At 52.1% G+C, this 59,160-nt stretch overlaps 2 protein-coding genes across 8 annotated transcripts; both read right to left on the bottom strand.

The window, feature by feature from the left end:
- Nucleotides 1–2,719: 2,719 nt before the first annotated feature.
- MIIP (migration and invasion inhibitory protein) lies at nt 2,720–17,751 on the bottom strand. Of its 2 annotated transcripts, none has more exons than XM_008975580.4 (10): nt 15,194–17,751; nt 12,900–13,095; nt 12,298–12,645; nt 11,823–11,907; nt 5,612–5,720; nt 5,472–5,530; nt 4,864–4,993; nt 4,634–4,730; nt 3,359–3,496; nt 2,720–3,221 (listed from the first exon to the last, which is right to left on the bottom strand). In XM_008975580.4, the coding sequence occupies exons 2-10, from the start codon at nt 13,011–13,013 to the stop codon at nt 3,201–3,203; spliced, it is 1,101 nt and encodes a 366-aa protein (XP_008973828.1). In that variant the 5' UTR covers nt 13,014–13,095; nt 15,194–17,751; the 3' UTR covers nt 2,720–3,200. The 2 variants fall into 2 exon arrangements, with proteins under 2 accessions (XP_008973828.1, XP_003822113.1); XM_003822065.5 differs by having other exon boundaries at nt 2,720–3,037; nt 15,194–17,741.
- A 3,509-nt stretch (nt 17,752–21,260) lies between these two features.
- MFN2 (mitofusin 2) lies at nt 21,261–56,213 on the bottom strand. 6 transcript variants are annotated; one of them, XM_008975583.5, is made up of 20 exons: nt 55,908–56,156; nt 54,252–54,396; nt 53,772–53,839; nt 47,020–47,198; nt 44,000–44,135; nt 38,547–38,709; nt 37,445–37,569; nt 35,989–36,097; nt 35,772–35,879; nt 33,312–33,465; nt 33,030–33,097; nt 32,763–32,884; nt 30,732–30,858; nt 30,237–30,341; nt 29,923–30,025; nt 28,919–29,139; nt 28,157–28,312; nt 27,601–27,797; nt 25,044–25,178; nt 21,261–23,273 (listed from the first exon to the last, which is right to left on the bottom strand). In XM_008975583.5, the coding sequence occupies exons 4-20, from the start codon at nt 47,192–47,194 to the stop codon at nt 23,204–23,206; spliced, it is 2,274 nt and encodes a 757-aa protein (XP_008973831.1). In that variant the 5' UTR covers nt 47,195–47,198; nt 53,772–53,839; nt 54,252–54,396; nt 55,908–56,156; the 3' UTR covers nt 21,261–23,203. The 6 variants fall into 6 exon arrangements, with proteins under 6 accessions (XP_008973831.1, XP_054954299.1, XP_054954294.1 ...); XM_055098324.2 differs by having other exon boundaries at nt 54,252–54,392; nt 55,908–56,148; XM_055098319.2 differs by lacking the exon at nt 53,772–53,839 and adding an exon at nt 47,828–47,918 and having other exon boundaries at nt 55,908–56,148.
- Between the last annotated feature and the right edge of the window lie 2,947 nt (nt 56,214–59,160).

Here is a 59,160-nt window from a genome sequence, read left to right on the forward strand (position 1 = left end):
TCTGGTTCAGGCTGTGGTCTTCCTACCCCCGCCGATTGCTCCAGATGGCCCCAAGGAGGCTGCCTTCTGAAGAGATAGCCAGGAACAGGCAGAGCAGAGGTCAGTACGTGGGAAGACAGGAGTTATTTGCCGCCACACAAAGAGGGTCTTTCAGGCTATGGCGCCACAGGTTTCATTCAGCGCAGTGTCTACAGACTTTGGGCTGTGGTTCTTGTGCATGGAACTTACTGGAAGCAAGCAAGCTGGAAGTTTTCCAAAGTTTCAAAAGAACGGTTTTTCCAGGGAAACCACGCACCCTGATGCATTATGGGCCCTGTGGCAGCATTCCAGCCTGTACGGTGATGGGAAAGAAGCATTTCTCTCTGGGTTAGGCTGTTGCTGTTTTGGACTTCTGTTATACACGGCTAAATCTGTAAGCTGATCTCAGCTTTGTAAATGTTGTAATTTTTTTTTTTTTTTTTGAGACAGTCTTGCTCTGTCCCCCAAGCTGGAGTGCAATGGCACTATCTCGGCTCACTGCAACTTCCGCCTCCTGGGTTCAAGTGATTCTCATGCCTCTGCCTCCCAAGTAGCTGGGATTACAGGCATGTGCCACCATGTCTGGCTAGTTTTTAAATTTTTTACTAGAGATGGGGTTTTGCCATATTGGCCAGGCTGGTCTCAAACTCCTGACCTCAAGTGATCAGCCTGCCTTGGCCTCCCAAAGTACTGGGATTATATGGGTGAGCCACGGCACCTGGCCTAAATTTTGTAACTTTTTTTTCTTTTTTGAGACAGAGTATCACTGTCGCCCCGGCTGGAGTGCAGTGGCATGATCCGGCTCACTGCAACCTCCGCCTCCCAGGTTCAAGCCATTCTTCCGCCTCAGACTCCTGAGTAGCTGGGACTACAGGTGTGCATCACCATCCCCAGCTAATTTTTGTATTTTTAGCAGAGACGGGGTTTCGCCATGTTGGCCAGGCTGGTCACGAACTCCTGACCTCAAGTGATCCTCCTGCCTCGGCCTCCCAAAGTGCTGGGATTACAGGAGTGAGCCACCAAGCCCAGCCTGATTTTGTAACTTCTGTTTGACAGAAAGGCTTTGAATTATCTTCTCCCTGTGGCCAAAGAATTTCTAAAGAAACCACTGACTCCTACAGGTTCTCTGACTCAAAATTATACGTGGAACAACAAACCAAGCCCCACTGAAATATGGGACAAAGGACTTGACTTCTCCAAAGAAGATACACAAACAGGCCGGGTGCAGTGGCTTGTGCCTATAATCCCAGCATTTTGGGAGGCCCAGGTAGGAACAGCCTGAGGCCTGGACAACATAGCAAGACCCTGTCTCTATTAAAAATAAACTAATAAACATGTACTCCTGAACTTAAGTTAAAAAAAAAAAACTGTTAATAAATATTTTAAAAATACACAAATGGCCAATAAGCATATTAAAACATGCTCAACTTCACTAATCCTTAGGGAAATGCTAATAAAAACCACAATGAGATACACTTCACAGCCATTAGGATGGCTACTACCGAAAAACCAGAAAATAGCAAGTGCTGTTGACGATGAGGAAAAATTGGAACTCTTGTGCATCACTGGTCGGAAAGTAAAACAGTATAGCAGTTCCTTGAAAAATTAAAAATAGAATTACTGGCCGGAGGTGGTAGCTCACGCCTGTAATCCCAGCACTTTGGGAGGCTAAGGTGGCAGATCCCTTGATCTCAGGAGTTCAAGACCAGCCTCAGTAACATAGTGAAACCCCTTCTCCACAAAAAGTACAAAAAAATTAGCCAGGAGTGGTAGCACGCACCTATAGTCCCAGCTACCTAGGGGGCTAAGGCAAGAGAATCAATCACTTGAGCTTAAGAGGTCGAGGCTGCAGTGGGCGGAGATGGCCCCACTGCACTCCAGCCTGAGTGACAAAGTGAGATCCTGTGTCAAAAATAAAAAAACATAGAATCACCTTCTGATCCTGCAATTCCACTTCTGTATACCCAAAATAATTGAAAGCAGGGACTCAGACTTTGTTTCTCCAGAGAGAGGGAAAGGTTTTTATAGCTTCATAAACTCCAGGAAAAAGCCCTAGGACAGCATAGCCCAGTTCCATCTCTAAGCCGAGAAACCTTAGAGAAAGTTCATGCCTCGTTTCCGCATTTATTCCACTTACAAAAACAAGAATTTCATATTATGCAACCAACACATACAAGAGGTGAGTGAAAGACAGGGTGCTGCCTACTCTCCCAGACTGGACATCTGGGCTCTCTGCTAACCTTGCCTCCAACTCACCGCCCAGCCCTGTTTCCTCATCTGTCCCTCCTGGGGCTCTGAGTGACCCGCGGCTCCCATGGCTGGGTGGAGGAGCCATGTGACCCCAGAGACTCCCAGAGAGCCCTTCTATCAATGGATCCCGGTTCTGGTACCAGGAAGGAGAGAGCTCAGTCACTCAACACGACTCACGGCTTCAGCGGAGGCCCTCGCTAAAATGACTTTTTAATAACCTTGGCCCAGCCTGCCTAGGGGACCCCCCCTCCCCCATCTGGTGGAGGCCACTACCCAGAGCTGGGGATCTGCGGAAGGAGCCACCCTCATGGTGATGGACACACATTGCCTAGTCCCAGTGGTTACAGTATCTTCCTTCCGCAGGTGCCAGGAGGGCAGGCTGAGAGGCCAGAGTGCCTTCTGGGCCTCAAGTGCATTAGCAGGATGGAACCAGCACACGTGGGACTCGAGCTGCAGAGCACTGAGCTTTATTTACAAACTTCCACAGAATCCCTCACCCTCCACCCCAGGGTCCTCCCTCTCTGGAACTCAGGCAGCAGACAAGCCTGGGTCCACCCACCTGCCCAACCTAGGACAGCTGGGCCTGAGCTGGGCGGGCAGGGGATTCCATCTCCTGGGTGCGCCTGCCAGAGGGGAGAGGCTGCAGGCGGTGGGAATGCTGTTCTCCCCCAGGAGTCAGTCCTCAGGGCTTCTGCCGTGGGACGTGGGGCTGAGGGACCTGGGGCACTGACCAGGTCGGGATTGGGGGCAGCACCTGCATTGGTGAGGCCTGGATGGGGAATAGGGAAGTCTCAGGGGGGCCACTTGAAAGGGACAGGTCATCCCCAGTTCCAGCCACATTCCCTCCTGCTGGATCTTGCAGTCAGGGTGGCCTTCCTGGGTGGAGCAGGGCAGGCGGCAGGGAGCAGAGGAGTTCCGAGGGATGGCTAGGGTCAGGGCTGGAGGGCTGGACCCTGCAGAGAGACACTCCCAGGCTCCATCCTCCCCACCTCAATCCTACCCCCCAGGAGGCTCTGCAGTCCCCAGGCCTGCTGCAAGGTCTCTGTCCCTCTAGGGGGCACCCCAGGCTAGGATGCGATCTGGACCGTACCAGGTGAAAAGGGCTGCTGGTGCCTGACAGCTTCTGGTGCTGGGCCTCAGCGGAGACAGAGGACCAGAGGTCCAGGTTCCTGGGGGCTGAGCTTTTCTCAGACTTCGGAGGAAAAATGTCCCAGCCCAGCAGGCAGTGCTGTGGAAGGCAAGGGGTTAAAAGTGCCTGACCTGGGACAGGCTCCCCGCTGACTGGGCACACCCCCATCAGGGAGGGACTGTGCCCCCCATTAGGAAGGAGGCCCCCACCAGGGCAGGGCCTGTGTCTACCCACAAGATTACCCCAGCTCTCCCCTTTCTTATCCTGGCAGATCCAGCCATCCCTGGGGCCCTGAGAGCTGAAATGGGAGGAGGATAGGACAGTGACAGTGACATTCACAGGGTACTTCCTGCTGTAGGCTCTCCAAGCACCCGCATGGATTGCTTCACTCAACAGCCCCACCTCACCACCAACATCCCTGAGGATGGCGCTGTTATGTCCATTTTACGGACCAGCAAACTGACTTTCCTCTGCATCCTTCTCCTCCTCTGACCCCAGCTGCCCTACTCTCAATTTAGGAGTCAGGGGGAGTTGCCACTGGCACCCCATCCCGACCTGGAGACACAGGAAAGGACATTTTTTTTTTTTTTTTGAGATGGAGTCTCACTCTGTCACCCAGGCTGCAGTGCAGTGGCAAGATCTCAGCTCACTGCAGCCTCTGCTTCCCAGGTTCAAGTGATCCTCCCACCTCAGCCTCCCAAGTAGCTGGGACTACAGTGGAGGCTGCAGTGAGCTGAGACCGTGCCAGTGCACTCCAGCCTGGGCAGTAAGAACAAAACTCGGTCTCAAAAAAAAAAAAAAAAAGAAGCAGCAGCAGCACAGAGACCTAGGTTCGAATCCCAGCTCCTCCACCAAGGCGCCTCCCCCTCTGCTTCGGTCTCCCCACCTGCAGGGTGGGGGTACAGCAGTGCCTACACTCCTGGCTGCTGTGGGGGCTCCATGAGATAAGCCCCCTAAGGACTGTGCCTGCAGTATACAAGAGCGCAATAAACAGGACCCATTCATGTCACGCCAGCCTGCAGGCAGATCACCCTGGAAGCCCCGGGGTGCGTGGAGCGGGGGTCCTACCTCCCTTAGGTACAGGTGTGGGTGATGCAAGAGGCCCAGGCTGTGCTCCAGAGACTTGGGCGCTCACCCTTGTCGAGCCCAGTCTCGCTCTGTGACCCTCCCTGGGGACCTGGGCCAGTCTGAGCCAGCCCCGCCCTCATCGCCATCCAGCCCCACGTGGGTGCTCACCCGGGGCAGGGCCAGTGTGTCAGAGGCGTCAAAGCTCTTTCGCCGGTGGATGTGGTACCGGTGCGGGGGCTCCAGGATCGACAGCGGGATGCTCACCCTGCGGAGGGGGGCAGTGGGGGACCCCTGAGGAGCCTCCCAGTGGTTGGGGGCCCACACCCAGGCCCATCTTTTCTTAAAACCAGTGGTTCAGGCTCTGTCCCCCAAGGTGTCCCAATACTCTGGTCACTCACCTGACCTGCGCTGGCTGCGCCAGGGTCCCAGGGCCCTGCTGGTCTCGCGGTGTCCTGCACAGGCGGCAGGGGGTACCGGGATCCACAGGCACCGGGAACAGGCGCCGGTTGACACGGTAACAGTACACGCCTGCGAGGCCCATGAGAAGCCACAGCTCTCCTTGAGCCAGGAACCCAGGTCCCCAGGCTCCGTGCTGCCCTCAGCGGCCCCCAACCACACAAGCTGCCAATCCCTCTGGGAAGCCCTTTGGCCCATTTCCTCCTAACCCCTTTCCTCCCAGAACCTGGGGCCCACGCCCTAAGGGGTGGGGAGGGACATCCTCCTGGGGCTCTCAGGAGCTGGGATGGAGTCCCACCAGCACAGGGGCACTGCTGGGGAGGGTGGGATGGTGCCACACAGGGCAGCCCCTAATTCGGTGGCCAGGCCTTAGCTCACTCCACCCCTACCAGGGCTTGGCCACCCTGTCCAGACTGCAGGCCTCCCTCCATAAGTCTCAACATCTCAGGGGCCTCCCCAGGCCCCAAACCTCAAATGGGACTGCTCCGGGGCAGGGAAGGCCAGGGCAGTGCGAGGCTGGACTACTCAGCAGCCGAGGGCCCGCACTCACATTCATGGTCTTCCTCCACGCCGCTGCCACTGCTCTCACGCAGGCCTAGCAACTGGGGTCTGAGAGGGCGAGGGGGATGAGCAGGCTGGGGGATGGAGCCGCTCAGCCACCCTCGCCCACCCTCGCCCGCCCCTGCTCACTCAGGATGGCTGCAGATACACTCCTCCTTGTTGGTTTCCCGAAACTCCTGCAGCTTCGAGAAGAAGGCCTCAGGCTGGCTGGTGATGGAAGAGCTGGTGTCCAGAGACCCTGGTGTGGGCAAAGCACCAGGCAGCTGACGGGAGAGGGGCTGGGGGCTGCTGTGTGGCCACCGGCCAAGGCTTGGAGAGACGATCAGCCCTGGCACCCCAGGCCACCTGCTTCATCCCTACTGTGCCTCAAACAGGCCAGGAGAGCCCCTCCAGTCACTGGGACTGTTGGTTGGTTTCAGTGTCTGTCTACCCTGATGCATAGCCAACCATCCATGGAAAAAATATCGACAGAGCCCTTATGACAGGGCTAGATGCTGTTTCATGTGCCAGGAACTAGACAGACAAAGCCCCTGGCCTTAATGAGGCTTACACTGTAAGGTGGCAAGAGATGAACTAGCCACCAAAAAAAAAACCCGTGATACAAGACTGAATGCTGACACCTGCCAGAAAGCAAGAGCAGCGTCAGAGCCTAGTACGGCCGGGCAGCCATACCAGGGAAGGCCTCTCCGAGTGAGATGACCCTGAGCAGAGACATGGAGAAGCCACAGAGACCTCCCAGGAAGGACATCGCAGGGAGATGAAAGAGCAAGCGCAAAGGCCTCGGGGTGGGCATGTGCATGGTTCAGCTGAGGAACAGCCAGGAGGGGAAAGTGGCAGGAAGGCAGCGAGGGTGGAGGAGATGAGGTTAAGAAGCCCAAGGAGGGTCTGGGGAATGGGAGGGACACAATCACATCAGCCACATATTTTTACAGAACTCCTCCTCTGGCTGCTTCAAGTTGAGGGGAAGCAGAGGCATCGGTTAGGATTCAGCTGGGGAGAGGTAGGGGCAGCCCCCAACTTACCATGATTCGACTTAGGATGTTTCTTTTTTTATTTTTTGAGACAGAATCTCACCGTGTTGCCCAGGCTGGAGTGCAGTGGAGCGACCTCGGCTCACTGCAACCTCTGCCTCCCAGGTTCAAGCGATTCTCATGTCTCAGCCACCTACAGAGCTGGAATTACAGGCGTGCGCCACCACACCCAGCTAATTTTTGTATTTTTAGTAGAGACGGGGTTTCACCATCTTGGCCAGGCTGTTCTCAAACTCCTGGCCTGATCCACCTGCCTCGGCCTCCCAAAGTGCTGGGATTACAGGCGTGAGCCACCGCACCCGGCCTAAACAGTATTTTCAACTTATGTTGGGTGTATCAGGATGTAGCTGGATGGTAAATCCAGCAAGTTTATGGCCTGACCTATTTAGTATGTGGAGTTGCCATTTATGGAGACAGGAAAGACTGCAGGAGGAGCACAGCAGTGGAAATCAGGACCTTGATTTCGGACAGAAGGTTAATAACTTCATGGTGATGTGGAGAAGACAGTGGGATATACAAGTCTGGAATTCAGAGGAGAGGTGTGGGCTAGAGATACAAATGGAGAAGTAGAGAAAGTGTCCAAACACCTCAGCGTTTGGGAGATCATAGAGGGAAGATAGAGAGGAGGAGTCAGAAGACCGAGTCCCAGGCCTAGGGGTGTAGCAGTCAGAACAAGGACCTTTCCTTCCCCAGAAGCCTGGGAAGGAGCACCAACAGAGATGGGGGAGAACCGGGAAGCAAGTGGCTGGAAGTTCAGGGGAGAAAGTGCTTCAGGGAGGGAGTGACCACTGTGTCCCCTGCTGCTCAAAGGAAGATGTGGATGAGGGCTAAACTGGGGAGTTGGCACCACGGAGGCCACTGATGACCCAACTGAGGGCCATGTTGATGAAATGCTGGGAGCTGAAGCCCGATTTAAGAAACAGTAGTGGAGCCTGGACACAGTGGCTCATGCCTATAATCCCAGCACTTTGGGAGGCCAAGGCGGGCAGATCACTTGACATCGGGAGTTCCAGACCAGACTGGCCAAGATGGCAAAACCCTGTCTCTGGCTAAAAATACAAAAATAAGCTGAGTGTAGTGGTGCATGCCTGTAATCCCAGCTACTTAGGTGGCTGAGACATGAGAATCACTTGAACCTGAGAGGCGGAGGTTGCAGTGAGCTGAGATCACTGCTCCACTGCACTCCAGCCTGGGTGAAAGAACGAGACTCCATCTCAAAAAAAAAAAAAGAAAGAAAAAGAAAAGAAATAGTAGTGGAGAGAAATTGAAGTCAACGAGGCTAGACAGCCCTTTTGAAGAGGAAGTTTTGTTATCGAGAAATTAGGCAGTCACTGGAAGCAAATGTGGGCTAAAGGTAGAAATGTGGCATCGGGATGAGAAATAACAGACAGCGGCTTTACCCCGACTGGATGTGAGCTGCTGGTAAGATTCTGTCTCACCGGGCCTCAGCCTTCCCATCTGTGAATGGGCACCATGGTGGTGCCTACCTAATAAGCTTATTATAAAGGGCAAAGGAGTCAGCGGGAGGAACAGGAAGCACAGCTCAGAGCGGTGCCTGCTGCAGGGAGCATGAGATACAACCAGCTCCCAGAATGCTTCCTGCACGTTCATGCTCATGCTAAGGGGCAGGATGAGGATGCAGGACAGAGAGGGAGAGGATCACAGGAAGGAAACCCTGGAGGAGCCAGAAGCAGAGGGGCGGAGCACGCTGGAGCAGGGCCAGGGTCCAGGTGGCAGCATGGACAGTCACCTCGGCAAAGGCAGGGGAGCAGAGCGCATGGACCAAGAGCAGGTATTGGGACAGGCGCCTCCATTTTCCCAGAACCAGGAAGGAGGGCAGTGAGCTGAGAGTTCAAGAAGTACTCAAGGGCAGGGACTGTGTCCCCGCCACCACTTGCTCTCAGCAACTCCACAGTACACCTGTCTTTGTTTTTTGAGACAGAATCTTGCTTTGTCGCCCGGGTTAGAATGCAGTGGCTTGATCTCTGCTCACTGCAGCCTCCACTTCCTGGATTCAAATGATTCTCCTGCCTCAGCGTACTGAGTAGCTGGGTTTATAGGTGCCCGCCACCACACCTGGCTAATTTTTGTATTTTTAGTAGAGACAGAGTTTCACCACGATGCTCAGGCTGGTCTCGAACTCCTGACCTCAAGTGATTTGCCCACCTCGGCCTCCCAAATTGCTGGGATTACAGGCGTGAGCCACCATGCCTGGTCGTGGCCTCCTTTCTGGTCCTGCCATGCCTGTGGCCACTCCATTATGTGTGTAATCCCAGCACTTTGGGAGGCCAAGGCGGGCAGATCACCTGAGGTCAGGAGTTCAAGACCAGCCTGGCCAACATGGTGAAACCCCGTCTCTACTAAAAATACAAAAATAAGCCAAGCATGGTAGTGGACGTCTGTAATCCCAGCTACCTGGGAGGCTGAGGAAGAATTGCTTGAACCAAGGAAGCGGAGGTTGCGATGAGCAGAAATAACACCACTGGACTTGACTCTGGGCAACAGAGAAAAAAAATAAAAATAAAAAAGGAGGAGGCCGCGAGGCTGGAAGAAAGACGGGAGGTCACATCATGGGGCCAGTAGAGGCCAGATCATGCCTCGTAAGTCTAGGTAGGGATTTTGGATTTTACAGTAAGTGCTGGAAAAAGCCCATGGGGAGGTTTGAGTAGGGGAGTGACGTGATCTGATTCCCATGTTTAAAAATTCCCTCTGGCTGCTATGTCAAAAATGACAGTGCACAACCATGTCACCAGCAGCATTATTCCCAACAGCCAAGAGATGGAAAGCACCCAAGTGTCCATCCCTGAATGAACAGATAAACAATATGTGGCATCTACACACAACGGAATGTCACTCAGCCTTAAAAAGGAAGGGAATTCCAGCCAGGCACAGCAGCTCACACCTGTAATCCCAGCACTTTGGGAGGCCGAGGCAGGAGAATCACTTGAGTGCAGGAGTTCGAGACCAGCCTGGCCAACACAGTGAAACCCCATCTCTACTAAAAATGCAAAAATTAGCTGGGTGTGGTGGCGCACACCTGTAATCCCTGCTACTCGGGAGGCTGAGGCACAAGAACCACTCGAACCCGGGAGGTGAAGGTTGCAGTGAGCCGAGATCACACCACTGCACTCCAGCTCGGGAGACACAGTGCGACTCTCTCTCAAAACAAAAAAAAAAAACGACAAAAAAAAAAAAAGGAAGGGAATTCTGACACACAGTACAACATGAATAAATCTTGAGGCCGTTATGTTAAATAAAATAAGCCAGTACAAGAGAACAAAGGCTATATGATTTCACTTATATGAGGTCCCTAGAGGAGTCAAATTCATAGGGACAGAAAGTAGAATGGTGACTGTCCAGGGCTGGAGGGAGGGGGAATGGGAGTAATTATTTAATGGGGAGAGAAGTTTTTGGGAAGATGAAAAAGTTCTGGAGGTGGATGGTAGTAATGAGATAGCTCAACAGTGTAGACATACTTGACGCCACTTAACAGTCCACTTAAAAAACGCTACATATGGCTGGGAGCAGTGGCTCACGCCTGTAATCCCAGCACTTTGGGAGGCTGAGGCGGGCGGATCGCCTGAGGTCAGTTCCAGACCAGCCTGGCCAACATGGTGAAACCCCTTCTCTACTAAAAATACAAAAATTAGCCGGGTGTGGTGGCAGGCACCTGTAATCCCAGCTACTCGGGACGCTGAGGCAGGTGAATCGCTTGAACCCAGGAGGCGGAGGTTGCAGTGAGCGGAGATCACGCCATTGCACTCTAGCCTGGATGACAAGAGTGAGACTTCATCTCAAAAAAAATGCTAAAGTGGTAAATTTTATGTTATGTATTTACACAAACACACATACACATGCAAAGGACAGCAATGGGACATAGGCCAGGGGGAAACCAGCCAGAAGGCAGCTGAGGTTAGGTTGCTGTCGGGGAGAGCAGGACAATAACGTGAAAAGAGCTGGCATTGGTATGAAGTTGTGCAGGGGCCTGGCACATAACAAATGTTCAAACATACGGCAGCTGGGACTCATTCATTCATTCAACAGATGCACCGTCTCAGTGCCTGAGGTTGAGAGAGCAGATACGGCTCAGAAGGTGCTCAGAGGCTGGCGTGAAGGTAGTGAGTTATCACAATTGTATACTCACAGTCAGTGACAGACCAAACTCTTTGTTCTACTCTTTCCCCCTTCTTCTCACTGCTGCTCATCTCGTTTTTTTTGTTTGCTTGTGTTTTGGAGACGGAGTCTCACTCTGTCACCCAGGCTGGAGTGCAGTGGTGCAATATCGGCTCACTGCAACCTCCGCCTCCCGGGTTCAAGCAATTCTCTTGCCTCAGCCTCCCAAGTAGCTGGGATTATAGGCCCGTGCCACCACACCCGGCTAATTATTGTATTTTTAGTAGATACGGGGTTTCACCATGTTGGTCAAGCTGGTCTCAAACTCCTGACCTCGTGATCCACCCACCTCATCCTCCCAAAGTGCTGGGATTACAGGCGTGAGTCACCGTGCCCGGCCTGTCTTCTCTTAAAAAGCAAAGAAAAAAAAAAAGCCGGGCATGGTGGCTCATGCCTGTAATCCCAGCACTTTGGAAGAGCTAACTGAGGCGAGCTAACACGGTGAAATCCCGTCTCTACTAAAAAAAAAAAAAAATACAAACAAATTAGCCAGGCGTGGTGGCAGGCGCCTGTAGTCCCAGCTACTCGGGAGGCTGAGGCAGGAGAATGGTATGAACCTGGGAGGCAGGGCTTGCAGTGAGCCGAGATTGCGCCACTTCACTCCAGCCTGGGCGACAGAGCGAGACTCTATCTCAAAAATAAATAAATAAATAAATAAATAAATAAATAAGAAAACAAAGAAGGTGGCTCTGGGGGGCGGTGGCTCACTCCCGTAATCCTAGCACTTTGGGAGACCAAGGTAGGTGGATATCTTGAGCTCAGTAGCTTGAGACCAGCCTGGCCAATACGGGGAAACCCCATCTCTACTTAAAATACAAAAATTAGCCGGGCGTGGTGGTGCTCGCCTGTAATCCCAGCTACTCGGGAGGCCAAGGGATGAGAATCACTTGAACCTGGGAGGTGGAGGTTGCTGTGAGCCAACATCGCACTACTGCACTCCAGCCTGGGGGACAGAGTGAGACTCCGTCTCAAAAAAAAAAAAAAAAAAAAATAAGAGGGTGCTCCCCACAGAGGATGGCACGGTCAGAGAAACAAGCAACAGCACTGGGTGGAGGCTCAGACAGGAGCATGGAGGATCCCAGGCCTCCACCTCGCACTCCCAGGCAAAGTGTGTGCAGGGCAGCAGCACGCCTTACCTGCAATCCAGTCATAGCCCAGGTATGGCCTGAGGCGCCAGCTCCTCTCTGGAACTGCAGACTCCTCAGAGAAGGTCACCCTGGGCTGAGGAAGGAAGCACAGAGGGACAAGGACTAAGCCAAGAGGCCTGGCCCAGAGGAAGCTGCAATTCGAGGGACAGAGAGACTGTGTCTTAACTTACACCTTGACTTGCAGCCCAGGGCTCAGCCAAGGGCACAAGAGCAAGAAGGGAAACGTTTGGTCCCACTTTATGTGTGGCTGTGAACAAATCCTGGCCTCTTCTCAAAGCACTGTCTGAGAAACTCACAGCTACCACCTAGCGAGCATTTAGGCTGAGCCAGACCCAACTCACAGTATCTCCCAGGAGCCTCTTATTCTGCAAGGGAGGCTGCCCACAAGCACATGTGTCAGATAGGGAAACTGAGGCCCAAGGCAGCTCCTCCCATCAGCAGATGTCCCGCTCTCCCACGTTACCTTGGACAGCTTGCTCTGTTGAGCCAGGATGGACCTCAGGGCCTGTGCCTCCTGGGGTCCCAGATCACCCAGCCTCCCTGAGGGCTCTGGGTCCCTCAGGCTTGAGGTGCCCAGCGAGGGTGCTGAGTGGGGTCTCGGTCGGCCCAGGGACTCCTGGTGCTGGCATTTGGCAGGTGGGAGAGAGGCCACCCCTGATCTGGCCACATCACGGAGGTCCCCTTGGCAGGCATCTGGTGGGCCCCACACGGAGGACCGGCCCTGTGGGCAGGAGGTGCTCAAGGAAGTTGAGGACGTCTCTGGGGTCGATGGAGTCTCTGAGTTGTAGCTGCTGCTGGATTCCAGGCTTGACTGGAGAGAGGGGCCGGGTCACCCAGGGAGTGGCTGCCAGAACCTACCCAGCGGGCCTACGCCAGGCACCAAGGCAAGCATCCTCATCCTGCTCCGGCCTCAGCAGTGACCAAGGCCAGTCTCTTCCCTCCCCAGCCCTCAATGTCCCATCATCAGTAAAATGGGTGTATTGAACAAGATGAGCCCAGAAGCCTGGATGCTGGCCTGAAGGTCAGGTAGCCCCTTCCTCTGGGGTTCCCAAGGCGGGCACACACCTCCGAGGCTGCCCTGGCCACTGACCGCCGCACAGCATCCTGCCCCACCCACAGCTGCCTCAGGAGCTCCAGATTGAGCAGCCGCAGCTGTGCCAGTTCCTCAGCCTCCACCATTCTGGGCCTCTCTCAGCAGGTGTCACTTGCCCCTGGGCCGCAGGATGTCCTCAGGGCTGGGTTCCAGGCCCAGCTCTTCTACCTGAAGTCAAGACAGCAGGACACGGGGCTCAGTAGGGTGCCCTGTGGTGCCAGAGACCCCCATTTGACACTCTTTAACTGTACTGCCTCAGGCAAGTTATTTAACTTCTCTGTGCCTCAGTTTCCTCATCTGCTGGACGACAACAGTATCTACCTCATACGATTGTTGTTAGAATTAAAGAAAGCATGTTAAGCCTGGACAACATTTGTAGAAACATTTTTTTTTTGTTTTGTTTTGTTTTGTTTTGAGACGGAGTCTTGCTCTGTCGCCCAGGCTGGAGTGCAGTGGCGCAATCTCGGCTCACTGCAAGCTCCGCCTCCCGGGTTCACGCCATTTTCCTGCCTCAGCCTCCCGAGTAGCTGGGACTACAGGCGCCCGCCACCACGCCCAGCTAATTTTTTGTATTTTTAGTAGAGATGGGGTTTCACCGTGTTAGCCAGGATGGTCTCGATCTCCTGACCTTGTGATCCACTGCCTCGGTCTCCCAAAGTGCTGGGATTACAGGCATGAGCTACAGTGCCCGGCCAAAAAAAAAATTTGATTAGCTGGCCATGGTGGCACTTGTCTGTGGCCCCAGCTACTCAGGAGGATAGCTTTAGCCCAGGAGACCCAGGCTGCAGTGAGCCATGGTTGCATCACTGTAAAAAAAACAAAAAACAAAAAAACAAAAAACAGGCCAAGTGGCTCACGTCTGTAATCCCAGCACTTTGGGAGGCTGAGGCAGGAGGATCACCTGAGGTCAGGAGTTTGAGATGAGCCTAGCCAACATGGCGAGAGACCTCGTCACTACTAAAAATGCAAAAATTAGCCGGGCGTGGTGGCACGCGCCTGTAATCCCAGCTACTCAGGAGGCTGAGGCAGGAGAATCACCTGAACCCGGGAGGCAGAGGTTGCGGTGAGCCGAGATAACACCATTGCACTCCAGCCTGGGCGACAGGGTGAGACTCCGTCTCAAAAACAGCAGCAACAACAACAAACAATTAGCCGGGTGTGGTGGTGGGCGCCTGTAATCCCAGCTACTCAGGAGGCTGCTGAGGCAGGAGAATCGCTTGAAGCTGGGAGGTGGAGGTTGTAGTGAGTGGAGATCACACTACTGCACTCCAGCCTGGGTGACAGAGCAAGACTGTCACACACACACACAAAATACAAAAAACAAAGCACTCAGTACAGTGCTTACTTAATACAGTGCTTACAGTGGTATATAGTAAGCATTCAATAAACGTCTATTATTACCAAAATGGCTGGGGCAAGGGCATGCTTCTTTTCTTGGCTCACTGCAACCTCCGCCTCCTGGGCAGTAGTTTGGACAAGCTTGCTTTATAACTGGTGAGTCCAATACAAATCAGGCTTCAAAAGGGATTCTTCCTCCTTTCCTGTCCTCCCTTCCTCCTTCACTTTCTTTTTACATATGAAGAAACCAAAGCTCAGGGAAGTTAAGCAACTTGCCCCAAGTCACACAGCTAGCAAGAGGCTAGATCTGAACCACAATTTGACTCCAGGGTCCATGAGTTCAGGGTTCTTGGAAAGCCTTTCCCTGGAAGTGTAGGGGAGCCTGGGAAAACTCCGCCTCCTCCTCCCAGCCCTTGCCCCCCACCTCCAAGGATCCTCAGGATCGGGTGCAAGGTCTGCAGCACAAAGTAGCCGACTACCCCGGAACCTCCCCACACGTATATTACCCCGCAGGGCTGGGGGGCACGGAGATGCAGTCCAGAGGGGCCAACTGTTTGATCCGCAGGACAAAGATCCCGGCCCCCACCCCTAACTGGCCAAGTGGCTCTGGGCCACACCCCTGTAGTCAGAGGGTCGCCGTTTTCGCACGGGGTCAAAGGGCACAGCTGGCCTTGCCCTCCCCTGGCCCCGGCCGCGCTTTGGAAAGGAAAAAGCTGAGCGGAGACACCGGGAAAGCGACGCTCCAGAAACACCGGGGCCGCAGAAGTAACAGAGGGCGAGCGGGCGGACGCCGAGGCGGGACCCCGGCAGAGGCAGATGCAGCCTCCCCTTCTTTTCCACTGCGGCCCCCGAGCCCCTCGCGGGAATGCACGTGGGGCCTCCTGCCGAGCCCTTCCGCCCCACCCCAGTCCTGGCGCCCAGCACTCACCCGGCGAATCCCCTAGCCTGCGCCGCCGTAGCCGCCGCAGCCGCCTGAGCGGTTCCAGGGACCTCGGCCGGCCGTCTTGATTGGTCAGGTGAGGGGCAGGGCCGGGACGCCTGGTGAGCGTTACTCGGCGATCCGAAGTGGCAGTTTCAGCGTGGGGGCGGGACTAAGAGCGGAGCTACACAACCGATTGGTCAATTTTCGAGGCCGGTGCGGAGGTCGATTCCTGGAATGGGGCGGGCCCCGGAAGGGCGGGCTCCGATTGGTCAGCTGCGGGACTGGATACGCTGAGTTCAGCAGCGGCAGTTTCAGTCAGGCTCGGCGGCCTAGGCTCGGCGCAGGCGGCAGTCCGGAGCGGCGGGGTAGGTGGGGCAGGAGGCTGGCTACTCATTGTACTCATCGTTTCATACTTTTCTTTTTTTTTTTGGAGACGGAGTCTCGCTCTGTTGCCCAGGCTGGAGTGCAGTGGCGCGATCTCGGCTCACCACAACCTCTACCTCCCGAGTTCAAGCGATTGATTCTTCTGCCTCAGCCTCCCGAGTAGCTGGGACTACAGGCGAGCGCCACCATGCCCGGCCTTTTTTTTTTTTTTTTTTGTATTTTTAGTAGAGACAGGGTTTCACTATGTTGGCCAGGTTGGTCTCGAACTCCTGACCTCGTGATCCGCCCGCCTCGGCCTCCCAAAATGCTGGGATTACAGGCGTGAGCCACCGCGCCCGGCCTCCTTTATACTTTCATTCAGGTTTTTAGCGAGTGCCCGCTTTGCGCCAGAAGATAAGGACTACGCAGTAAACAAGAAAGTGTAGTATTGGGGCCGGCCGCGGTTGCTCACGCCAGTAAACCTAAAAATACAAAAATTAGCGGGGCGAGGTGACCGGCGCCTGTAATCCCAGCTACTAGGGAGGCTAAGGCAGGAGAATCGCTTGAACCCAGCTACTAGGGAGGCAGAGGTTGCAGTGAACCGAGATCGCGCCACTGCACTCCAGCCTGGATGACAGAGCAAGACGCAAGACTCCATCTCAAAAAAGAAAAAAAAAAAAAGATACCCAGCCTGGGCAACATGGCAAAACCCCGTCTCTACAAAAAATGAGCCAGGCACGTACCTGTAGTCCCAGCTACTCGGGAGGCTGAGATGGGAGGATCACCTGAGTCCAAGAGGCTGAGGCTGTGGTGAGCTTTGATTGCACCACTGCACTCCAGCCTGACTGAGAGACCCTGTCTCAATAAATAAATTAATTTAAGAAAGAAAGAAAGTGTGGTATTGGCGTCCAGGTAGACAAATGGATCAATGCAACAGAATAGAGTTCCGATATGTGAGCAATTAATTTTTGACAAAACTGAAAGTGCAATTCAGTGGAGAAAGGATAATGCCTTCGGCCCGGGGCGGTGGCTCACGCCTGTAATCCCAGCGCTTTGGGATGCCGAGGTGGGCAGATCGCTTGAGGTAACGAGTTACAGACCAGCGACACCCAGCACCCCCCTACAAAAAATTTATTTTATCAATAATGTGTGTGGAAACTTGGAAAAACAAGAAAAGATGGTGTCTTCAACAAATGTTGTAGGTATAATTGGATATCCACACACTCATCCTTAAAAAAAAAAAAAAGAAACCCATATGCAAAAATTAACCTAGAATGGATCATAGATCTAGTTGTGAAACCTAAACTATATAACTTAGAAAAACTGGGGCCGGGCGCAGTGGCCCACGCCTGTAATCCCAGCACTTTGGGAGGCCGACGCGGGTGGATCGCCTGAGGTCAGGAGTTCAAGATCAGCCTGGGCAACATGGCGAAACCCCGTCTCTACTAAAAATACAAAAATTGGCTGGGCGTGCTGGCTCACGTCTGTAATCCCAGCACTTTGGGAGGTCCAGGCAGGCAGATCACCTGTGGTCGGGAGTTCCAGACCAGCCTGACCAACATGGAGAAACCCCGTCTCTACTAAAAATACAAAATTAGCCGGGCATGGTGGCGCATACCTGTAATCCCAGCTACTCGGGAGGCTGAGGCAGGAGAATCGCTTGAACCCGGGAGGCAGAGGTCGTGGTGAGCCAAAATCGCACCATTGCACTCCAGCCTGGGCAACAAGAGCGAAACTCTGTCTCAAATTAAAAAAAAAAAAAAAAAAAAAAAAAGAATGAAAAGAAGATAGGTAGCCCCTCTACCTCCAGAAGAGTCGAGGGTGATAACACCAGGCACCGAGCTAGCAGGAAGCCCTCCGACTCAAGAAGATGGCTGATCCTTGGCAGGAATGCATGGATTATGCAGTAACTCTAGCAAGATGAGCTGGAGAGGTAGTTTGTGATGCTCTAAAAAATGAAATGAGGCCGGGCACGACGTCTCACGCCTGTAATCCTAGCACTTTGGGAGGCCGAGGCGGGCGGATCAGTTGAGGTCAGGAATTCGAAACCAGCCTGGCTAACATGGTGAAACCCCATCTCTATTAAAAATTTAAAAAAATTAGCCAGGTGTGGTGGCGGGCGCCTGTAATCCCAGCTACTCGAGAGGCTGAGGCAGGAGAATGGCTTGAACCTGGGAGGCGGAGGTTGTAGTGAGCCGCGATTGTGCCACGGCACTCCAGCCTGGGTGACAGAGTAAGACTGTCTCAAAAAAAAAAAAAAAAAAATATATATATATATATAGATAGATAGATAGATAGATATCTATATATATGAACCCACATTCACTACTGGTGGGGATATAAGACAGTATAAACACTTCGCAAAATCTGTAGAAGTTAAACATGAATTTACCATATGGCCCAGCAAGTCCAGCCTGAGATATCTACCTACAAAAAATGAAAACATCTGCCTACACAGAGATTTGAACACTAATGTTCCTAGCAGAAATACGCATAATGTTGTCTAGAAGATCACCAGGGTGGCTAAATAGCAGAAAGGAGCACTTTATTGTTGATACTTGTTTACAATCCAGGAAGAGACGGTCTGCAGCATGCACTGAAGGTGCTCTCTTCCAAGAGAGAAAGGACAGGTTGGGTTTTATGCCTCACAGGGCCCATATTCATACATATTTAGCAGGTTTGAGGGAAAAGCTGTATACATATTTATGAGAGGAGGTGAGCTCATGTGCAATGGCTAAACAGGTTGTTCACAGCTTCTGTAAGCTGGCTGAAACTGGCTTAAGTTCTGCAGTTGCTTATCAGAAAAGAATGTTTATTGGCTGGGTGTGATGGCTCATGCCTGTAGTTCCGGAACTCTGGGAGGCTGAGGCAGGAGGATCACTTGAGCTTCGGAATTAGAGGCCAGCCTGGGCAACACAGTGAAATCCCATCTTTTTTTTTTTTTTTTTGAGACGGGGTCTCATTCTGTTGCCTAGGTTGGAGTGCAGTGATGCAATCTCGGCTCACTGCAGCCTCCACCTCCTGGGTTCAAGTGATCCTCCTACCTCAGCCCCCGGAATAGCTGGGACTACCAGTGCACACCACCATGCTGGGCTAATTTTTGTATTTTTTGTAGAGACAGGGTTTTGCCAGATTGCCCAGGCTGGTCTCAAACTCATGAATTCAAGCGATCCGTTCACCTCAGCCTCCCAAAGTGCTGGGATTACAGGCATGAGGCACTGTGCCCAGCCAACATACATCCTCTATTTGAAAAATTAAATTAAATTAAAAAAAGAAAAAGAATATTTGTGTCCAGACATGGTGGCTCACACCTATAATCCCAGCACTTTGGGAGGCCAAGGTGTGAGGATCATTTGAGATCAGGAGTTCGAAACCAGCCTGAGTAACATAGTGAGATCCCTCGTCTCTACAAAAAACAAAAAATTATCCAGGCATGGTGGCGCACACTTTTAATCCCAGCTATTCGGGAGGCTAAGGTGAGAGGATCACTTGAGCCTGGGAGGTCAAGTCTGCAGTGAGCCGTGATTGCACCACTGCACTCCAGCCAACAAAAACCTACCTCAAAAAAAAAAAAAAAGTTTGTCAGACCGGTCCCCTATGTAATCAGAGGCATAAGGGTTTGGTTTGTAAATCAAGACTTGAGATAATTTGCCTGATGGCTCCTGATGTTAGGGAGTTTAGCGAGTATGTTGTTTTTCTTTGTAATTGAAAAAGGTTACTAATCAGTGAGTGAGATTTTTGTTGTTGTTGTTGTTGTTTTGAGAGGGAGCCTCCCTCTGTTGCCAGGCTGGAGCGCAATGGCATGATCTCGGCTCATTGCAACCCCCACCTCCCAGGTTTAAGCAATTCTCGTGCCTCAGCCACCCTAGTATCTGGGATTACAGGTGCACGCCACCAAGCCTGGCTAATTTTTGTATTTCTAGTAGAGATGGGGTTTCACCATGTTGGCCAGGCTGGTCTTGAACTCCTGACCTCGTGATCCGCCCACCTCCCAAAAGTGTTGGGATTACAGGTGTGAGCCATCGCGTCTGGCCCCAGAGGCAGATTTTTATCCACCTTAGTCACTGCTATATCTCCAGTGCTTAGAACCATGCTTAGCACATAGTAAGTGCACAAATATTTTGCTGAATTAATGAACTTCCTCATTTGAGGAAATTAGGGAAAATAGACCATTGGATTTTGAGATTAGGGCTCATGCGTATGAATGTCTGACATACTAAACTCTCAAAGTTCGCTGTTCTTATCTCAAGCCTAAGAGTCCCACTTAGACACAGGAAACCATCCACTTGAGGACACGGTGAACAACTTAGCTGACATCTGCGAGGAGGGCCCTGCTTCTGAAGCCACATTATGAAGCCAGATGCTCTCCGAGAGAGCTGCCTGGGCTGTCACCCCAGTGCTTGGGACACAGTGGAACATTCCTGACTACCTACTTTTTGTGATTAAATAGGGACATTGTTACCAGAGGGCTAAAACTTCCAGCCTCTCAGATTCGCCAGTGGACAGATGAGGTAGTCAGAGAAAGCACAGGAATGAGGCTGGCCTTGACTGGGAATAACTAAGCAGCATTTGCATAAGGCAAGAAGGCCCTTTTTCAAACTATGGCTCATCACCCGGGATGGTGCTGTTGTGAACAATTTAGTGGGTTGTACATAACATCTTGTTAATGACAGAAACTACTTGTTTTGTGGATTGCAAAAAAAAAAAAAAAGGTAATGATTCATTTTTTTTTGTTACCTGAGAAAGTCTTTGGCTGCTGCCTTGAAACAGCCACAAGATGGCGAGGATAGGCGGGGACAAGGCAGGAACAGGAACCTGGATCTGGGCTGATGGTTATGATGGAGGTGAGGAAACTGGGCAGGGTCAACAGACTTGGAAGACAGCAGGTGACAGATTTGGTGCAGCACGTGTGACCGTGGACTCGAGGGTGATGCCCCAAGTGTGTAGCCTGGGAATCTGGAAGGATGAGGTTGCTATCAGCTGAGCTGTGGCCTCTGTGGGCGAGCAGGGGGGACACTGGGCAGCACCAGAGCCAAGAGGACAGCTGTAGGGGCGGGGAAACTGACTGACTACCCCTGTATCTACTCCTGAGGACCCTTAAAAAAGAAAAAAAAAAGCGGTGGCTCACACCTGTAATGCCAGCACTTTGGGAGACCGAGGCAGGTGGGTCACAAGGTCAGGAGTTTGAGACCAGTATGGCCAAGATGGTGAAACCCCGTCTCTACTAAAATACCAAAATTAGCCAGGCCTGGTGGTCGGCGCCTGTAATCCCAGCTGCTTGGGAGGCTGAGGCAGAGAATTGCTTGAACCCGGGAGGCGGAGCTTGCAGTGAGCCGAGATCGTGCCACTGCACTTGCACTCCAGCCTGGGCGACAGAGCGTGACTCCATCTCAAAAAAAAAAAAAAAAAAAAAAAAGAATAGTGGCAACCAAATTCTCAGAAGGCAAAGCAGGATGGAACAGTGAGTCATTTACTTTTTAAGTGAAAAATTGTCTGGAGTTACAGAGAAATCTGTAAAGAAATCAGTCTCGATTTCCCGATCCTTAAAGATCAGTTAAACCATTTGTTCTTTTGAGAGTATCAAATTCCTTCCAAGAATAAGGAGCCAGATTATAGTGGGAACTTCCCCAAAGTTATGGTCACTTCAGAATACAGCTGGCCATGTCAAAGAGGAGTTTGTACAAGAACCCAAAAAGACAGAGATCTCACAAAGGATTTCCAACTAGGTTTTATTTTAGTTTCCAATATTATGAGCAATGATACAGGAGTAACTCAAGCAAATACATCACCTTAAATACATCAGAGAAAACTCACTGTGTCAGCACGTCTTGCGCTCCAGCAAATGAACGTAAAAACAGAACAATGTCAGCAGCATTAAAGTGCTTTTGGCCATACTTCTTTCAGAAAGGGTCTCTCCCTCAGTGGTATAAATTTAATTTTACTTATTGAAGAAGCTCAAAATTTCATTCATTCCCCAGGGGCTACATTGAAAAAAAACTCATGTTTACGCTAAAGAATTTTTTTTTTTCAAAAAGAGCACAAAATCTATTGGAATTGTGTGACAGTGATTTTCCCTGACATGCTGTGAAGTGGCCCCTGTCCATTCAGGCCCGGCACACACCGGGAACATCCACCCACAGCATGTCCACCTGGCAGAGTCCATCACTTCGCCCCACACAACAGGACAGACTGAGGGCTTTAAATACAAGCAGGTATGTGAACAGGACATCACCTGTGATGTGGCCACCAACCAGTGCACAGAGGCTACCAACTCATTTCCTCAAAGATGAGTGATGGCTGGGCTGCTGGGCCCCTGCCTTGTGGGCTGCTTTTTGGGAGAGGTGTTATTTGTAGGAAGCGATCCAACTTGTGCCACACAGGATCTGTCACCCAAACTGCTTTTCTCACACAGTCAACACCTTGGTGACAGGCATCTGCCCCCACTTCAACCAGTAACAATCCCAAAACTCAACATCAGCATAAAGACAAGGGGGTCAGTCGAAGGTTCTGGAGATCAGGGAGGGTGGAAAGATGGGCACTGGGTTTTCCACATTGTCCCTTGGCCAACTGCAGTCACTGGCACAGGAAATTTAGTCCAGGGCACTTGGGGGAAGGTTGGGGGTGGGGTGGAAACATGTCTCTTAAAGGGCACAACAGGGATGCAATCAAGCCTAGGGGGTGGGGGCTCTCAGACCCATGAGCCCCTCGCAGAACGAGGCCAAGTGGACGGCCCATTCTCCAGCTGTCCTGTGTGGGGCCCATGCACCTCAGCCAGCCACCAACGTCCCCACCTTCCACCATCCTTCCTTCTACTACATCCTTCAACCACCTAGACCATGCCATCTTCCAAAACAGATCTACACAAAACAGGCCTGCACAAGTCCAGGACTGACACTAAAGCAAAGGACACAATAATGAGAAGAGAGGCAAGTCCCTCCTTGTCCCAGTGACCGCCACCTGCTCTGCCAGCTCCCCATACATCCAACAGCCCTCCCCTCTGAGCTACTCCCACTCCTCCAGCTACCTCAGCAGCATCCTTTCTACCACCCCCAGCACAGGGCCCGCCTCAGCCTAAGCCCAGGGGTAACTGAGCCTCACCACCAAGACGTGTCTGAGGCTCTGCAAATGGGATGAAGCACTGAGCCAACAGGCGAGATGGACACACACAAGCCACAGACCTTCCGGGACAGACTCTCTGGGAAGAAACTCCAATTGTCCCTTACACCTACAGGTGTGCTGGGCTGCAAGGAAGGCAGGTGCGCACAGGCTGGAGGAAGGTGGGGGTGTCTGTGTGATACCCTCAAAGGCTTCCATGAGGCATTGTGCAATGCTGAGATCCTGAGGCCTTATCAAGCAATCAAATGAACCAGAGAAAGCTGGAAAAACCCTCAACTTAACTCCTTGGTACCATGCTGTCCATAGCTGTCGCTGAAAGTGTCCTTTGGGGGTATGAGCCAGCTCTTCCAGCAACAGCAGGCAAAGGTGGGGGAAAATAAGTAGTGCTGGAGGGCTCAAAATGGTACGAGACTGGGTGCTTCATTCTCTTGGCAGTGGCCAGGGGGCAGGAGCCACACGTGCCCCTGGGGGAGCCCACACGGCACTTAGGGCTGGCAGCACCGCCCCTCTCCACGCAGACTCCGCCTCAGGTGCCCACTATCTGCTGGGCTGCAGGTACTGGTGTGTGAACATGTTGAGCTCACTGTCCAACCAACCGGCTTTATTCCTGCAAAGAAATGGTTCTTTTGTAACCATGATAGCTGATGACAGGCAGTATTAGGACTACCCGCCAGGCACCATCCTAAGGACACTTGACACACACCCTTACATAATCCTCCAACAATCGTGTTTATCCCCGTTTCACAGATGGGGAAAAGGAGGTCCAGAGGGGTTAAATAACTTCCCAAGGCCACACGGTTAATAAGCCAGGGAGCTACAAGTTAGGCTTTTCTGATTCTCAAGCCCTGTGTTTCCTTCACCCAGGACCATGTGCAAGTCCCTGAGCTGTCGGGAACTCAGTTTCCCTGCTTGCCAAGCAAGGGGTTGAGGTGCTGACAGGAGACCCTTTCCAGGTTCAGCTGTGTCACTGTGGCTGACAAGCAGCAGTTCCCCCCATTCCCCCTTTCTGAGAGTCCCCAGAGGGCAAGCAGTGTGTCCCTAGGAAGCAGCTGTCCCCAGGTGGGGGTGCGGGGGGGCACATCCGCAGTCGAGGGCAGGGAAAGCCCAGTGATCTGGTGAGGGTTGGAGCTGACACCCTCTGATCCATCTCCCCTCTGGCTCTGCCACCCTGCAGACTCTGACGTCAGGGGCGAGGGCAGGAAGTGCAGGGTCCCCGTGTGCTGATGCTATCATGGGCTGGGCAGGCCGAGGACTTCTGCAGGGTCCCCGTGTGCTGATGTTATCATGAGCTGGGCAGGCCAAGGACTTTTGCAGGGCACTTTTACATTCAGTCATGCAGCTGTGTCATGAAATCTTACTCCCATTTTACAGATGAAAATAATGAGACACAGGAGAGTTAAGAGCTTGGGCCAAACATGAGTGGCTGGAGAGAACCCAGGACTCCAGACTCCTCAGACTGATGCTCTTTCCAGCAAATTATTAATGAAAGCTCCATAGAGACCCCATGGAGATCTGAGTTCCAATCCCAGCTCTGCCAGTCCCCAGCCAAGTAACCAGCTTCTCTGTGGGTAAATGGGGGGCTATGCCCTCTTCATGGGTCCAAAGAGCGGCAGGTAAGGAGAATCAGAGTGTGGGGGCTGCTGGAGCCAAGTACACCTGGGCTCCCCTCCTAGCCTGGCCATTTTCTGAGATGCCAGACAAGTTCCCCAACTTTTCTATGTAGAAAATGGAGGGATAGGGAAGACTGAGTGAAATAGCACATGTAAAGCGCTGTAGGCCCTGCGGTTCAGCACAGGGCGCTGTGAACTGCAGTCTCGCAGTACTGTGATGCCATCATGCCTTCAACTGCAAGTGCCTTGAAGGCAGCGACGCTGTGTCTTGTTGAGCCTCCAGCACCATCTGGCATCCATGAGGTACATGGTACACAACCATTTTTTTTTTTTCTTTTTGAGACAGAGTTTTGCTCTTGTCGCCCAGGCTGGAGTGCAATGGCACGATCTCGGCTCACTGCAACCTCCGCCTTCTGGGTTCAAGCCATTCTCCTGCCTCAGCCTGTCGAGTGGCTAGGATTACAAGCACACACCACCACGACCAGCTAATCTTTGTATTTTTAGTAGAGATGGGGTTTCACCATGTTGGTCAGGCTAGTCTCAAACTCCTGACCTCAGGTGATCTACCTACCTCAGCCTCCCAAAGTGCTGGGATTATAGGCATCAGCCACCGTGCCCAGCCCATGGTACACATCTAACACGAATGAGCTAAATCCCCACCAGAAAAATTTGTGTCCACACCCAAGACGCAAGCCCAGCAGCTGAGCCCCAGTGTGCCTGGGCTGCACCCCGGAGCCCTAACCTTTGGCCACGCAGGCCAGCCTCACCTGAGCAGCTTTGCTTTGCTCTGAAGTGAGTCAAGAACCTCAATTTTCTTGTTCATGGCGGCAATTTCCTGCTCCAGGTTCTCCCGGGTGACATCAACTTGCTGACACAGATGAGCAAAGGTCCCAGACAGTTCCCTGGGGAGGAGAGAGAAGGGACCAGTTGGGGTGTGTGGAGCAAGATGCCACTAGTGGCTTAACCCACCCACAGTAGAGAGCAGCTGGGCCTGTCTATATCCCTGCCAGCAGCTCTGCCCTGAGCCAGGCCTGGTTTGGCAGAATCTCATACACCCTGCTGAGACTGTGAATAATCATAACAACCAAACACACTCAGCATCACCACGGCCTGAGAAGCAACAGCACAGAGCTGTGCACCCTGGTTTGGGCACAAGAGATCCTGACTCTGCTGCTCATCAGCCGAGTAGCAGGGGACACGTCAGTATTTTTCAAATCTCAGTTTCTTGATTTTGAAAAAGGAGATGGCCCTCTCCCTCTCCTCCCTCTCCCGCTCCCGCTCCCTCTCCCTCTCTTTCCATGGTCTCCCTCTGATGCCGAGCCGAAGCTGGACTGTACTGCCGCCATCTCTGCTCACTGCAACCTCCCTGCCTGATTCTCCTGCCTCAGCCTGCCGAGTGCCTGCGATTGCAGGCATGCACCGCCACGCCTGACTGGTTTTCGTATTTTTTTGGTGGAGACGGGGTTTCGCTGTGTTGACCGGGCTGGTCTCCAGCTCCTAACTGGGAGTGATCTGCCAGCCTCGGCCTCCCGAGGTGCCGGGATTGCAGACGGAGTCTCGTTCACTCAGTGCTCAATGTTGCCCAGGCTGGAGTGCAGTGGCGTGATCTCGGATTGCTACAACCTCCACCTCCCAGCCGCCTGCCTTGGCCTCCCAAAGTGCCAAGATTGCAGCCTCTGCCCGGCCGCCACCCCGTCTGGGAAGTGAGAAGCGTCTCTGCCTGGCCGCCCATCGTCTGGGATGTGAGGAGCCCCTCTGCCCGGCTGCCCACTCTGGGAAGTGAGGAGCGCCTCTTCCCGGCTGCCATCCCATCTAGGAAGTGAGAAGTGTCTCTGCCCAGCCGCCCATCGTCTGAGATGTGGGGAGCGCCTCTGCCCCGCCGCCCCGTCTGGGATGTGAGGAGCGCCTCTGCCCAGCTGCGACCCCGTCTGGGAGGTGAGGAGCGTCTCTGCCCGGCCGCCCCGTCTGAGAAGTGAGGAGCCCCTCCACCCGGCAGCCGCCCCGTCTGAGAAGTGAGGAGCCCCTCCGCCAGGCAGCCGCCCCCGTCTGGGAAGTGAGCGTCTCCGCCCAGCAGCCGCCCCATCCGGCAGGTGGGGGGGCAGCCCCCGCCCGGCCAGCCACCCCGTCTGGGAGGGAGGTGGGGGGTCAGCCCCCGCCCGGCCAGCCGCCCCGTCCGGGAGGGAGGTGGGGGGGTCAGCCCCCGCCTGGCCAGCCGCCCCGTCAGGGAGGGAGGTGGGGGCGCCTCCGCCCGGCCGCCCCTTCTGGGAAGTGAGGAGCCCCTCTGCCCAGCCGCCACCCCGTCTGGGAGGTGTACCCAACAGCTCATTGAGAACGGGCCATGATGACGATGGCGGTTTTGTCGAATAGAAAAGGGGGAAATGTGGGGAAAAGATAGAGAAATCAGATTGTTGCTGTGTCTGTGTAGAAAGAAGTAGACATAGGAGACTCCATTTTGTTCTGTACTAAGAAAAATTCTTCTACCTTGGGATGCTGTTGATCTATGACCTTACCCCCAACCCTGTGCTCTCTGAAACATGTGCTGTGTCCACTCAGGGTTAAATGGATTAAGGGCGGTGCAAGGTGTGCTTTGTTAAACAGATGCTTGAAGGCAGCATGCTCGTTAAAGAGTCATCACCACTCCCTAATCTCAAGTACCCAAGGACACAAACACTGTGGAAGGCCCCAGGATCCTCTGCCTAGGAAAACCAGAGACCTTTGTTCATTTGTTTATCTGCTGACCTTCCCTCCACTATTGTCCTATGACCCTGCCAAATCCCCCTCTGCAAGAAACACCCAAGAATGATCAATAAAAAAAAAAAGAAAAAGGAGATGGCTATAAGACAACATCTACCTCCAAGAGTCAGAGAAATAATTAGGTGCAAAATGTCTAGAGCAAAGGGTCTGCCACACACAATAAAAAAAAGGAAGCGAGGATATTCATCCCCACCACCCCAGATTAGGCAATAGATTCCCACCTGACCTAAGATGTGCACGAAGAGCAGGCTGGGTTCAAAAACTTCAAAACTACATCCACAGCCCAAGCTCTTCAAGGCAACCTCTAAAACTCCTACTAGGAATATCTCTTGCCTTCCCATTTCTTCCTCACCAAGGGGCCCAGAGGCCCTACCCCGTCCCAGCCCAAGACGCAAAGTGTCCCTGGGAGACCCCTCTCCCCATCACTGGCCTCAAAGCTGGCCCTGCACACCTGAAGGCCCAGGGTCTACGATGCTCAGGACCCAGTGGCTTCCAGGCCAGGTTGGAAGAGAGATGGGGCTGACCCTGCCTAAAGGAAGTCCCCTGCTGGGGTCCGATAGGGCCACTCACTGCTGGACTTGGTGGCTGCAGTTGGAGCCAGTGTAGCTGATGACAAGCTGCAGCTTCTCGCTGGCATGCTCCACAAACTGGCGCTTGAAGGCCCTCTCCTTGGCCTTGGTGGTCCAGGTCAGACGCTCATAGACGTAGAGGAGGCCGTAGAGCCCAAAGGAGAGGGCAATGAGCCGCCAGCCCACTGCCTTCCACACCTGCAGAGCACATGGTCAGCCTGGAGTGCAGCCTCTCTGTGGCCCACCCTCCTCTGGGGCCCATCACTACCAGGGCCATCTGAAGGGCCCCAGCCAAGGAGCCTTCATATTTCTACTCTGAGTTCCTCTTTCAATGTCTCCTTTGATCCCACTGAGGCCAGAAGGTCTGGGACCATCTCCAGCAGGAAGTGAGGGTAACTTGGTGAGGGAGTAAGCGCTCCCCATGCAATCACAGAGGAGAAAGTATGCAGTGGACTGTGGAGTGTGGCCCAATGCAGGGGCCACCGCAGGAACCTAGCCCTCAGGCCCCGCCCACCTGCCCTCCGCCCCCACCTTCCCGAGCAGAACTGGTCACTGACCACTCCTCCAACAACAAGAATGCCCATGGAGGTCCTGGATGTCAGGGAGGCCAGGCCGGTAACCATGGAAACCATGAACTCCTCCTGGGTGAGCGAGCCCTGTGGCAGTGGGGGCATGCTGGGGTTGGCTGGCGTCAGAGGGATAGGACGCTGGACCTGAGGAGAGAAACATGAGAGGGGTGAGGGGGACGTATTGAGTCTCTCATTCACGTGAACCCTCAGTGTTGCCCTAGTCTGGGGAACAGGGACACAGAGTGGCTCTTCAATTTCCAAAAGGCAAAAAGGGGACAACTAGCTTCGGATGTAGCAGAGGAGACCCTCAGGTGAGCACCACAGGACGTGCAAAATGTGAGCAGGAGCCATCCTGACCCGCCTGGCAGCTTCCCCGAGTGTGGGATGTGTACAGAGGGCAGTACATGTGACAACTCAAGTGGTTTAGAGATGAATGTTTTTAAAATCTGAACTTTAAAATAGTTGTATGTAGGTGGTTATTTTTAAAGTCGTCTATTTTTAATAGTTACATACTTACTTTAATGTGTATTAGAGAAAAATACTAGCATCTGTCATTTCACAAGTATCACTGCTTAGAACAAATCCAGGTCAATCAGTAGCAAAAATTCTGTCTGTGGTATACTGGGTGGTGGGGCACACCACCACAGCTGCTGACCTTAGGGAACCCCCGTTTTAGAATGGTTCCCGTGTCTGGAGGCGGGGTACAGACTGACCCCCCACAATGCCCTTGAGGTGAGGAACTTTGCTTGCCTGGTCATTGTAGCCCATCAAGGCCCGACGGCTGTTCTTGGGGCCCAGGAACCTATTCACCAGCATGGTCCATCCGAGAGAGAAATGGAACTCAATGTCTTCCTGGAAGTCAGCACACAGCTTGTCACAGTTCAGGTCATAGTTGAGGGAGAAGCACTGGCGCGGGACCAGCATGTCTATCTGACTCCGCACAGACACAGGAAGGAGGGGTTTCAAGCCATCTGTCAGGAAGAGAAATGGAGGAAAAGCTTATCAGCTCAGCCCTGCACCACAGCGGCACCAAGCCTTGGAGACAGGGCTCTACCAGCTACTGCCAGGGATGCTGAACAGCTTTGCCTGGGAACCACACCCCAGTCAAGTTGGCCCATGAGACTGAGCATGCCTCACTTGAGGCCAGCTCTCCCAGGCAAGTGTGGACTCAGATGCCATACGGCTAACACTTATGCCTCACGTGGACTTAAAGGAGCAGGCCCAATTCTCAGCCTAGGGTAGACCCATGTAGTAGCACAAGATGGGCTCCCCAACCCTGTGTACAGAATGAGTTCACAAGGCCAGGCCCGGTGGCTCATGCCTGTAATCCTAGCACTTTGGGAGGCCAAGGCAGATAGATCACTTGAGGTCAGGAGTTCGAGACCAGCCTGGCCAACGTGGCAAAACACCATCTCTACTAAAAATACAAAAAAATTAGCCAGGTGTGGTGGTCACGCCTGTAGTCACAGCTACTCGGGACGCTGGAGCAGAAGAATCACTTGAACCTAGGTGGCAGAGGTTGCAGTGAGCCAAGATCATGCCACTGCACTCCAGCCTGGGTTACGGAGTGCGACTCTGTCTCAAAAAGCAAACAAGAATGAGTTCAGAACATGTACCCAGAACCTGAAGGTATCGAGTTGAATCATCATGAAAAGTGACAGATAAGGAAAGTCCTGATTTCTTTAGCTTGGCCTCCGCATCTGATCTTTGGGCAGCCCAGGGCCACAGCTCCCCAGTTCCCCATGGGCACTAACCTATCATGTCCTGCTGCATGGTCTGCAGGGAGTTGGTGATGGCCGTGGAGCAGCGGTCAGACATGTTTCGGCCCAGTCCTTCCTCTATGTGGCGGTGCAGCTCCTGCCACCAGAAGAGGGAAGTTAAGAGAAGCATGTCCATCAAAATTCCCTTCAGGCCACATCCACCAGGTGACCCCAGAAGGCTGACGGAAGCCTGGGCCTTGTCTCTGTGGCTTCTACTGTCACTGCTGGGGGGCCCTGACCCAGACCAACAGGGGTTGAATCACTTTTGGGGGCCTCCTGCCAAGAGGACCTGTTGCTCCATGACTCACATTCTTATAAACCTTGAGGACTACTGGAGAAGGGTGGAAGTCCATCTGGTAATCGTCCACCAGTACAGAGAGGCGCCTGATCTCCTCGGCCATTGCAGTCGACACCTACAGCAAAAGGAAGCACACTGTTAAGTATCAAGGAAGACCAAAGTTCACTCCTGCAGCACCAGGAGAGATCCTAGCAGACGGCACATCCTTCCTCTCAAACCAGCAGCCTCCTCAGCTCCTCTATGGAATTAAAGCCTCTGAAGTGAGAGGGTCTGGGAAACTGGCTGATCAAACGCCCACATGATCTGTGGAGGTCCAGAGGAAGGGGAACATGCCCAGCATCACACAACCCGACAATGGAACCCAAACGGCAGCTCTGTATTCTTGAAACAGGGCCACAACTTTCTTCTGAAAGGCTGAGAAGTCCCTAAGAGGAGGAGGTCTGCTTTCTTCTGGACTCTACTCGGAGTCCAAATCTTCCCAGAATGCCTCCTCCTCATTTCTCACCTGCCTCTCCACTTCCTCCGTAATCTGCTTAATTCGCAGCTTATAGTCTTGAGCCAAGAGCTCCAGCTGTTTGTCAATAAATTTCAGTCGGTCTTGCCGCTCTTCACGCATTTCCTCGCAGTAAACCCTGAAAGCAAAGTACTGGTGAGAAATCCATGTTCCTGTCTGACTAAGCAGAGGAGCAAGAGGGGATGCCAGAAAGCCCACGCCGCCCTGCCCGCTATCTTGCCTGGCAGGGCTGCACACACGCACCCAGGGGCATGGCCTTCCCCTTCCCAGGTAAGAAGAGGACCCTGCAGCCAACCATGCACTCTTCAGTCTTCCATGTGGGTCAGGTGGTGGGCACAAAACAGGGAGGGCGCTTTAAGGGGGTTTAAACAAATTCTGCCAATTAATATAGAGAAAAAAGCTCAACCTCACTAGTAATCACAGAAATGATTTTTTTTTTTTTTTTTTGAGATGGAGTTGCCCAGGCTGGAGTGCAATGGCACGATCTCCACTCACTGCAACCTCCACTTCCTGGGTTCAAGCGATTCTCCTGCTTCAGCCTCCCAAGTAGCTGGGATTACAGGCATGCGCCACCACACCCAGCTAATTTTGTATTTTTAGCAGAGACAGGGTTTCTCCATGTTGGTCAGGCTGGTCTTGAACTCCTGACCTCAGGTGATCCACCCGCCTTGGCCTCCCAAAGTGTTGGGATTACAGGCGTGAGCCACCATGCCCAGTTGCAAATGAAATTTTTTTTTTTTTGTAAATGAAATTTTTAAAGGCACTATTTTCTACCAAGGCCTGGCAAAAATGACCAGGTGTGAAGTTCTGGTGAGGGCTGAGGAAATGGAAAGCCTATAGACAGTACTGGTCATGCAATGAATGGGTATGGCTGTTCTGAAGAGCAATCAAGAAAACTGACTAAAACTGGAAACGCGTGTACCCTAAAACAGAATCGCCACACCCCTAGGAACTCACCCCAGGAAGACTCTTAAAAAGGTGCACAAGGGGACACATGAACAAATGTCCACTGCAGTAGGGTTTCCAATAGCAAAAAAAAAAATCTAAAATTCCATCCATAGGAAAATGAGGCATATTCACAATGGAATATACCACAGCAGTTCCTATTCATAAACAAACTACACATACTAACAAGGATAGAGGGAAAAATGATGTTGAGAAAGCAAAGCCAGGTACAGTGACAGACAGTGTCATGCCACATCTGTACATGTGAAGCATGTAAAAACCTGACATATTCCTCAGCATTTATGTAAAAAGTACTGTTTGGGTGATAGAACAATGTAAATTCATGATTATGGTGCCTCTGGGCAGAGTGACACTGGGACAAGTGCAAAAGAATCAAAAGGGAACTGAACTTTTTAAAATTTTAACTTAACATAAACAATTGAGAAAGTCAATTCTGTGTGATAGAAGCAAGGTGTTTTCATATTATTCTTTAGTGACAGGGTCTCACTCTGTTGCCCAGGCTGGAGTGCAGTGGTGCGATCACAGCTCACTGGAACCCTGAACTCCTGGGCTCCAGCGATCCTCCTGCCTCAGCCTCCCAAGTAGCTGGAACTACAGGTGTGTGCCACCACACCCAGCTGATTTTTAAAATTCTTGTAGAGATGGGATCTCACTATATTATCTGGGCTGGACTCCTGGCCTCAAGCAGTCCTCCTGCCTTGGTCTCCCAAAGTGTTGAGATCACAGGTGTGAGTCACTGCTCCTGGCTGGAATGTTGTTTTGAAAAATGTGTTCAGGCTCTGAGAATGGCTGCAGAGCTCAGCAGGGCATGGGCCAAGACCTCCAACACAGGGAATCGTGCTGCACAGACCAGGTGGGGTGATGAAGCACCCAGCCGCCCTCCTCACCAGGCTGTCTATGTGGTTCTAACACGGTCTGGTGGCCAGGGAAAGGGCTCTGGATGGGAGCCCAGAGACTCAGCCCTGCCATCAAGGCGTGTCCTAACTGCCCAAGGCAGGGGTGGAGCACCCTCGTCTCGGCAGCCCTCTCCACCTATCTGCAGTCTTGGACTCTTACTGCTGCTCCCGAGCTGCCACGTGCAGGGAGTCCATGATGAGTCGAACCGCCTCTGCAATCTGCTTGGCCCGGACCGTGTGCTGCTCAAACTTGGTCTTCACTGCAGACTGGGAGATGCACTCCTGGAACACACAGAGGCACAGAGGGAGGTGGGGGCCACCAGGGGCCTACAACCAAGGGCCAGACTCTGGTTTTCACTGCCAGGGACACAGCCAATGGGAGCTGGGGAGGCACAGAATCGCCAGATACCAGAATCAGAGGACTCACCTCAAATCTCCTCTCAAAATTCTGAAACTCAAACATCCTCACTTGAAAGCCTTCTGCGAGAGCGCCCCCTAGGAGGATTGTACTGCATTAGTCCAGAAACAACTTGGCAGCAGAGGAAAACAATGAAATCCCCAGAAACCAAGCCACTGGCTAAAGAGCAAGAGCCTCTCTGCTCTTCTCAGCATCCCCTTCTCAGAAGGATTTTCTACTGACAGACTCCTCAGCACGAGACAAAATGTCTCAAACATCAGAGAAAAGGAGGACATCTGTTCTCATCATTACCTCCTTCAGGCATGCCCTGGGCTTTCTGAATCCTGGCGTTGAGCACCTCCTTAGCAGACACAAAGAAGATGCGGTCCCCGGCCTGGGATCGATCCACCACGCCCAGCTCATCCACCAGGAAGCTGGTACAACGCTCCATGTGCTGCCGCCGCACCTGGAGCCCAAACAAATGTGTCCAGAGTGAGTGTAGGTGGCCCCACAGCCCCCACCTGCCTCTTTTATTAAAAGAATAGGTCATAAGAGGCTGGGCATGGTGGCTGACGCCTGTAATCCCAGCACTTTGGGAAGCCAAGGCAGGTGGATCACTTGAGGTCGGGAGTTCAAGACCAGCCTGGCCACCATGGTGAAACCCTGTCTCTACTAAAAATACAAAAAAATTAGCCAGGCATGGTGGCAGGCGCCTGTAATCCCAGCTACTCAGGAGGCTGAGGCAGGAGAACCGCTTGAACCTGGAGGCGGAGGTTGCAGTGAGCCAAGATAGCACCACTGCACTCCAGCCTGGGCGACAGAGTGAGGGAAAAAAAATAGGCAATATATTCACATGGCTCAACAGCCAAAGGCACAAACACACACACAGTGTAATGTCTCCCACTATTCCGCTCTCTCACCACCAAGTTTCCCAGACCAACGTGTGGGGGTTACTTGGCAGTGAGCGTGCCAAAGATATTTTATGCATATACAAGCAGAAATGCTTAAACGTGCCCTAGACTGCCTCTTGTTAAGCCTATATAGTGCCTCACTTTGGTGCCCTGGCAGGAAAGGAACCCTGAGGTCAAGAAACCTAAATCTGGGACCTATACTCTGACAAGCTGTGTCCTCCTGGGGCATTGTTTATAAAAGGAGTGGGCATCACTAGAACATCCCTCCTGGCTCTGACATCCTGGGGTTCTACCGATAAAATGTGACAATAGCTTCTTGTAGACACCTACCACATGTCAGGTGTTTTTGACAGATTTCATCCTCTCAACAAGTCTATTTATCACACCATCACACTGGCGAGGAAATTGGATTACCAGAAGGGTCAAGGAAGCTAACAAAGTCATACTGCCTAGTATCAGTCACAAGCGGGCACAGTGGCTCACGCCCGTAATCCCGGCACTTTGGGAGGCCGAGGCGGGCGGATCACCTAAGGTCAGGAGTTCAAGACCAGCCTGGCCAACATGGTGAAACCCCATCTCTATTAAAAATACAAAAATTAGCCAGGTGTGGTGGCGGGTGCCTGTAATCCCAGCTACTCGGGAGGCTGAGGCAGGAGAATTGCTTGAACCCTGGAGGCGGAGGTTGCAGTGAGCTGAGATTGTGCCACTGCACTCCAGCCTGGGTGACAAGAGCAAAACTCCATCTCAAAAAAAATAAATAATTTGGACTCTGGCCTACTGACTGCAACTGCATGTTTTATCATCCCATATTGCCATATTATCAATCTTATTACCCTTTATTTGTTTAATTATTTTTTTGTGAGACAGAATCTCGCTCTCTCGCCCAGGCTGGAGTACAGTGGCACAATCTCAGCTCACTGAGAGCTCCACCTCCCGGGTTCACGCCGTTCTCCTGCCTTAGCCTCCCGAGTAGCTGGGACTGCAGGCGCCTGCCAATATCACACCCGGCTAATTTTTTGTATTTTTAGTAGACACGGGGTTTCACCGTGTTAGCCAGGATGGTCTCGATCTCCTGACCTCGTGATCCGCCCACATCGGCCTCCCAAAGTGCTGGGATTACAGGCGTGAGCCACCGCGCCTGGCCTACCCTTTATTTTTTTGGAGATGGCGTTTTGCTACGTCGCCCAGGGTGGTTTCAAATTCCTACTCTCAAGGGATCCTCTCTCAGCCTATAGGTGTGCACCACCATGCCGTTTGTTACCCTTTTGTCTTTCATTTCACATATTTAAAGAGTTGTGAGGCCAGGCGTGGTGGCTCATGCCTGTAATCCCAGCACTTTGGGAGGCTGAGGCAGGTGGATCACTTGAGCCCAGGAGTTCAAAACCAGCGTGGGCAACATGACAAAACCCCATCTCTACCAAAAATACAAAAATTAGCCAGCCTCATAACCCAGTCTCTAAATAAATAAGTAAATAGCTAAGAGTTGTAAGTCACCAGTAAGAACCAGTTATTCTCCATTCCTCTTTCCAGCCTCTTTCCCAGAGGCCTCCCTAGAGCTGAGCCTGTTCCGTATTAATTCCTCAGAAACCAAACTGAGCACCGGCACTGAAGATGCACTAATGCAGCAGGGATCCTTTTTAGGCCTAGGGGAGAGCGGCTTGAAGAGGGGGTGCATCCAGCAAAGTGGATGGGAGAGGGGAAAGACCACCAGAAGATACCACAGAAGAGTATTTGGAGAATTCTTTGGCAATAAAATTAATTCAGGGAAGTCACTAGATCCAGGGGTGCATGAAGTGGCCCCAGTGGCAGGCAGTGCTCCCTCGGGGTTGCATTCCCCAAACTGCCAAACAGAAGCACGAACCTCCTCCATGTACTCAGGCTCTGAGGCAGATGCATCCCAGCGGTTGTTCAGGATGAAGATGTTTGGCCGGGAGAGACGCTCACTCACCTTGTGGAAGAAGTGCTTTTCCTAGATAAAGGGTAAGACCTCGGTGGAGCAGGAGCTTGACAGCCAAGGCCCCATCAGCTGCCTGCCCAGTGGGTGCTGGGAGCTTGGGAGAAGGCAGAGGAGGAGTTACCGTCTGCATCAGGGTGGACTCTGAGTTGGCCACCAGCACAAACACATCAGCATCCAGACAAAACTTGTCAATCCAGCTGTCCAGTTCTGTGGTGACATCAATACCAGGGCTAAAGGTGACAGGGGCAAACCAAATCATCAGGCAGAGCAGGAGCCCTATTCTTCCTGCTGAGAACAGACCTGGGACTTGTGAGGCAGGCAGGTCATGGAGGAGAAAGCCAGGGACGGGAGAGAAATCAGGCCTGGCCCTCATTAACGGATTTTACTTCCCATTTCCTATCCTTCCAGATTGCCTGGAAATGAGTGTTTTGTTTTGTTTTGTTTTTGGATATAGAGTCTTGCTCTGTCGCCCGGGCTGGAGTGCAATGGCACGATCTCGGCTCACTGCAACCTCCGCCTCCCAGGTTCAAGCGATCCTCCTGCCTCAGCCTCCCGAGTAGCTGGCACTACAGGCACGCGCCACCATGCCCAGCTAATTTTTTTGTATTTTTAGTAGAGACAGGGTTTCACCATGTTGGTCAGGCTGGTCTCGATCTCTTGACCTCGTGATCTGCCCGCCTCAGCTTCCCAAAATGCTAGGATTACAGGCATGAGCCACCGTGCCTGGCAGAAATGAGTGTTTTTAAACACATATATCTATTGCTTTTATAAAAACAGAATTACTTGTAATTCTACTTTAAAGATGATATACCAGGCGGGGCACAGTGGCTCATGCCCGTAATCCCAGCACTTTGGGAGGCTAAGGTGGGCGGATCATGAAGTCAGCAGTTCGAGACCAGCCTGGCTAACATGGTGAAACTCCGTCTCTACTAAAAATACAAAATTTAGCCAGGCATGGTGGCGGGCACCTGTAATCCCAGCTACTCTAGAGGCTGAGGCAGGAGAATCGCTTGAACCCGGGAGGCGGAGGTTGCAGTGAGCCGAGACTGCACCACTGCACTCCAGCCTGGGTGACAGAGCAAGACTCTGTCTCAAAAAAAAAAAAAAAAAAAAAAAAAAGATGATATACAATTAAGGTGAAGTTGTGACTTGATGTGAGTCCAGATAAACGCTACAATACTGTACATGTTGCTATAGTTATAACCAGTCCACCAAGCCAAGGCAAAGTGTTTCTTCAAGGGAAATAAAATACACCTCTGACTCCGCCACAACTCCCCACCCCCAGTACACATGCTGGCACTGGGCTGAGATTGAGAACCTCCCCCGCCAACTTCTGAGCATCCCTCCTATCTTTTACAGACCATCCCTGGGACATCTGCAGGGTACTGATAAATAGGTATAGTAACCAGACTCCAGAGGAAAGCCAAGAGGCCAGAGGATTTGGTTGAGCCCATCTGAAAGGTAGTAATACTTAAGCGGAGCAAGGATGGGGCCCAGGGACCCTGGCCTAGATTATCCAGAAATGGAAATCTGGTGCCTTCCAGTTTGGACCTCCTAGGAGGGCACCTCCCTCTTACCTGTCCATCAAAACGAGGTCATCCTTCAGAAGTGGGCACTTAGAGTTGGGCCACATCACACTCACTAGGCTGCCGGCATGGAGCTGCTTGTCCTGGTGGAGGGCATGGGCCAGCTGGTTCACAGTCTGATGGCAGAGGAAGGAAAGAAAGAGGCTGAGGAGGAACCACCAGGCCAGGAGATTTCCTGTGCCGCTGCATCCCAGCACAGTGGCTGGGAATGCTGCCCATCTGTTACCCTTTCTTCTTCCACATATAAAAAGTTAACAGCTGGGAGTTGTCAATCAGAACCCACTTTCTTCACTGCTCTTTTGAGCTTCTTTCCCGGATATCACCCTAAAGTCATCTGTTCTGCACTGATTGATTCTTTTTTTTTTTTTTTTTTGAGACGGAGTCTCGCTCTGTCACCCAGGTTTGGAGTACAGTGGTGTGATCTCGGCTCACCACAACCTCCACCTCCTGGGTTCAAGCAGTCCTCCTGCCTCAGCCTCGCGACTAGCTGGGATTACAGGCGCCTACCACCAAGCCCAGCTAATTTTTGTATTTTTAGTAGAGATGGGGTTTCACCATGTTGGCCAGGCTGGTCTTGAACTCATGACCTCAAATGATCCATCCACCTTGGCCTCCCAAAGTGCTGGGATTACAGGCGTGAGCCACCGTGCCCGGCCAACTGATTCTTTATGAAGCAAATTGAGCATCTGGCCCCCAAAAAGAATGCAGCTGCCTCTCAGAAAACTCAGAGTGTCGGTCCCTGACTGATAGGTCAGAGACACACAGCAAATGCAGGAATTCCTCTCTGGCAATATCCCAAGGAAGAACACAGCACATACTGTCTTCCTTAATTAGTGAAGAGAGGTCAGTGGCCACTCAGAGCTGTATGAGGAACAGCAGGGTCCTCATTCTTGGTGATCCACGTTTCTGAAAACCGCCTCCGCCAGCCCCCAGAAGCTCTTACATCCTTCAAAAAGTTCATCTAAAATAGGGTCTCCCATTCACCTCCACAGGGTGGTGCTGCCCCCTCCTTAGAGGTGAGGTCAGCCGTGTCACAACGGAAGACTTGCTCCACCAGCAGGCACAGGGCTGACAGCCAGCCTGGCACCCTCACCTTGGCGCTCCTCTTTTCCTCTGAGCCCTCGGTAAGGAGAAAGGCCTCATGGCCATCTGTGCCCTCTACCCGCAGGAAGCAATTGGTGGTGTGGCCAATCCCAGAGGGCAGAACTTTGTCCCAGAGCATGGCATTGATCACAGTGCTCTTCCCATTGCTCGTCCTAGAAGGAAGTAACAGCTGTCAGCAAAGCCACCAGTATCTGACCTGAATTACTTTCACAATGCAGATACCAGCCTGGAAGGCCAAAGCCCTATTCACTGCAATGTTGCCAGTGCCCAGACAGTGCTGAGAGACAAAGAGTAGGCGCTGTTTATTAAAATGAATAAACACCCCCAAGCCCAAACATCTGACATGCCCCTGGTTCATCATTTCAGATCAATCTACAAGAGGCTCACTGCGCGCTGTCTGCCCTTTGAATCGCACAGCCACCCTCAGCAACACTCATAGACTGACTGTCTGTCTCCAAAGTTTAATTCAGGCCTACCTGAAACACCGACTAACCCCCAGAGTGTCTTCCTCAGTCTAAATGACCCCAGTGTTTCCTACACAGGGCATGTTTCGCTGCTTTTCTCCCATCACGCTCCTCCTTACACATGAAGCTCCACCTTGTCAGTCCCAGCTGACAACTGCCAGGCTAAAGGGAAGGTTACTTTCTCATTCTTTTTTTTTTTTTTTTTTTTTTTTTTTTTTTTTTTTTTGAAGTTTACAGAAAAACATATGATTTACTAAGTATTGCCTCAACACAGAGCTTAATCTTCTTCCTCCTAGAGAATCAAGTTCTTTTTTTTTTTTTTTTTTTTCCATTCAACCCTGAGTGGATACAGCACATGTTTCAGAGAGCACAGGGTTCGGGGTAAGGTCACAGATCAACAGGATCCCAAGGCAGAAGAATTTTTCTTAGTACAGAACAAAATGAAAAGTCTCCCATGTCTACCTCTTTCTACACAGACACAGCAACCATCCGATTTCTCAATCTTTTCCCCACCTTTCCCCCCTTTCTATTCCACAAAACCGCCATTGTCTTTATGGCCCGTTCTCAATGAGCTGTTGAGTACACCTCCCAGATGGGGTGGTGGCCGGGCAGAGGAGCTCCTCACTTCCCAGTAGGGGCGGCCGGGCAGAAGCGCCCCTCACCTCCCGGACGGGGCGGCTGGCCGGGCGGGGGGCTGACCCCCCCCCACCTCCCTCCCGGACGGGGCGGCTGGCCGGGCGGGGGGCTGACCCCCCACCTCCCTCCCGGACAGGGCGGCTGGCCGGGCAGAGGGGCTCCTCACTTCCCAGTAGGGGCGGCCGGGCAGAGGCGCCCCTCACTTCCCCGACGGGGCGGCTGGCCCGGCGGGGGGCTGACCCCCCACCTCCCTCCCGGACGGGGCGGCTGGCCGGGCAGAGGGGCTTCTCACTTCCCGGTAGGGGCGGCCGGGCAGAGGCGCCCCTCACCTCCCGGACAGGGCGGCTGGCCGGGCGGGGGGCTGATCCCCCCACCTCCCTCCCGGACGGGGCGACTGGCCGGGCGGGGGGCTGACCCCCCCACCTCCCTCCCGGACGGGGCGGCTGGCCGGGCGGGGGGCTGACCCCCCCACCTCCCTCCCGGACGGGGCGGCTGGCCGGGCGGGGGGCTGACCCCCCCACCTCCCTCCCGGACGGGGCGGCTGGCCGGGCGGGGGGCTGACCCCCCCCACCTCCCTCCCGGACGGGGCGGCTGGCCGGGCGGGGGGCTGACCCCCCCACCTCCCTCCCGGACGGGGCGGCTGGCCGGGCGGGGGGCTGACCCCCCCCACCTCCCTCCCGGACGGGGCGGCTGGCCGGGCGGGGGGCTGACCCCCCCACCTCCCTCCCGGACGGGGCGGCTGGCCGGGCGGGGGGCTGACCCCCCCACCTCCCTCCCGGACGGGGCGGCTGGCCGGGCGGGGGGCTGACCCCCCCACCTCCCTCCCGGACGGGGCGGCTGGCCGGGCGGGGGGCTGACCCCCCCACCTCCCTCCCGGACGGGGCGGCTGGCCGGGCGGGGGGCTGAACCCCCCACCTCCCTCCCAGACAGAGCGGCTGGCCGGGCAGAGGGGCTCCTCACTTCCCAGTAGGGGCGGCTGGGCAGAGGCGCCCCCCCACCTCCTGGACAGGGCGGCTGGCCGGGCAGGGGGCTGATCCCCCCACCTCCCTCCCAGACGGGGCGGCTGGCCAGGCGGGGGGCTGATCCCCCCACCTCCCTCCCAGACGGGGCGGCTGGCCGGGTGGGGGGCTGACCCCCCCACCTCCCTCCCGGACGGGGCGGCTGGCCGGGCGGGGGGCTGACCCCCCCACCTCCCTCCCGGACGAGGCGGCTGGCCGGGCAGAGGGGCTCCTCACTTCCCAGTAGGGGCGGCCGGGCAGAGGCACCCCTCGCCTCCCGGACGGGCTCATTCTTTTTTTTTTTTATTGTTATTTGAGATGGAGTCTCACTCTGTCGCCCAGGCTGGAGTACAGTGGCACGATCTCAGCTCATCGCAACCTCCGCCTCCTGAGTTCAAGCAATTCTCCTGCCTCAGCCTCCCAAGTAGCTGGGACTACAGGCGTGTGCCACCATGCCCGGCTAATTTTTGTATTTTGAGTAGAGACAGGGTTTCACCATGTTGGCCAGGCTGGTCGCGAACTCCTGACCGCAGGTGATCTGCCTGCTTCAACCTCCCAAAGTGCTGGGATTACCGGCATGAGCCACCATGCCCAGCCTACTTTCTCATTCTTACCTATCACACCCCTTTCATGTATTCTGGTGGGGTTTTTTGTTGTTGTTGTTGTTTGTTTTTTTTGATATGGGATCTTGCTTTCTCGCCCAAGCTGGAGTGCAGTGGCGTGTGGCATGAATACAGCTCACTGCAGCCTCGACCATCAGGGCTCAATGATCCTCCCACCTCAGCCTCCCAAGTAGCTTAGACTATAGGTACCACCTATATATAGACTATAGCTGCCACCACGCCCAGCTAATTTTTAAATTTTTGGTAGAGATGGGGTCTTGCCATGTTGCTCAGGCTGGTCTCAAACTCCTGGGCTCAAGCAATTCTCCTGCCTCAGCCTCCCAGTGCTGAGATTACAGGTGTGAACCACTGCACCCCGCCATTTCTGCTTCTTGAGAATAGCTCTGCTCAGCAGACTCATCTGCTCTGAGTCTCAGAGCTTTCAACCTGTGCTAAACACAGTGTTTCTCATTCTGAGTTGAAGTTTCCCAGCCATATCACTAGAGCAGAACTACAATGACCTTACCTGCACCCAGTGAGACAGGAAGCCCACTAGCTCACCCAAGTAGGGGGTCATACCTCCCAGGTGAGGATGAAGAAATGATAGTTCAGAGGAGTAGAGGACCACATCTGAGGTTACAGTTCATCAGGGTCAAGACTCTAGGCACAGTGCCTATTCCCCAGGCTACCACTATGTGCCTAGCATACAATCTGTCTAGATGCCTTTTTTCTTGTATTAGATTTTTTTTTTTTTTGAGACGGAGTCTCACTCTCTCACCTAGGCTGGAGTGCAGTGGCGTGATCTTGGCTCACTGCAACCTCCACCTCCCGGGTTCATGCCATTCTCCTGCCTCAGCCTCCCAAGTAGCTGGGACTACAGGCGCCCGCCACCACACCCAGCTAATTTTTTTTGTATTTTAGTACAGATGGGGTTTCACCGTGTTAGCCAGGATGGTCTCAATCTCTGGACCTTCTGATCTGCCCGCCTTGGCCTCCCAAAGTGCTGGGATTACAGGCGTGAGCCACCATGCCTGGTCATTATACAAGTTATAAATGTTTGGCATAGTACTTTGGGTACATTGTGGCTTCACAAGGGCCAGTGTTAAAACTGCTTCCATGTCAAAGCAAAGCAAACTGCCTACATATTGGTTTGTCCTGGTGGGGAATAAAAAGGATCATTGGTTCCAGTCACAGGTATAGTAAATGTGGGTACTTTAAGGTTTGGAGCACTTACAAGGCTGTGGTAGAAACAGATACCCCATGGTTATCACATGTTAAACCATGTGTATCTGTGAAATACTCAATCTCAATGTGCACACCTTTGACTACAGCTGTGGAAGTGTTCCTTTAAACAAAGTTGTGACCCATTTTAATCTGGATAAGGGCAGAAATGGTTCACACTCCATTATTTGTAAAGTTATCTGCTGTTAGCTTTCATTATTTCTGCTACACTCATTTTATTTGTATTTAAAATGTTTTAGGCAACCTAAGAACAAATGTAAAGATGCAGGAAAAATGAATACTTCATGTATATCAAGCTAGCAGTAAAACAAAACAAAAAAAAACACGTATTTAACTTATTTTTAGATTTTTTTTTTTTTTTGAGACGGAGTCTCACTGTCGCCCAGGCTGGAGTGCAGTGGCCCGATCTCGGCTCACTGCAGGCTCCGCCTCCTGGGGTTCACACCATTCTCCTGCCCTAGCCTCCCAAGTAGCTGGGACTACAGGCACCCGCCACCTCACCTGGCTAATTTTTTGTATTTTTAGTAGAGATGGGGTTTCACTGTGTTAGACAGGATGGTCTCGATCTCCTGACCTCGTGATCCGCCTGCCTCGGCCTCCCAAAGTGCTGGGATTACAGGTGTGAGCCACCATGCCTGGCGTATTTTTAGATTCTTTGCTTTTGTGATTTTTTTTTGATGCTTGCCTAACATGCATGTGCTATAAAAATAGTTAACAGGGAAATAACCTGAGATGATGGCTAGCTTTGTTTAATGTCTTACGAAATTTTCATGAACAATACAAGCACAATTGTTAAGAACACGTGTATTAAATTCATGTAAGTGGAATAAAAGTTTTATGAATAGAGAAAAAAAACCAAATACTGTATGATTCCACTTACGTGAGACATCTAAAATAGTCAAATTCATAGGAACAGAAAGTAGAATGGTGGTGGCCAGGGCGAGGGACATGTGGGACAGGGAGTTATTGTTTAATGGCTATAATACAAGCTTCAGTTTTGCAAGATGAAAAAGCTCTTGAGACTGGTTGCAAATATACCTACTAGTGAATTATATGCTTAAAATGGTTAAGGTGGTAAATTTTATATTATATGCCTTTAACCTTAATTAGAAAATAAAAAAAAAAATAGTCAGGCTTGATGGCATTCACCTGCAGTCCCAGCTGCTCAGGAGGCTCAGGTGGGAGGATCACCTGAGCCCAGGGAGGTCGAGGCTGTAATGAGCTTCCAGCCTGGGTGACAGAGAACCCTGTCTCAAAAATCAAATAAATAAATAAAATATAAATTAAGAGGAAAGCAATGAATTCTGAAGCATGTCCCTGCCAGCCTGGGTGACAGAGAACCCTGTCTCAAAAATCAAATAAATAAATAAAATATAAATTAAGAGGAAAGCAATGAATTCTGAAGCATGTCCCTGCCTGGAACGTTCTGTGACCTTGCGCAAAGTGCCTCCCTCCCTCCTAGCCAGGAAGAAAGAAAGGGTGGGTGCCTCAAGGACTTACCGGCCAAAAAAAGCCACTTTCATGTGCCGCCGAGCCAGCACCTCACTGATGCCTCTCACTTTGGATAGGTAACCTTTGACGTCCAGAACCTGTTCTTCTGTGGTAACGGGGTCCAGTTCTGCATTCCTGTACGTGTCTGGAGGTGGGGATTGAAAACGGGTCACCACGTGGTCAGAGGAGTTCCACAGTCACAAGTCTGGAAGGGCCAGAGCGCCGGCCCTGCTTACCCTAAACGAGTCCACCTCTGGCACCCCGCAGCCGACAGGCTGAGCTCCAGATCCTCTATGGTGGCCCCACAGTGTGGGGGTTAAGAAGATGGCTCAGGAGCAACACTGCCTGTTTTTGAAGCTGGTTCTTACCACTTTCTAGCTCTGTGGCCTCAAGCAAAAGAACTTTTCTGGGTCTTAGTTTCCTTAAGCACAAAACGGAGATAACTACATTATCTACTTCATGAGACCATCGTGAGGATCAAACGAATCAAAACACAAATGCTGTGAATGGTGGCTGGTAGAAGATGAATACTTAAATGTTAACTGCCTTCCTTGTTTATTTTTTCTTAACAAATATTTACGAAGTTCTTACCACATGCCAGGCACTGTTCCTTTCACTTTTCAAATTCGTTCTCTCCTTTGGTCCTCTTTATTAACATGGCTCCGGAGTTAGTAAAAGGCAGAGCTACGATTTGAATTAGGCAGCCTGGCTCTGAAGTCCAGGCTCTTAACCACTCTATGTCACTTCTTGAGGCCCTCCCTGCCCTGGCCCTGTTGGCCTCTTGCCACCCGCTGCCTCACGGTCTCCCTCACCATATCCCCAAACTCACCAGCTTCCTCGGCCCTCTGGCTCCACTCCCTGCTGCCCAAACCCCTTCCCCACTCTCTGAAGAACTGACACACTACACTGCCTTGGGGCAGCGTGGCTCATTCTCACTTGGCCTCCAGTCTAGCTTAGACAGCACTGCCCCCAGGAAGCCTTCTCTGACCACCCCTCTAACCTGAGTCAGGACCCCGGACCCCTTCTCTGTGTGCCCCAGCACCCTGCACTTCTCCCATCTCAGCTCTCACCTCACCATAAGGTAACTGTCCAGCTCACCTGTCTGTGTCATCTGCCTCATGAGGGCCACGCTATCTGATCCCAGCACCCAGCAGGTGCACAAATGTTTGCTACGTGAGCAGACCTTTGGATCACTGCACTGCTTTTTCCCAGTGCCCTTAACAGGCAGATGGCCAACAAATTACTCCATACAGGAGCAACTGAGTGAGATCCCACCACTGTCCTGTCTAGAACTCGCACCAGACAGGTACTTCAGCTGGCTGGAACACAGACGGGTGTTTAGCCCCTCTGCACACTCCTGGGAACTATGAGGCTGACAGGCCCCAGCCCTGAGAACACTCCGAAAGCATCTGAAGCATGACAAGGGCCTGCCCAGTGAATTTCCCCTGCAGCCAGCGCCATGAAAGGAAGTGACCAAGTCAACAACACCCCCATCTCCCCTCCCGCTATGTCCACCGGTCACCTCTGCCCCAGATGCATCAATATTCCTCCCTTATATGGGCACCTGGGCATGGCCTTTGGAATGTCCCTCGGAGGAAGCTGGCTCTCAAGCATGTGACTACACTTAAAAGCGAGAGCCAGCAGGCCAACAAGTTCTTGTTACCTGCCCGTTAGAAACAGTCCCCAGGCAGGAACCATTCTTTCTCTGACCCAGCACAGCTCAGGATCACTCCAGCTCTTTCCCTTCCATTTAAACAACAGGGAAGGCCTCATATTTTCACACACAGAGAAATCAAAGCATGCATCACATAAACACCTGCATTACGCATGTGTTTGTCCACAACATCATCTGAGTAGGTGACTCAGAGCTTCCAAGAGGGTTAGTCTGGGCTCCCAGAGGGGAGCGGCCTGATCTACCCCATCTCTGCATGCCCAGCACCTGGCACACGGCTGGCACACCATAGCCACTGATAAACAGGCAATGAGTTGGGATTATTTCAACTACCAATCATACTACTTTAAAATTCAGATTTTAGTTCAACAAGTATTTAGGAAACACCTTCTGTGGCATCAAGCGCCATGCAAAGGGCAGGGCACAGATGAGGGCATGAAGTTGGACAGTCTCTTTCTTCAAAGGGAGCCTCATGTAGCAGCCTGGCATGTAAAACAACAAGAAGCCAAGCTGCTCTATTTGAAAGCAGAATGGAAAGAAGGTGGCCCCCCTGAGCCAGGGGCCAACCCCCGAAGCACCACCACTGAACTTCTAGGGTTCTGCAGACTAGAATTTGAAACCACTGTTCACACCTGAGCCCCACTTTCACAAGTGAGGAAACCAAGGGCAGATAAGACTCAGTTACTGGGTCTCCACAGACAATCTCAGGACCTGGCGCCAAAGTGTCCTTCTAAAGAGGGAGCCTGAGGAAGCCAGTGCTGGAGTTGACACTCAGACGAGCGGGGCCCTGGGAACCAGTCCTTCTCTGCTGATAGACAAGGAACTAGAGGTTGGGCTCAAATTAGTAACTAGTAGAAAAGGCATAGGTGACGTGAGTTTCCTATAGTTCTGTCACCAATCTAAAAATATCAAAGAAAGGGCGCCCTAGTCAGGGATAACTGACACCCAAACAGTGCCTGGTATTAATGGCAGCCAGAACTAGGCAAAGGAAAACACGTGGGCTCCGGAGTTGGAGACACCTGGGTAAAACCCTGATCTATTACTTACAGGGTATCGGACAACTCTCAAACCTCAATTTGCTTGCCTTGTAGATGGGGATAAGATTCACCTATCTTTCATGATTAAATGAAACAAAACATGTGGACTTCTTAAAGTAATTACTAAATGGCAGTTCCCTTGTCTTCCTGGCCTCATCTCCCCAGACTCCAATTCCACATGATTTCAAGAGCAGAGCATTTCTAAGGCTATCTGGTTATGACTTCCCTGGGAGCAGAGATATACTTCCCCACCCGCAAATCCCACTAGCTAAATATCTAAACAGGTAAGAGCGGGCCTGGCTGAGCTGGTGCCCCCTTACCTTCAAGGAAGGTGGCGCTCTCCTGGATGTAGGCCCCCAGCTGCTCAAAAATGCCATTGATCTTTTTCTTGGCAGTGACAAAGTGCTTAAGTGGGGATGCATTCACCTCAGCCATGTGTCTCTTATCTTTCTTGACTGTGACGATAGAGTTGCATCGAGAGAAGAGCAGGGACATTGCGCTGCAAGAGAAGCTAACGTGAGCGAACCCAGCAACACCTACCTCGGGACATCCTGCTAGGGAGATGGTGGAATGCTTGGGGGAGAATCAAGAATATGGGGATCTCAGGTCACTGCAACCTCCAGAACTAGAACAAAGGACGGTGAGATAAGAACAGTATCTCAGCCCTGTAATCTCAGAACTTTGGGAGGTTGAGGCAGGTGGATCAACTGAGGTCAGGAGTTCAAGACCAGCCTGGCTAACATGGTGAAACCCCCGTCTCTACTAAAAATACAGTAATTAGCCAGGCCCAATGGCACACACCTGTAATCCCAGCTACTCGGGAGGCTGAGACAGGAGAATCGCTTGAACCTGGGAGATGGAGGCTGCAATGAACCAAGATCATGCCATTGTACTCCAGCCTGGGCTACAGGGCGAGATTTTGTCTCAAAAAATAAAACAAAATTAGCATGACACAGTGGCATGCATCTGCAGTCCTAGCTACTTGGGAGTCTGAGGTGGGAGGGTCACTTGAGCCCAGGAGTTTGGGCTGCAGTGACCTATGATCAGTCCACTGCACTCTAGCCTGGGAGACAGAGCAAGACCACATAAAAACACTATTGGTTAGGGGCCAGGTTCAGTGGCTCATACCTGTAATCCCGGCAGTTTGAGAGGCCAAGGCAGGCAGATCGCTTGAACTTAGGAGTTCGAGACCAGCCTAGGCAATGTAGGACCCCCGTCTCTATTTAAAAAAAAAAAAAAAAAAAACAGCCAGGCATGGTGGATTATGCCCATAATCCCAGCACTCTGGGAGGCTGAGGCAAGTGGATCACAAGGTCAGGAGTTCAAGACCAGCCTGGCCAACATGATGAAACCCCGTCTCTACTAAAAATAAAAAAAATATAGCCGGGTGTGGTGGTGGCTGCCTATAATCCCAGCTACTTGGGAGGCTGAGGCAGAGAATTGCTTGAACCTGGGAGGCGGAGGTTGCAGTGAGCCGAGATCGCACCACTGTACTCCAGCCTGGGTGACAGAGCCAGACCAAGTCTCAACAAAGAAAAACACACACACACACACACACACACACACACACAACTATTGGTCTATTTTAGTATAGCACAGGTGTGCTACAGAAAATTTGGAAACTGAAGGGGAAAAAAACCCATAACCCCATCATTTTGTGATAAGCAATGTTAACATTTTGTTTATTTACTTATTTATTTTTTATTTTGAGACAAGATCTCGCTGTTACCTGGGCTGGAGTGCAGTGGCACAATCACAGCTCACTGCAGCCTCAACCTCTTGGGCCCAAGCAATCCTCCCACCTCAGCCTCCTGAGTACGTGAGACCACAGGCATGCACCACCACGCCCCACTAATTTTTTTTAAATTTTTTGTAGAGACAGGGTCTTCTTATGTTGCCCAGGCTGCTCCCAAACTCTTGGGCTCCAATGATCCTCTCACTTTGGATTCCCAAAGTGTTGGGATTAAAGTGCTGGGATTAAAGGCGTGAGCCACCATGCCTAGCCAACATTTTTTTTTTTTTTTTGAGACGGAGTCTTGCTCTATCGCTCAGGCTGGAGTGCTGTGGCATGATCTCGGCTCACTGCAACCACCACCTCCCGAGTTCAAGCTATTCTCCTGCCTCGGCCTCCCAAGCAACTGGGACTACAGGCACTCGCCACCATGCCCGGCTAATTTTTGTATTTTCAGTAGAGGTGGGGTTTCACCATGTTGGCCAGGTAGGTCAGTCACCAGTCTCTGGCCAGGTTGGCCAGAGAGACAGTCACACAAAAATAGACTGTGATAATATGGCTGGGTGCGGTGGCTCACGCCTGTATTCCCAGCACTTTGGGAGGCCGAAGCAGATGGATCACTTGAGGTCAGGAGTTTGAGACCAGCCTGGCCAACATGGTGAAGCCCTGTCTCTACAAAAAATACAAAAATTAGCTGGGTGTGGTGGCACATGCCCGTACTCCGAGCTACTCAGGAGGCTGAGTGAGGCAGGAGGATCACTTGAACCTGGGAGGTGGAGGTTGTAGTGAGCTGAGATTGCACCACTGCACCCAGCCTGGGTGACAAAAGTGAGACTCTGTCTCAAAAAAAAAAAAAATTAAACAAAACGTTGGGCCGGGCGCGGTGGCTCATGCCTGTAATCCCAGCACTTTCGGAGGACAAGGTGGGTGGATCATTTGTGTGACTGTCTCTCTTGCTCTCACTCAATCCTACATATCTTTGTAGCTTATCTTTTCATATAACAACATTTTAGAGGTCATGAGACTTGACTCCAAAGTCCTAGAGGTCTTTGGTCAAAGGTCAAAAGAGGCTGGGCATGGTGGCTCACACCTATAATCCCTGCATTTTGGGAGGCCCAGGCGGGTGGATCACTTGAGACCAGCTTGGCCAACATGGTGAAACCCCTTCTCTGCTAAAAATACAAAAATTAGCCAGGCATGGTGACAGGCACCTGTAATCCCAGCTACTCGGGAGGCTGAGGCACGAGAATTGCTTGAACCTGGGAGGTGGAAGTTGCAGTGAGCTAAGATCGCGCCATTGCACTCCAGCCTGAGCAATAGAGCAAGACTCCATCTCAAAAAAAAAAAAAAGATCAAAAAGAGGCGTACACACCAGAAGGAGTGCCCAGGGTAAGACTGGGAATTCCGACCCCAAAAGTGGACCCCTGCCAGGTCCCTCAGAGTTCCCACCACGGCGAAAGCTACTTCTTGAGCAGAGCCCACCGATCCCAGGAAGTCAAAGGGCAAAGGCCCTCCTGGATGAGGGGTGTGTGCACAGCTGACTGTGCCTGGGTCTGTCACTGCCTCCCCAGCCACCCGAATCTTACTGCTCAGTTCTCCACCCAGCAGTAAGCTCACTCTCTCTAGATTGGAAATGAGGTGTTGCTCCCCAGCAAGCACACGTGAAAAACTTCCAAATGGGGCCAAAGTATGTTGCACAAGGTCCTGAAAAGCAGAAAGAACACCCGGAAGAGGTACATGAAGACCAAATGCCAAAACGGACTTTTAGTAACTAACCATCCCAAAGAGTGGGCAGAAGACAGACCGACCCAAAGCGGGATAGGGACCCACATGTGTGCCCAAACCAACAAGTTCCTGTGCAATGTTAATGATTCCTCTGGAGACAAGGGAAGGAAGTGACCCCACTTCCGTTTCTACATTCCTCCTCAGCATGACGCCACAGCTATGAGAGATGTTTTCTCAGCATGGAAGCCATATATCCAGGGCTTAAAGACAGTACAGCTCTGAGAAAGGAAACTGCAAAGAAAATGCTACTCTCACTCTTCCAAAGCAGCAAAGGAGAGTGCGCTGAAATCAGGCTTGCCGTGGCCTGGCAGATCAGACTGTTCGAGAAAGAGGGCATGTGGCAGGCACAAGAGGAAAGCCATCCAAAAGGAATAGAAAAGGGATCAGGGGTCAGGCACGGTGGCTCATGCCTGTAATCCCAGCACTTTGGGAGGCCGAGGCAGGCAGCTCACCTGAGGTCAGGAGTTCAAGACCAGTCTAGCCAACATGGTGAAACCCCGTCTCTATGAAAAATACAAAAAATTAGCTGGGTGTGGTGGCGCATGCCTGTAGTCCCAGCTACTCCAGAGGCCAAGGCAGGAGAATCACTTGAACCTGGGAGGTAGAATTTGCAGTGAGCCAAGATCTCACCACTGTACTCCAGCCTGGGTGACAGAGCGAAGTCTCTCTCTTTAAAAAAAAAAAAAAAAAAAAGGGATCAAGGATGGGGCATGATATAGCACTACCTATGACAGGTTTTGTAATCAGGCAGAGCTGGGTTCAAATTGTGACTACATTATTTCTGGGCTGCTTAAACTTAAGCAAGTTATTTCATCACAGAACCTTGGTTTCTTCATGTGTACAACAAACAAGACACCTACTGGAGAGAAAAACTGTCTCAAATTATCTTTTTTCTCTACTCTCACACCATAATCATCAACACAAGAGACTTCTGTGACCAAATGTGAGGGGGTTTCTTCCCCACACACCAACCAGCAGACAGCAGCTGGGTATCCTCTCATTCAGTTCCCATGCTGTCTACCTGGAGAGAGTGTCAGATCCCACAGGTTGAGGGCTCAGTCCCCAGGACTGCCCCGCCTCTCCACCACCACCCCTCAAACATACCAGTTGCAAGTCTGGGCCTCCAGAATTTCTCACCGACTGGCTTCAGGCTGGGGTTCCCATGACCCCCTCTTTGAGTTCAATTAATTTGATGGAGCAGCCTACCTAGCCCAGGGAAACACTCACTTACGTTTACCAGGTTATTATGAGGGATATCGCAAAGGATACAGATAAGGAGACGCTTAGGGCGAGGTATGGGGGAAGAGGCGTGTAGTTTCTGTGCCCTCCCTGAGCGGGCCTCTCTCTAGGAACCTCCGCGTGTTCAGCTATCCACAAGCTCCCTGAACTCTGTCCTCTTGGATTTTTATGGAAGCTTCATGACATCAGCATTCCTTCCCCCAGGATACAGGGTCCACCCCTCTCAGGGGAGGGTTTTAAGGCCCACAATCAGAAAGGTGGGGAAAGATTAGGGTGGAAGGAAAGCAGAAGGTCAGAGGCCTGCCCCTGAGGCCTAACACATCTAACATTGTATCAAAAAACCATAACAAGGGCTGTGGATAGGAGTTATGAGCCTGGATCCGTGGATGAAAACCAATATCCTAATACCACAATACCATCTAAACTGTGAGAAGACTAAAGTTGATGATGCAAGCAACATGCTTCACTACAGTAAGAGCTAAAGGTAGCTTCACATGTTATAAAACAATAACAACAAACTCTACCAGCAAGATCACAAGACTCTCTCCATGAACACCCAGCCTTCAGGAAGGGCAGAGGCAACTCCGCCAACTCACACCACACACACCACTCCCTTACCCGCTATCACGGAGATCAAAAAAAAAGGTCAGCTGGGGAAGGATCAGCGATACCCACTCCAGAAGTGACTTGCTGCAGCAAGCAAGTTCCCTGCCATCAGAAGCAGGTGCTTTTAAGTTCTGGTCAATGTTTGCAAGCCCAGGAGATATAAAACCAAAAGCATTAGTGCTCACTAACTGCAAGACTCAACAGCGTGTACACCAGTAGAAGCTTGGGAGCTCCAAGTTACAAGGTCTGCTGGGAGCTCAGCCGGTCCAGGAGCCTCCCTGCTCTCACTAACACCCAGCCTGCAGCTGCCTCCAAACCCCTGGCGTAAAACCTACTGTCAACCCCTCCAAACTCTGCCTGATTTATCTGGCTCTGCTAACTTGCAAGCTGAGATTCCACATTTGTGTTGCATGAGCTGCTTTCTGCCTGGAATCCTCCTTCCTTTTCCACCCATTTGGCATACTCCTACTGTCCTTCCAGACCCAACTCAAGTGTCACCCGCTCCATGAAGCCTCCTCTGATGCCTCATAGAGAACAACATCACAGACTTCTGGTTTTTATCACATCCTGTGTTCCCCAATTATCTCAAGGCTTTGACTGCTGACTCCCTACTCCTCCAGGGTGATGCAGGGCAGCTGGGTTCCTCCTCTGCCTCTGGAAAGCCTTGATAATCTCTGCTTCACCACAGACCTCGCCACAGGCACGTGGGGACCATCCCGCAAGCATAGCCTGAGAGCCCAGCTCCAACATCAGTGACACACTAAGCGTCACACTTCAAGCTGTGACTGCCTCATAAGTGCTCTGGAGATTACTGTTTTGGGTAGTTTCTGGCAGCACTTCCCAAAGCGTGGTCCACAGTACTCGACTTGCACCCAATATCCCATGTAAAGAAGGTTCAATAGTAGAATCAATTTGTAAAACACCATATGCTAGGCCAGGCGCGGTGGCTCACGCCTGTAATCCCAGCACTCTGGGGAGGCCGAGGTGGGTAGATCACAAGGTCAGGAGTTCGAGACCATCCTGGCTAACATGGTGAAACCCCATCTCTACTAAAACTACAAAAAATTAGCCAGGCGTGGCAGCATGCACCTGTAGTACAGCTACTCGGGAGGCTGAGGCAGGAGGATAGCGTGAACCCGGGAGGCAGAGCTTGCAGTGAGCCAAGATCACGCCACTGCAAGATCGCACCACTGCACTCCAGCCTGGGTGACAGAGCAAGACTCTGTCTCAAAAAAAACAAAAAACAAACAAACAAAAAACACCATATGCTACCATTTCCCTCAGTGGAGCACGTGAGCACAGCAAAAGAGTTTGGGAAGGAAGCCTTGTTGTAAAGACACTAGTTTAACTGTGTTGAATTCAGCATTTCACAAATATATTCAATGAAAAAACCCTTCTGTGTAATAGCTTTTAAAATCCCGAGGATCACACTTTAGGGAAAAGCCCATTCTTTCTGGTACTCTCCTGCCCCTACCCCCAAAAAGTGCCAGGGGCACAGTATTAATAAATATTAACCTAAGACCAGAAATGAACCCAGTTCTAAATGGAAACTGCTATTAGCCCTTCAAGGTGGTCAACAGCTTTGCCTCAACCTAGGCTATTAGTTGAGGAGTATTAGGTATCTTGGGTGTAGAGACAGCAGTAGCAAAATTCACTGCAAGGTGTGTTTGGATCCCAAGCACAGTCCCTGAATCCACACCACCTCCTTACCCAGTGTTATGTACAGCAACTCCTAGCAGGGAAAATAAAATGGATCCACGGATCGTCTGCTGGCACAACTGGAAAAGAGGAGAAGCTGAGAAATCGAAACAAAAAGAGTATACAGGGTAAAGGGGACAGAGCAGAGTCTTAGAAGAGCAGTGACAAGGAGCCAACCTGTGCTGGGCCGAGATGGGGAAGAGCCAGCACAGCAGAGAAGACCAAATGAGGGAGACAGAGACTAATTCTTCAGGGACCCCAAGAGATCCCAGCCACTTCTGAACTGTCAACTTTTAAACAGGCTCTCTAAGCAACCAGCGAAATCCTTCACGGAAGTAAAGAGATACGGCAGTTTTTCAACACAAGTTAGAAAGCTGTGGCTCTATACAAAGAGGATGCCATCCAAGAGACTTGCCACCAGAGGTTCAGGAGAGCACACCCCTGTCCACTCAGCTCAAATCCAGGGTGCCAGAAGTCACAGCTACTACTTACTTTTTTGGATGGTGAGAGATCTTCACAGGGTAGGCATCATGGACATGGCTGAAGTCCAAAAGACAAAAAGATTCTGAGTTCTCTTCTGTCCTGTCTCAGGTTGAGGTTGGCTATTGATTGACTGTGTTGACTCCACCAGTCCTGACTTATTAGAAAAGAAAAGGGAGATGGATCAGGTGTCCAAAAAAAAAAAAAAAAATCCACTGGTGTACAAAACATGTCTAATCAGGTTTCAAGCCAAACAAACTCATCCCTGAGGGAAGCTTACTCATTGAGGTATTGGGGAGTTGCGCTGGCATGTGAGGAAGTGCCCTGGGGAAAAAAACGCAGAGGTGTGGGACCAATCCTGGCTGTGCACACGTATTCCGCCATGTGCGGGTTTGAGGCACCACGGAGGTCCCTGCAGGAGCCCTGGGAAAGGTACATCCAGAGAGGGGAGAAGAGGACAGAGCAAAACTAGGAACAAAACTGGGCTTGAGGACTGTGGAACAGCTGACTATTGAGGAACAGAAGAACTGACTGAAAGCCAATGTGTTCAGCTACTATAAAGTATCTCACTTAATTCTCTATTCTATGGGACAGAGGGCTGGAATACTTGAAGATTTATAGACTGTTAGTCAATTGTCTAAGCTGGGATCTGAAATATTAGCTCCCTTTGACTCCAAAGCTCCTGGAGTGCAGCAGCGCGATCTCGGCTCAACCTCCACCTCCCGGGTTCAAGCGATTCTCCTGCCTCAGCCTCCTGAGTAGATGGGATTACAGGCGTGTGCCAGCAAGCCCGGCTAGTTTTTGGTTTTAGCACAGACGGGGTTTCACCATGTTGGCCAGGCTGGTCTTGAACTCCTGACCTCAGGTGATCCGCCCGCCTCAGCCTCCCAAAGTGCTGGGATTACAGGTGTGATCCACTGCGACCGGCCTCCTTTCTTTTTTAACTACATTGAGCTGCCTTCCTCCCCCAAGCCCCAAACCTTGGGACACCAGAGGCGGATAACCAGAGCCCTTTTCTGGGTAGAAGAAAGATAACCAGAGCCCTTTTCTGGGTAGAAGAGAGAGAGATGATTGAGAATTTAAAGAGGGCAATGAAGGATTACGAGAGGGGGTAACGGGCAGTTCTGCCTTCGTGCGTCTTAACAGCTATTTATTCAACATTTTCTGTGTGCCTTCTCTGTGTGTGTCAGGCGCCACGTTAGAAATGGATAAGAAACAGTCCTGCCCTCCAGGGCCTTACAGTCCGGTGAGAAGTCATACAAGTAAACAGGGTTGAACGAGAGGGCAGTAACTGCCCAAAGTGGGGATGGCAGGGCGCTCCCGCGGTGAACGAGGACACCTATCAGGTGCTGAGTAAATGCTGGCAAAATGAAGACAGGATGAAAAATAGAGAATGGGGCAGGGGTAGAACATGGCCGTGAAGGGTGGAAAGGCGGGGGCGATGAGAAGCTACAGGGGACCCCACCGCCAGTCCCAGGTCCCGTGGCCCGCCCCCTCCTCTCAGGGCCGGGGAGGGCCCGGCGGCGAGGCCGGAGAGTGGGGACCCCCGCTTGACTGCATCCCAGACCCCCGTGGCCCCAGAATCCCGTCGGCCCACGCCGAGCTGCTCAGGACTCGCCGGGCCGGGCCGGGCCAGTCCCCGCCACCCCGGCTTGCTCGCCCTCTCACCTTCACCTTCCCGGCCTCGCGGCGGCCATCACACTCACTACGTCACCAGCGAGCGCCACCCCGGGGGGAGGCGGGAGGAGGGAAGTGGATAAGCGCGTCACCAGTCGCCTCAGATTGCCCCTCGACCCTGGTGAGCTGGTGGACCCTGAGCCCAGCCGGCTCGCCCCGCCTACTCCTTACGCCTCTGCTGCCCCGCGACTCGGCGCTTCGAGCGGCGCCTCAGCGCGCCACTCCTCCGCCGGCGCGTCCCAAGCGGACGACGCAGAGGCTCGGACTCCCACTGCATCATGGGGGCTGTAGTTCCGGTGGGCGTCGGCCGGAGCTGGGGGGCGGGGCAAAGCGGGGCGGAGCCTCAAGCTGTCAAGGGGCGAAAAACCAGGGGCGTGGAGTAGAGGTTCCCGCTTTTTCGCCGGTTGTCCTAGAGCCTGACCCTGGGGCCTCTGCCAGCTCTGGAATCCAGATTTGCATTCTGTAATCTTAGAGGAGTGTTCTCTAGAGGGCCAGGCCTAGGGTGAAGTGACTCATCGGGCAGACAGAAGCGAGCATGGGCCTGCTGCCCTTCAGTCGCCTTTGAGGAAAGAAGAGCAGCAACAACGGGGAATCAATGCCAGTGACTGAACTGCGTCTCTAACATCCACCGCTGTGTTTAACGTCCACAGCAGTCCCAGGAGACGGAGAGGAGAGGTTACCCAAGCTCACATGGTTACCCAGATCACCGGGCCCCAGTGATGCGGCAGACACTACTAGGAAACCGCAGCAAACAGATCCCTTGCAGGACTTGGCCTCCGCAGGGAAGGCTCCAAGCCTGAGCGCGCCAGAACAGTAGGCACTAGCCACGTGTGGCTCTCGAGTGCTGAGCCAGTGCAAACGGAGATGCGCTATAAGACTTAGGACAAAACAGGCTGTTAAACTATCTCAATTTTTAGGAAAAAAAAATATCGACCGGGCGCGGTGGCTCAAGCCTGTAATTCCAGCATTTTAGGAGGGTGAGGCGGGTGGATCGCTTGAGGTCGGGAGTTCAAGACCAGCCTGGCCAACATGGTGAAACCCCGTCTCTACTAAAAATACAAAAATTAGCCAGGCATGATAGTGCACTCGGGAGGAAGAGGCAGGAGAATCGCTTGAACACGGGCGGTGGAGGTTGCAGTGAGCCGAGATCATGCCACTGCACTCCAGCCTGGGCAACAGAGACTCCGTCTCAAAAAAGAGAAAAAAAAAATCTGTCTTTGAGCCAGAGTCTCACTCTGTCACTCAGGCTGGAGTGCAGTGGTGCAATCACCGCTCACTGCAGCCTCGAACTCCTGGGCTCAAGTAATCCTCCCACCTCACTCAGCCTCCCAAGTAGCTGACCACAGATGCTGCAGCCATGCCTAATATTTATCTTTTGTAGACATGGGGAAGCATTTCACTTTGTTACCCAGGCTGGTCTCCTGAACTCCTGGACTCCTGGAGTCAAGCAATCTTCTCCTGCCTCGGCTTCCCAAAATGCCGGGTTACAGGTACCTGCCACAGTGCAGGGCTATTAGCCCATTACTATTTATATGCTGATTACATGTTGAAGTGATAATATTTTGGGTCATTTGGGTTAAATACATTACTAAGATTAATTGCACCTGTTTCTTTTTAAAAATGTGGCTACTAGAAAATTTAAAATTACATAAGTAGCTTGCACTTGTGGGTCAAACTGTAATTCTGTGGGATGGTGCTGCTCTATAACCATGGTAGAACAACCTCAATTTATTGCCACAAACAACCTCAAGAGGCAAATCAGTACTCTGATATAGAAATGACTGGTTTATCAGTCTCATGAGGATGGCCAAAGGGAGGTGTCCTGCCCACACTGCCCTCTGAGTAGCCTAGTGCCCCGCGGGTCTGACTGAGGACTGTGGGGCCACACGCAGACTCAGCCTCAGGGTGTAGACAGGGCCCTGTCTGGGATGTAGCGTGCCTTGGGGCCTCAGCTGCTAGCTGCCTGGTACTGGGTCGGATTGTTTCCTCCTCCACAATCTCTGGACTCCCTGAGGAACTCTAAATTCCACTTCCATTCTCTGAGGGCAGGAACTATAAATTCCATTTCCTCTTTTTTTTTTTTTTTTTTTCTTTTTTTTGAGACAGAGTCTCGCTCTCACTCTGTTGCCCAGACTGGAGCGCAGTGGCACCATCTTGGCTCACCGCAACCTCCGCCTCAGGCAATTCTCCCGCCTCAGTCTCCCCACTAGCTGGGATTACAGGCGTGCACCACCATGCCTGGCTAAATGCTGGGATTACAGGTGTGAGCCACCACGCCCAGCCTTCCTTTTCCTTCTTTAGCAGAATCTTGCCCAAGTCAGGTGAAAGCCTGGATGTTCTCTCTCCTAAACATCTCCCCTGCCCACTCCCTCCTCTTCCCTAAATTTCCCGGCAAGCATTGGTCTAGGTCCTGGTCACTTGCCTGGACTGCTGTAGGGACCTCTGAATCCATTCCCAGGCATTTAGTCTTGTACTCTGCCCAGCAGCTGGGCTTTATCTCTGAAACACATCTGCAAACTTGCCCAGCAAGTAGAGGAAATCTCACAGTTTGGAGATACGTTTCAACCCATTAACATGTGTTTCTCATTGAGATGGCTGAATCCTCGTTTCAACCCTCGGGATGACAAAACTCTCCTAGCAGTGCTGAGTGTTACTGGGAATGGGTGCAGAGCACACTGATGTACAACTCCAGGAGACCTTTCTTTCTTACTTTTTTTTTTTTTTTTTTAAGACAAGAGTCTTGCTCTCTCACCCAGGCTGGAGGGCAGTGGCGCAATCTCAGCTCACTACAACCTCTGCCTCCCGGGTTCAAGCGATTCTCGTGCTGCAGCCTCCTGAGTAGTTGGGATTACAGGCATGTGCCATAAAGCCCACCTTATTTTTGTATTTTTAATAGAGACAGGGTTTTGCCATGTTGGCCATGCTGGTTGAGAATTCCTGGCCTCAAGTGATCCTCCCACCTCAGCCTCCCAAAACGCTGGGATTACAGGTATGAGCCACTGCACCCGGTCCATATTACTTTTTGTTGTTGTTGTTGTTGACAGGTTCTTGCTCTGTCACCCACGCTGGAGTGTAGTGGTGCAATCTTGGCTCACTGCAACCTCCACCTCCCAGGTTCAAGTGGTTCTCCCAGCTCAGCCTCCCAAGTAGCTGGGATTACAGGCACCTGCCACCACACCTGGCTAATTTTTGTATTTTTTTTGTAGAGATGGGGGTTTTGCCCTGTTGGCCAGGCTGGTCTCAA

The sequence above is a fragment of the Pan paniscus genome, chromosome 1 (genome assembly GCF_029289425.2).
Source record: "Pan paniscus chromosome 1, NHGRI_mPanPan1-v2.0_pri, whole genome shotgun sequence".
Lineage (NCBI taxonomy): Eukaryota > Metazoa > Chordata > Mammalia > Primates > Hominidae > Pan > Pan paniscus.

What these genes read in the sequence shown, in the direction of transcription:
- MFN2 (XM_003822063.5), bottom strand. Translation starts at nt 47,194, where the DNA reads ATGTCCCTGCTCTTCTCTCGATGCAACTCTATCGTCACAGTCAAGAAA. An exon ending in AGTCCACCCTGATGCAGACG is followed by an intron (nt 35,880 to 35,988) that starts GTAACTCCTCCT and finishes CCCTTTATCTAG; the next exon opens with GAAAAGCACTTCTTCCACAA. An exon ending in TCCTCAAGGTTTATAAGAAT is followed by an intron (nt 30,026 to 30,236) that starts GTGAGTCATGGA and finishes TTCTGGTGGCAG; the next exon opens with GAGCTGCACCGCCACATAGA.
- MIIP (XM_003822065.5), bottom strand. Translation starts at nt 13,013, where the DNA reads ATGGTGGAGGCTGAGGAACTGGCACAGCTGCGGCTGCTCAATCTGGAG. An exon ending in GCGCAGCCAGCGCAGGTCAG is followed by an intron (nt 4,731 to 4,863) that starts GTGAGTGACCAG and finishes CCCCCTCCGCAG; the next exon opens with GGTGAGCATCCCGCTGTCGA. An exon ending in CCAGCAGCCCTTTTCACCTG is followed by an intron (nt 3,038 to 3,358) that starts GTACGGTCCAGA and finishes TTCCCCATCCAG; the next exon opens with GCCTCACCAATGCAGGTGCT.